This window comes from Magnolia sinica, chromosome 7 (genome assembly GCF_029962835.1).
Source record: "Magnolia sinica isolate HGM2019 chromosome 7, MsV1, whole genome shotgun sequence".
NCBI classification, from domain to species: Eukaryota; Viridiplantae; Streptophyta; class Magnoliopsida; order Magnoliales; family Magnoliaceae; genus Magnolia; species Magnolia sinica.
The window spans coordinates 23047732-23108679 of NC_080579.1; the positions used below are offsets into that span (position 1 = coordinate 23047732).

The window sequence follows — 60948 nt, forward strand, 5'->3', positions numbered from 1 at the left end:
TCTGCATGAGATTTAGATCTGTCTTATCTTTTAGGATCGTTCCCTAAAAATGATTAGGCACACATATATCATGGTGGCCCGACAGTGCACCGAATGCATGCAATCTGCAGCCAGGTTAAAGGCTTCTTGTACTTTTTCATCATTTTACAAAAAATCATACTTTAAATAGATGGACGTAAGAGCAAACTAATACAGGCAACAAGTTGATAATAACTTAATTAATGATGTAGCTTAATAAAAACTTAATTAAAAAAGTACCAGGCTATACATACCATGTTAATGAGGAATTATTTTGTAAAATTTTCCTTTAAAAAATCCTTCATTTTATTCTACGTGTTAACCGTCCATTTTTGGCCCATTAATCAGGTGGATATATACCATACTACAGCCACATTAGTTTTGGAAATGTGGTCCATATAAGGGAACTAATGGTTTCGGTTACTGAGCAAAGGTAGAGAGGGAGAGCTGTCAACCCATAAACGAGAGGGATTTTATATGGAAGTTGTCAGCTACACCTACAAACAAAATCTAAGAATAGTAAATGTTAAATCAAAAAAATAAAAAATACAACAGGGAACAATGTAAAAGACGTCCACTGCAGCGACACATTGCAGGTTAAAGAGAAATTTCCAACTGTACAACCCGTATATGGCCCATCAACCTTTTGGAGCCCACTCGCCTTTTACCTCCCAAGAATAAGCCCCCAGCTGTACGGCCCCATTTCTCAGGCCAAAAATGCCCCTGCTTTTTTCAACGTCTTGCTATGGGAAAGGTGGGGTAACCTTTAGCTACAGATTATAACCGTAGCTATAGCCGTAGCCATAAACTACTAATTACAAAAGGGTGGACTGCGAGTTGGGGTCGACCAAGTCACTATCCCACTGACTCGGTCGACCCCAACTCACTGATCCACCTTTGTACTTTTTATTTTATTTTTATTTTTTTTAATTTTTACAAGGAGAACTTTTTCCCTCCTACATTTTTCTCTAATAAATATCTATATAAATATGTATATATAAGCATATATATTAAAAAAATTTATCTCTTTTTATTCATTTCGTTCTTTATTCATTTATAAGCATATCTTTTAAACCAAAATGAGTTACTTGACATACCATATAGGATTTGGGGGTAGCAGATGCTACTTTAGCTAACCAACCTACTTATTTTCCAAGATTTCATCAGGTTGATGGTCGAAAATTCATTTCATTCACTTCGTGGCCAATTTAAATCAGTTCGTGATCAATTTCATTCATTTCATTTCACAGTCAATTCCCTTCACTTTCACGGTCAATTCGCTTCACTTCACAATCAATTCCATTCATTTCACGGTCATTTCGCTTCACTTCGCGGTCAATTCCATGCAATTCACGGTCAATTCGCTTCACTTCACGGTCATTTCCATGCATTTAACGGTCATTTATGGCGATTTTGTGTTGATTCATGGTCATTTCCATGCATTTCATGGTCAATTCCCTTCACTTCACGGTCATTTTCATGCATTTCACGGTCATTCCCGGCGATTTCGTGTTGATTCATGGTCATTTCCATGCATTTCACGGTCAATTCCCTTCACTTCATGGTCATTTCCATGCATTTCACGGTCATTCCCAGTGATTCTGTGTTGATTCATGGTCATTTCCATGCATTTCATGGTCAATTCGCTTCACTTCACAGTCATTTCCACGCATTTCACGGTCATTCCCGGTGATTCTGTGTTGATTCACGGTCATTTCCACGCATTTCACGGTCATTTCCACGCATTTCACGGTCAATTCGCTTCACTTCACGGTCATTTCCATGCATTTCATGGTCATTCTCGGCGATTTCGTGTTGATTCACGGTCATTTCCATGCATTTCACGGTCAATTCCCTTCACTTCACGGTCATTTCCATGCATTTCACAGTCAATTCCCTTCACTTCACGGTCAATTCACTTCACTTCATGGGCATTTCCATGCATTTCATGGTCATTCCCAGCGATTTCGTGTTGATTTACGGTCATTTCCACGCATTTCACGGTCAATTCGCTTCACTTCACGGTCATTTCCATGCATTTCACTGTCGATTCGCTTCACTTCATAGTCATTTCCGTGTAAGTCACGGTCATTCCTAGCGATTTCATGTTGATTCACAGTCATTTCCATGCATTTCACGGTCAATTCCCTTCACTTCACTGTCATTTCCATGCATTTCACGGTCATTATATACGTGCTAATATTTTCTTTATTACATTAGTTTATTGTATTTCAATATAGGACAACTACTCCTTTAAAAGTCATCTAGCATAGCATGCAATCTATTTAGAAAAAGAGAAATCCGGCATATCTTATTTGCTTGAGTCATTGGAAATGACGTGAACAAATGAGACCCGACATTACTAGTGTGCCTTTGACACAAATGATCCACACTCAATTATAATTTATAAGTAACTTATATATTGATCGGGTTCAGGTTGGGTCGGGCAACCCGAGACCTCAACCCCAGCCCGACCCAAGTTTTATCGGGTTGGTGTTTGTATAGCCCAAGCTTGAGATTGGACCCGATACATCTTGCCCGAGCCCAACTTAATGTCGGGTCGGTCGAGTTAAACCCGCCCAACTTTCAGCCCTAATAGAAATGACCGTGAATCAACACGGAATCGCTGGGAATGACCATGAAATGCATGGAAATGACCATGAAGTGAAGGGAATTGACCATGCAATGCGTGGAAATGACCGTGAACCAACACGGAATCGCTGGGAATGACCATGAAATGCATGGAAATGACCATGAAGTGAAGCGAATTGACCGTGAAATGCATGGAAATGACCATGAAGTGAAGGGAATTTATTGTGAAATGCGTGGAAATGACTGTGAATCAACACGGAATCGCCAGGAATGACCGTGAAATGCATGGAAATGGTCATGAAGTGAAGGGAATTGACCGTGAAGTGCATAGAAATGACTGTGAATTAACACGAAATTGCCGGGAATGACCGTGAAATGCATGGAAATGACAATGAAGTGAAGGGAATTGACCATGAAATGCATGGAAATGACCGTGAATCAACACGGAAACGTCGGGAATGACCGTGAAATATATGAAAATGACCGTGAAGTGAAGGGAATTGATCGTGAAATGCGTGGAAATATCCGTGAATCAACACAGAATTGTTTGGAATGACCGTGAAATGCATGGAAATGACTGTGAATTGAAGCGAAATGACCGTGAAATGCATGGAAATGACCGTGAAGTGAAGTGAATGGAAATGTCCGTGAATTGAACGGTTAAGTCCCTTCTCTTCACGATCAATTCCATGTGTTTCACGATCATTGTGGTGAATGATAAAATTCGTCACCGAGATTGTAGAACTGGGGTTATGGTTGGTTTATCCAAGCCATTGATGTAAACTTTCTCACCATGGATGGATCATGCCCTCTAAATCTCCTAAATTATAAGATCTTAGCCACCAAATCATTCTTAACCATGCTGTTTTATACGAACACAACAATGAGGTTAGAGTTGACCAATTGGGGAGATTTCTCAGACATGAACCATTCATGATGGTTTCCTCCGTATCAATGACTTCGATAAATATACAGGGTCAGGTGGAATAGACGGTTCTTGTGAGCTATTTTGGATGCTTAGCTAAAAGCATAGACTTCTTTAACTTAGCCACAGAATGGTGTGGTTAAACTTAGCTAAAAGAATCTAAGCTTAGCTAAAAGAATGTTATGGTAGAGTGGTTAAGGAATCAATTCGCTTCATTTCACGGTCATTTCGCTTCACTTCACGGCCAATTCAATGCATTTCACGGTCAATTCCCTTCACTTCACTCTCATGTACCCCAAAATGATGTATATCCAAAGCCAAAGTGGTCCCTTGTTCGCCCCAAGATATTTCAAACGCAGGGATCCAAAGTCAAAGTAGCGTAGCCCACTGAAGCTGGAAACGGATTGGCTACTCTCCCTGACACCAGCCAATGGCTGGTGGGGTCGACCGGGTCATACTTGGTCGACCCCGACTGTTTTCCATTGTGACGGCATTCAATCTCCACTGTTTTCTATCTTGTGGCCCACTTGAGCTTCTTATTTCTATGCCAATTTGGAGACATCATTTTCATCAATAGAGAAATAGTCAGTTTCATCATCTAGTGGAGGATCTAAAGTGGAGGAGGTGGGCCACCATCTTTCAATTGAGAATCTCTATTTGCATGAAGGGGGAGGAGATGGTAGTGATTTGAAGGATATATTATTCCACCAATCAAGAGTCTTGATTTTCTTGAAGGGGCAGAAGGAAATGGTAATGTACTGGAGGGTATGTTACTCCATTGATTCAAAGATAAAAGGTCGTCATCATGTTCTAGTGAAGGATTCCAAGTGGAGGAGGTAGGCCACCATCTGCCTAGCAAGGAGCCCAGTTTACATACAGAAGGGGGTGCAAGAGATGTTAATGGACGAGAGAGTGCGACAAGGTGGGCCATCATCTGCAGAAGTGACATGGAATCGGCGGAATGGACCGTGAAGTGAAGCGAATTGACCATGAAATGCGTGGAAATGACCGTGAAGCGAAGGGAATTGACCGTGAAGCGAAGGGAATTGACCGTGAAATGCGTGGAAATGATCGTGAATCAACATGGAATCGGCAGGAATGACCGTGAAATGCATAGAAATAGGCGTGACAAAATGACAAAATATGTCCAGCGAACAGGGGTGAAAATTCAAAAAATACTCGATGGCATCAACCGACTTCAATGTCGTCGAACTGGCTTCAATGACATCAAAGCTGGTTCGGTGTCCTCGAACCCTCATTGACATATTTAAGACATCTGTCAGCAACAAAAAACATGGAATGCATAGAAATGACCGTGAATCAACAATGAATCGCCGGGAATGACCGTGAAATGCATGGAAATGGGCGTGAAGTGAAGTGAATTGACCACGAAGTGCATGGAAATGGCCGTGAAGTGAAGTGAATTGACCTTGAAGTGCGTTGAATTGACCGTGAATCAACACAGAATCGCCAAGAATGACCATGAAATGCATGGAAATGACGGTGAAGTAAAGTGAATTGACCGCGAAGTCCGTGGAAATGGGCGTGAAGTGAAGTGAATTGACCATGAAGTGCGTCGAATTGACCGTGAATCAACACGGAATTGCCGGGAATGATGGTGAAATGCAGGGAAATGGGTGTGAAGTGAAGTGAATTGACCGCGAAGTGCATGGAACTGGTCGTGAAGTGAAGTGAATTGACCGTGAAGTGCGTCGAATTGACTGTGAATCAACACGGAATCGCCAGGAATGACCATGAAATGCATGGAAATGACGGTGAAGTGAAGTGAATTGACTGTGAAGTGCATGGAAATGGCCGTGAAGTGAAGTGAATTGACCGTGAAGTGCGTCGAATTGACCGTGAATCAACACGGAATTGCCGTGAATGACCATGAAATGCATGGAAATGGCCGTGAAGTGAAGTGAATTGACCACGAAGTGCATGGAAATGGCCGTGAAGTGAAGTGAATTGACCATGAAGTGCGTCGAATTGACCGTGAATCAACACGGAATTGCTGGGAATGACCATGAAATGTATGGAAATGGGTGTGAAGTGAAGTGAATTGACCTTGAAGTGCATCGAATTGACCGTGAATCAACACGGAATCGCCGGGAATGGCCGTGAAATGCATGGAAATGACGATAAAGTGAGGTGAATTGACCATGAAGTGCGTGGAAATGGCCGTGAAGTGAAGTGAATTGACCGTGAAGTGCATCGAATTGACCGTGAATCAACACAGAATTACCGGGAATGACCGTGAAATGCATGGAAATGGGCATGAAGTGAAGTGAATTGACCGCGAAGTGCATGGAAATGGCCGTGAAGTGAAGTGAATTGACCGTGAAGTGCATCGAATTGACCGTGAATCAACACGGAATTGCTGGGAATGATCGTGAAATGCATGGAAATGGGCGTGAAGTGAAGTGAATTGATCGCGAAGTGCATGGAAATGGCCGTGAAGTGAAGTGAATTCATCGTGAAGTGCATCGAATTGACCATGAATCAACACGGAATCACCGGGAATGACCGTGAAATGCATGGAAATGACAGTGAAGTGAAGTGAATTGATCACGAAGTGCGCGAAAATGGCTGTGAAGTGAAGTGAATTGACCATGAAGTGCGTCAAATTGACCGTGAATCAACATGAAATTGCCGGGAATGACCGTGAAATGCATGGAAATGGGTGTGAAGTGAAGTGAATTGATCATGAAGTACGTGGAAATGGCCGTGAAGTGAAGTGAATTGACCGTGAAGTGCGTCGAATTGACCGTGAATCAACACGGAATCGCTGGGAATGACTGTGAAATGCATGGAAATGACAATGAAGTGAAGTGATTTGACCGTGAAGTGCGTGGAAATGGTCGTGAAGTGAAGTGAATTGTCCGTGAAGTGCGTCGAATTGACCGTGAATCAACACGGAATTTCCAGGAATGACCGTGAAATGCATGGAAATGACGGTGAAGTGAAGTGAAATGACCGCGAAGTGCATGGAAATGGCCGTGAAGTGAAGTGAATTGACCGTGAATCAACACGGAATCACCGGGAATGACCGTGAAATGCATGGAAATGATAGTGAAGTGGAGTGAATTGACCACGAAGTGCGTGGAAATGGCCGTGAAGTGAAGTGAATTGACCGTGAAGTGCGTTGAATTGACCGTGAATCAACACGAAATCGCTAGGAATGACTGTGAAATGCATGGAAATGATAATGAAGTGAAGTGATTTGACCGCGAAGTGCGTGGAAATGGTCGTGAAGTGAAGTGAATTGTCCGTGAAGTGCATCGAATTGACCGTGAATCAACACGGAATTTCCAGGAATGACCGTGAAATGCATGGAAATGGGCATGAAGTGAAGTGAATTGACCGCGAAGTGCGTGGAAATGGCCGTGAAGTGAAGTGAATTGACTGTGAAGTGCGTCGAATTGACCATGAATTAACACAGAATCATGGGGAATGACCGTGAAATGCATGGAAATGACGGTGGAGTTAAGTGAATTGGTCGCGAAGTGCATGGAAATGACCGTGAAGTGAAGTGAATTGACCGTGAAGTTCGTCGAATTGACCGTGAACCAACACAGAATCGCCAGGAATGACCGTGAAATGCATGGAAATGACGATGAAGTGAAGTGAATTGACCGCGAAGTGCGTGGAAATGGCCATGAAGTGAAGTGAATTGACCGTGAAGTGCATTGAATTGACCGTGAATCAACACGAAATCGCCGGGAATGACCATCAAATGCATGGAAATGACGGTGAAGTGAAGTGAAATGACCGCGAAGTGCGTAGAAATGGCCGTGAAGTGAAGTGAATTGACCGTGAAGTGAATTTTTAACCAGACCGGATGGAATCTTGAAAAATTACTATGTTGGTTGGCTAAATTAGCTTCTCCTACCCCAAAATTATATATGTTATGGTAAGTTACTCATTCTAGTCTAGGAGATATGCTTGTTAAATAAATAGACAAAGAAATAAATTAAGAAATAAGAAAATATTTTTATATACTTATATGTAAGGGAGCAAAAGTTCTTCCCGTGAAAAAAGAAAAAAATATATATAAATAAATAAATCTGCCACACTGCTGCGGCATTTTTTTTCCTGTATTGTTTTTGTGGGTCCCATCATGAGGTTTGTGTTATATCCAAACCGTCCATCTATTTGGTGAACTCATATTAAGGGTTGAGACGAAAAATAACATAGATCTAACAATCAAGTGGACCACACGGTAAAAGGCAGTGGGGAATTGAACGTATACCGTTAAAACCCTTTCAGGGGTCACGGAAGTTTTGGATCATTACGAAATTTGTGTTTTTCCTCTTCATCCAGGTCTCTGTGACCTTATGAATAGATTGGCTGGAAAATAAATGTTATGGTGGGCCCTACAAAAGTTTCAACGGTGAAAATCAATTTTCTGCTGCTCTTTGTGGTGTGGTCCAGTTGATCTTTGGATATGATTTTTTTTTTTTTTAGATAATGCTCCGAAATGATCTCAAAATATTGATGAACGTTGTGGATATAATAAATACATAACTGTTGGGCCCATGTAACGTTGATCTCCTTTGAACCGTTCGTACAACTCGGAGTTCGAGCGTCAGCGCCCGTCCTCGAGCACCAGCCGATCCGCTTGAAGGAAAAACCAAGGCCATTTTCGACATTTTGGAAGGCGTCCGTACATCCGGGGCTTACTCTTGGAAAGTAAAATGAGGTGGGCTTCGTCTCGGGAATGGGCCATAAATGGGTCGTACAGTCGGAAATTTCTCCAGGTTAAACAGTAGATCAGGGCCGTCCACATAGTCAACCCTACCATAGCTGTTATGTGGTTCAAAAACCCTCATCAAAATGTCCACCCTAGAGAACTTTTGGTTTCTACCGTCCACTTAACGGCCCCCGATGACAGCTATTATCATCCATTTTATGCAAAAAAAAATTAGCTATACAGCTCATCAGTGGCAGGGCATACCAGATCCACGGTCCCCATCTTCTACTCTCAAGCATGCGGTATGGAGATATCTGGACCGCACCATTTCTAATGTCATGATTGGAATTATGCTAATTACTTGTCCCTGACATGGCAAGGAAGGTAAGTGGTTAGAACTTAAAAAACTAAAAGGAGTTGGAGAAGTAGAGGTCAAGATCTTCCTCCGATGCTCTATAAATAACCAGAACAAATGGAATCCTCTCATTCCATCCTTAAAACAGAAGAAATCACAATCTCAAAGCACATTGTTCTTGATTCAAGAGATGAATTTGAAATGGAATCTTCGATTAACTTGTTTGTTGTTCTTATTTGCATGGGTGGCAATTTACCAGCGAAAGTTTTTAATGTGAAGAATTTTGGTGTAATTGCACATGATAAAACAGATAATAGAAGGTAAGCAAGCGAACGACTACACAACAACATGTACATTTTATTAGAATATAGCAGAAGAACAATAATTGAAGTTATTTATGCATTCATATATTTGTAGGCGTTCTTGGATGCTTGGAAGGAGGTGTGTGTATGGGATGGTATGGGAAGGCTTTTGATTCCAAAGGGCCATGCAAGGGCCCCGTGGCATTTCAAGTATCCAGAGGGGTGAAGGCACCCAGTCTTGAGAAGTTCAAGATGGCTGGGTAGAATTTCAATACATAAATGGCTTGATGATCACGGATGGTGGAACATTTGATGGGCAAGGAGTTTTAGCTTGGCCACACAATCAATGCCCCAAGATGGTGAAATGCAAGCTCTTACCAACAGTAAGTTTATCTTTCATAGCTAGTTTCCAACAATGCATTCATGAAGATGAATAATGAGAAGAAATGACTAGTTGGGTTTCTTTGAATCACAATCCTTAAGGTTCAGCTTTCTTACAGATGCAACCATTCGTAGCATATCTTCAGTTAATAGCAAATTCTTCCACATGAACATGTTTAGCTGCAAGAACATCAAGATCCAATCCATTAACATTTCTGCGCCTGGGGACAGCCCTAACATAAATGGTATCCATATAGGAGACTCAAGTGGGGTAAAGATCTCTAGTTCTATGATAGGCACGGGTAATGATTGCTTCTCTATTGGGCCCGACAACTCCAATATCTCCATCTCCAATGTCTTATGTGAACCAGGGCATGGTATTAGTATTGGCAGCCTTGGAAAATACCCCAACGAAGGTGATGTTGTCGGTGTAAATGTGAGGAATTGCACACTCACAGGCACCACCAATGGCATAAGGATCAAGACATGGCAAAACTCCTCTATTTTATCTGCATCAAATTTCAAGTTCCTAGATATAGTCATGAACAATGTCTATAATCCAATCATCATAAACCAAGAATATTGCCCATATACTTCTTGTGCCCAAGAGGTATTTTATTAACTCGTCATGAGTGATATTACTAACATAGAGTGTTTTAGAATTCTCTAAGGATATAAAAATGAAAAGAAATACTAACTCATTGCGATGGTTTGGTGTTCTATCTTTTCTTGCTTCCAGTCTCCTTCACGGGTTAAGATCAATGATATTAGCTTCATGAACATCCGGGGCAGTACAACATCTCAAGTAGCAGTTAATCTCTTGTGCAGTAAAGGTGTGCCATGTCAGAATGTGGAGCTAAGCAACATTAATTAACCTGGTGTACAACGGATTGGGTGGACCTGCCACATCCTCATGTTCTAACATCAAGGGAACTTCCTCTGGCCCACAAAGTCCTCCATCTTGCCTCTAATCCTCTTCATTCTTCCAATAGTTAGTTTCCCAATATTGAAGAAAAAAAAAAAGAAAGAAAGAAAGAAAAACGATGTTACGTATTTCATTTGCAGGGAGCAGTCACCCTTACCATTATAAGGAGTCTTATTTTTGTACTCCTATTCATGGCTTGATGCATGCAAGTGGGAAGGGAACCCATCTACATTGTTACATCCACACTTTAATAAATTTCATTATTTCTTCCATCATTTTATCTCTTTGATAATTTTTGTAAATAATATTACCAAAAATCTTGGAAATTCTATAATGGCTAATAATATGTCAAAATTGATGGTGCTTTCTTTGGGATCAAATTGCATAAACTGCAAATGAAATTTTAAGAAGAAATTAAAACAAATAGATCGAGAGGTATCTAAGTATACCAATAGTTGGGATGAACTTAAGATTGTGACCCACCCAAGTATCTAAGTGGCTTAAAATTTCATTGGCACAATTTTTGTGATGGTGAATTTCATGTATGGCTTGGATTTCGAACATAGGGCACACATGATGTTTATTGCCAGGTGTTTAGCAATCTATTTAAAATAGGGTCTATCGATGGCATTGACAGACCACTCGATCCCATCGAGCCTATGTAGATCCCATCGACAGTCCAATCGATCCTATCAAGAAATTTCAAAAAATTCCATCGCTAGACAGTTTTTGGAATGCTACTTGATCCTATTGACAGACCCTATCTCGATAGCTATTGATCTTATGGACAAACGCGCACGATTTTGTGAAAGTGCATATTTTTTATTCCTAATTCGGTTATAATTTTATATATGGGGTTGTAAATGGGGGAATTAAGGTGAACCACATACAAGGGGCTTTTAGAGCAGGAGGGAGAGCAAAGCTAGGGTTTTATGAATAGACTTTAGGGTTATTCAAATCCGTAAATCCATCATATCTCTTGTAATTTCATTTTCATAGTGGATTCGATGTCGCTTTGTGCTGCGGTTTTTTCGTACAAGGGTTTCGTGTGATCTCTGTGTTTGTGTTGCATTTGATTTCTTCTTGTTTGATTGAATTCAGGTTTACTTCCACGCGATCCCCGATAAGTGGTTACAGAGAAAAATGCTGGGGTTTTGAGTTTTAATACGAAACATGTCAATGAAAGGGTCTAACGTGAAGTACGAAATGGAGAAATTCACCAGTATAAACAACTTTGAACTATGTAAGCTTAAGAAGAGATGCCTTCCATTTTAGAAAGAATTGCAACATGATCTCCTTGGTAAGGCAAAGGATCCCGCATCTATGAGTGAGGAAGAGTGGGATGAACTTGATGAGAGGGTTACAACCTCAATCAAATTATATTTTGTGGACAACGCTCTCTACAATGTCCTAGATCAAAGACCGCCATAAGGGTAAGGATGAAGTTAGATAATTTGTATATGAAGAAATCCTTGGGCAGTCATCTGTATCTTAAGAAATAATTCTATAATTTTAAGATGATAGAGGGGTCTAATATCAATTAATACTTGAGCATATTCAATGAACTGCTTTATAAACTGACGAATGCGGAGGTTAAGATTGGAAAAGAAGGTCAAGGCTTAATTATAGTGATTTCACTTCCACCGTCTTACAAGAATTTCATAGACACTTTGATCCACAGTAGGAATTCCATTGATGTTGAAAATGTTATCTCAACCCTTCGTAAGAAGCAATTGAGAAGGAAAGACAGTGGCAAGTGTACCTCTACAGATGTGTTGGTTGTCAAGGGAAGAAATTGTTAATGGGAGAAGTGAAATTCTCGATCGAGATTCAAGTTGAAAGGGAAGGGTAAGATGAAGTGCTAGAATTGTGGAATGACATGACACATAAAGAAAGATTGTCAGAATTCTAAGGCATAGAAGGGAGAAAAATCAAATAATACCCCAAAGGAAGCCAACACAGTGGAATCCAGTGAAGAATTTAATGGCGGTGATGTTTTAATCACATTCAAATCTGGGTATCTCAGCAACAAGTGGATTTTGGATAGGGAGCCTCATACCACATGACTTTTCAATGAGATTGGTTCACCAGCTACATTGACTGTGATGGTGTACAGGTCTTTATAGACAATGTCATTGCCTATAAGGTTGTTGGTATTGGTTTGGTGCGTATTAGGATGTTTGATAGGGTGGAGCGTATCCTGACAGAGGTGAGACACGTTCCTGACCTCAGGAAGAACCTAATCTCGCTTAGGGTATTGGAGGCACTTGGTTGTAAGTTCGCAGGTTTTGATCAGGTTCTTAAAGTTTCTAAAGGAGCACTCGTAATAATAAAAGCACAATGGAGTGGTAACCATTACAAGTTAATCAGGAATATCATATTAGGTGGAGATACAACATCTATAGTGGAGTTCACATCGCCACATTTGTGGCATGCACATCTAGGCCAAATGAACAAGCAAGATATGAAGGTACTTTACAATCATTCTTTGATTCCTATATTTAAAAGCGTTGATTTTAATATATACGAGTATTATATATATGGTAAACAATCATAGCTAACTTTTAATAGTAGAAAGTATGTTTGTAAGGTTATGCTAGAGTATATACATTCATATGTATGGGGTTGTCACACGTTGTAAATGTATACTAGAAAAGTGTGGGTTTATTTTTAAAAAAATATATCCGATGTATTCATCACATTAAAAGTGTGAAATGTGATGGTTGAGAAGCAGATATGACAGAAACTAAAAGTTCTAAGAACAGACAATGGAAGTGAATTCACTTCAAAGGAATTTAACAAGTTTTGTAAAGACGGAATGAATGAATCAGACTGGTGTGAGGCATAATATAGTGAGGCTCATACCTAAGTAGAATGGTGTGGCGGAATGAATGACTTAGACTCTCTTAAAGAGAACCCGAAGCGTGTTGAACAATGTTGGATTGGGCTTTTGAGTTATGAACTAAGGCCGTGAACACAGCTTGTTACCTGATAAATTGATCCCTATTTATGCCGATAGACTATAAGATTTCAGAAAAAGCATGGAGTGGTCATGATGTCGACTACTCATATTTGCTAATTTTTTGTTGCGATGCTTACTCTCATGTATCGCCAATTGAGAGAAATAAGCTAGACCAAAAGGCAAAAAACTTACCTTTGTGGGCTATGGTGATGGCATGAAAGGGTACAGGCTATACGATTGGGTCACTCAGAAAATTGCTTTGAGTCGCGATGTTAGGTTTGATGGGGATTCTATGTTCCGTAATGAAGAACAAAAGGAATAAGAGAAATCAACGGTTATTGATGTTGAGATTGAAAATGTTGAAACACAGGCTGAGCTCGAGCCCCGATAAAGGTACAAGAGAAGGTGGAGGAACCACCTCTGAGCAGGAATCCACTAAGAGATCATAAATTACTTGTTAGATACATTGATGACTTGAACATTATATTCACCCTTATTACAGATGAGGGGGATCCGTCTACCTTTCAGGAAGTATTAGATGACCCTAATGTTGAGAAGTGGACGGCGGTCATACATGACGAGATGGATTCTCTATATAAGAATGAGACATGGGAGCTGGTGGAGCTTTCAATAGAGCGTAAAGTGATTGGTTGTAAGTAGATTTATAAGTAAGATAGATATAAGGTGAGATTAGTCACAAAAGAGTATGCGTAGAAGTAGAGTGTTGACTTCAATGAAATTTTCTTGCCTGTGATGAAGTAGGTGTCAATCCGATTTGTATTGGCGCTAATTGCTTAATACAACCTAGAATTGGAATAGATGGATGTGAAGACTGTTTTCCTACATGGGGAGTTAGAAGATCTAATTTACATGAAGGAACCTGAAGGGTTTGAAGTACAAGAGGCAGAGAACAAAGTTTGTGTGTTAAGGAGGTCGTTGTACTACCTAAAATAGTCTCCTCAGTAGTTGTACAAAAGGTTTAATACGTTCTTGATGGATCATCAATTTACCATTAGTGAGTATGATCATTTTGTCTATTATAAGATACTAAATGAGGGAAAGTTCAACATACTGGTATTTATATACATGTCATACTTATTGTCAGGCATAGCATGTTTGAGATTGATACGCTGAAGACTCGGTTGTTAGGAATATTCGAAATGAAAGATTTAGGGGCTGCAAATAAGATTCCCAGCATAGATATTCACAGAGACAAATAGAGGAGTAGGTTACGGTTATTATAAGTAGAATACATTGATAAGTTATTGAAGGCGAAACCAGTTAACACACCCCTTATTATCCACTTTAGGCTTTCTTCTAAACGATGTCTTATTACAGATGAAGAAAAGAAAGTGATGTCTTATGCGCCCTATTCAAGCATTGTGGACAGTCTAATGTATGGTATGGTCTCTATAAGATTGGATATTTCACATACAGTGGGTGTTGTGAGCAGATACATGGATAACTCCAACAAGCAATACTAGGAAATAGTGAAATAGTTACTTTAGTATATATGAGATATAGTGGACTACATCTTGACATTTGAAAAGTTAGAGGACAAATTGGTAGAATATGTGGATGTTGATTATGTAAGAAATGTGGATACTAGAAGGTTAACTTCTGGCTACTTGTTTGTATTAGCGGGTGGGGTTGGATGTCAAAGTTTCAGTCTGTAGTTACTCTTTCCATAACCGAAGCCGAGTATACGACCGTGATGGAGGCGTTCAAAGAAAGCATTTAGTTTAGGAAAATGATAAATCATTTGGAGCTTCAGTAGGAGGTCGTACCAGTTAATTATGTTAGCGAGAGCATGAATTATTGGGCAAAAAACTCTGTTTATCACTCACTCACTAAACATATTGATATTTGTCCTCATTTTATCCAACATGTGCATGAGGAAAGTGGTGTTACTCTATAGAAGATCCATACAACCATGAACTCGGTTAGCATGCTTATGCAGGTGGTTCATGCAGATAAGTTAAAGTTATGTACAACTTCTCTAGGCTTGGTGAAGGCTTAATGAAGACTGAGTATATATAAGAAGTGACGATGAAGTTATGATGGAAGACGATTAGAGATGGTGATGACATGGTGGAGCAATGAAGCATGAAGATTGAATCCATAGTGAAGATTATTGTAAGATGTCTTCAATCTATTTGAAATGGGTCTATCGATGGAATCGACAGACCATTCAATCCCATCGACACTCCACTTGATCCTATCGAGAAATTTTAGAAATTTCTCAGATGCTCGTTGGACAGTTTTTGGAGTGCTACTTGATCTCGTCGAAGGTGCTCGATGGTTGTTGATCTTATTGACAGACGTATTTGATTTTGCACATATTTTGTTTCCTAATTCGGTTGTAACTCTATATATGGGGCTGTAAATGGGGGAATTAGGGTGATGAACGCTTCTCACCAAGGCTCTTAGTACTACAAGACCCAAAACTGACTCAAACCTGGCCCCGACCCAATCCTAGGACTTGGCGAGTCAACTCAGCACAACAATCTCTCTCTCTCTCTCTTTCTTTCTTTCCTTTCCTTTCTCTCTCTTCTTCTTTTCTTTCTCTCTTTTTCTTTTTTCTTTTCCTTTCCTTTCTTTTCTTTCTCTTTCTTTTTCTTCTTTCTTCCTTCCTGCCATGTCCAGCAAAGGACTGGCTGTTGCTCTTCTCACGTTCTTTCTTTCTTCCTCTCTCCCCTTCGGGATGGACAGACTCTCATCCAAAGATCTCTTCCTCCTGGTGCGTGGATTGGATGGCTCTATCTCTCAGGCTTTTATAGATCTTTCTGACATGTTTCTAATGGAAGGAGGAATCCTACTCGGGTAGAAACACTGCTTGCGCAGCCCTATTTATGTGAGGAAATTTTGGGGTTGGTCTGGGTGTGGCTTCCAAGCCACGGTGTGGTTTAGCACCCTGTTTCACCTAAAGTACTTGGAAAAGTTTTGTTGTTTAAAGGGCTGACAGTGGGTGGTTTTGATCTTGTTCTTGGAGGCAAGAATTTCCAGCAGCTGATCAAGAGGGTGGCCTTGTTTTAATGGTGGATTCGTCCCCAACCCATCTTATGTCGAGTCGGCTACCGTGGATGGTCTGAGATGATCGTCTGATGCTCCTTGGCCCACCTATCAGGGGTCCAGATGTTTGCGTAGTTTGGTTTACACGAAAGCTTCTCCGTGCATTGTGGTACTTCTCTGTGGAAAACAGCGGGTGTTAATCTCTCTCCTTCTTTCCTTTCTCTCCTGCCGACGTGGGACTGGTCGGTTGTCGAATTAGATACTGACAATGTCAGTAGCCAAATGGCCACTGAAGTGACGTCACCAAGCTTTACAGATCCCACCATGATGCATGTGTTGTATCCATAATGTCCATCCATTTGTAGAGATCATTTTATGGCATGAGAAAAAGAATAAGATAGAACTAAAGTTCAAGTGGACCCCACCGTAGAAAATAGTGGGGACAGTGACATCCACCATTCAAAACTTCTCAAGGGCCACACTAGTTTCCGATCAAGCTGATATTTTTCTTTTCACTTCATCTATCTCTATGTTAACTTATAAATAGGTTGGATCTCAAAAATACATCATGGTGGGCCTTATAAATGTTTCAACGGTGGGTGTGGCTGCTCCCACGGTTTTCTGTGGTGGGTCCACTTGAACTTTAGATCAATCTTATTCTTTTTCTGATGCCGTAAAACGATCTCTACAATTGGTTGGACGGTATGGATACAACACATGCATCATGGTGGGGTCCACAGAGCTTGGTGACGTCACTTCAGTAGCGATTTGACTACTGACCTTGTCAGCATCTAATCCGCGTTCGTTGGTTTTCCCCTCCCAGGAAAGTGGACGGTTCGGATTGGAGGAAGGTGTGAGGTGGAGGCCTCTCTCACTCCCGCAATTCCTACTTTGTCATGAGAGGGTCGTGTTGGGCCATGGGCCAAAAGATGGGGTAGATCCAAGTTTTGGATGGGCCACACAGTCAGTCACTGCAGGCGATGCTCACCATTGAAGCAGGGAAGTCAGTTACATGCATTGTTTCATGTAACTTCTTGGCTTCATGAGTGGTTGTCCAAGGTGGGGTCCATATGATGTTTGGTGGGAATCCACTCCTTTCATTGATTGGGTCGGGTCATGTTGACTCACGAGTATAAATATGAAGTCTATTTGAGCTTTAACTGGGCCACGCGTTGCACAAACGTGTGAGTGAAACCCACCACTAAAACCTCTGCGATTTCTGTGTATGTGATATGAGTTTTGGATTCTATTATTACAATTATACCCTTGTCCCTTATTACAACTTCCGTCTGTATCTCCTAGCTACACCGTGCAAATAGGATGAAATTTCACCACCGTTTGTTATTTATCGTGCTCTTTCTAATGGCTAAATTTGGGCCTTGATCGCTTAACAACGACCGAGATACCACTTCAATGGGTTATACTACTCTAGGGTTTTAATGCGACGTTTACGTACGTCTAGTTGCAGTATTATTCAGTAGTTTGGACCTGTGTTCTAAGATTTTCAAACTGAGTGGTTTATTCTAATGTTTAGATGGCCCATTTGACGGATCCCAATACGATGGACAGCTAGATGACCTGCTAAAAATAAGAAGACTTGATGGCTGGTACTCTAAAGGTGTATATAGGTATATGTACAATCAGTTTCGTAAATGGATGGTCATAAAGCGGGTTTCTTGAGTGATTAGGGGTAGGATATGTATACCGTTAGCTTTGAATAACTTGTTCACATGTGTAAGTTCTTCGAATTGTAATTCCAATGGTGGGTTAAGCATATTCGTATGGGGTGAAAAAGATGAACGGATCAGAATATTGATCTAATAAGTGTACGGACGGATGTAGAGGTCAAGTATCTAGTTTACTATGATCTAAGGGCTGAAATTTAACGTGTATGGTGAATTTATGATAATTAGGCATAGTATAAAATTTCACATGAAACAGATCATGAGACGTGATTTGGAATTCAGGGGTATAGGGTGATGGCATTTTTGTAATTATTTCTGATCTAAGAGTTTTATGAAATCTAATGGTTATATATGGTTATATGCCTATTTATAAATAATTCTTACAAAGAACTTACATCTAAATCATTATAGATAAAGAGTTATTCACCGATTTAGTCAAAGGAAGGTACATATATCAAATCATATGATCAATAGTCAAATAACTTGATTTATGGATGAAGATCATTATTAACGGTCAGATTCATGTTAGAAAATAGACATAGGGTTAGGATACCTAAATTGATATTGTATATAAGTACATATTAAGTTAAAGTTTCATAATAACACTTCAGAACTTTTAATACTTGGGTATTGAAAATTTCAGGGTGTTACATTTTCTCTAATCTTTTTCTTTCTTTTCTCTCTTTCTCTTTTCTCAAGTTCTTAGAAAAAAATAGGAATGAAAATATTCGTATGTAGGAAGAAATTTTTAGTAGAGAATTTGGGATAGGGAGGGGATTTTAGAAAGGGAGATAGGGTAAAAGGGGGAGAAAAAAATAAAAAGAATGATGAGTGTTGACCTTTGGAGCCTCCTTTTCATGGGGAAGGAAAAAAGGTAATGGGTTAGTTGGTGATGGATTGATTAATTTTATTGATTTGACAACATTGAGATTTGTGCAAATGGGGCTTGTGTACATTGCACGGCTCACATCGGATTGTGCCAAAACTGCAACTGTACGCCCCCAACCCGGAAATTGGGCTTACAAAATTCCCGATTGTCGAATTTGGTGCCGATAGCCTCCGTAATACTCCATTCTCGGCTCCCAGCACCCATACGCTAGGTTCCGATCCTAGGATCCTACAAGGAGGATTTTTTTAACGTACATTTGTCTCATAAGAAGCATAACCACAAGTATACCCAAATCTCAAAGGCAACATCATCATCACATATCCACTAATATAAACATTTGAATACAATGTTCAAAGGGAAATACATATATCGAAAATCAAAGCTCCAGAAGATGCTGCGTGCTCCAAGCTCCACGCTGTTGTAACCTAACGCCACCTACACGCATCTATCGTGCATAAGCTTATAGAAAGCTTAGTTGGTGGTGAAAGTGTGTGCACAAGATAAGTGTCAAGTATGCAATACAATGCCATAAATCATACAATATCGAAATAGGTGGAAATACTGACAAGATCATGAATCATACGATATCAGAGTAAACGAAAATATACTAATAAGATCATAAATCATACGATATCAGAGTAAGCAGAAATATACTGATAAGTCCGTGAGTGCCATCAGCCTACCAATGCTATGCGAGGCAAGGCATGAATGCGAACGACTATATCAATGCAGAAACATAGCAACCCAAAATGCTAAATACTGCGGATGCAATACAATATGTGGTGCGAATGAAATGAACAAGCTGGAGTGAATTCGGGATTATAGTACGCAATATCGCAGGCTATGGGGTCTATCACAAGGGACTTCCATCTAAACCAATCTCATACCTAAATTTAGATAGTTAGACTCAAGTGGTAAACTCCTGATCTCAAATTAATCGCTCGCCCCAACTGAAATCCTGGCCATTGCGAAGGTACACGTAACAAATAGTTGCGCACCACCAGCCCATGTGAATAGTGAATGAATGAATGAGTATGCAACTCCTGCTCAACAAGTCCACATATTAGCATCGTACATCTCTGGGATCATCACTAGGGTTTATTACACTCCAAGCTGGCTACTGCCTTAGCCTGCTGCGTAGCCTAGCAAATGAAAAAGGCCTCACTATCCGCCTGCCAATAGTGTACCAATGCCTACCCGGCTTGTCGATAGCGGACCTATTTGGGAGCTGGTCAAACTCATCTTAGCTTATAGCCCCCTCACTCGAGCGGATAAGGCCACACCCTCTCCCAACTGATCACGACATAGTGGGAGACGCGGGCTACTGGTATTCGGTACTCGGGCGCTTATGTATCCACTTGGTCTAGATGTTGGGGCGTCTCCTGGCCATGGAGGTTTAGGGACTTTCACCCACGGACATCCAAAGTACTCAGATGCTTGAACGTTTAATTTTTTCGGTGTCCCATCTAGTCATCCACGACATGCCTGTGGAGGTCACAACCCTGATGTCGGTAGGGTGTATAGTAATCACAATCACACAATGCAAGATGCATGAGTCATGTAGTCTAATCATGCATCAATCCTACACATACCGTGCCCTTATGTGGGATAACTCCACCTATCAAGGAGTCCCATAAACCATCTGTACTATGGGATATGCAATAGTCAATCACATCTCACAATAAACATGCAGATGATGCGTATGGGCATGTAACATGATGTTATGCTGTCACATACTCATAATCGGTATCAATAACCAGCATTAACAATCAGCCTCAACAATGTGGACATTTAACCAACATTGCCCCCAAGGAATGGTCCACATAAAGCCTAACATATAGTGGACCCATGGCCTCACACAAGGACCTAATATACAACACCATGGGCCTCACTCAAGAGCTTAATACACATCACAATGGGCCTAATATACATCATAATGGACTCCATCACCTGGCCCTTAAACGCATCACAATGGGCTACATCACATAGACCTCATATTCATCACATTAGGCCATAAACACAGGCTGAATTCACACCACAATGGGCCTCAAATACGGGCCATATATACATCATATTGGGCCTCAAACACAGGCCACATATACATTATATAAACCTTGACAATCGGCCTCGACAATCAGAATTGGCCTATACAATCGGCCTCGATAAATCGGAATCAGCCTCGATACTCAGCCTCAACAATCAGAATCGGCCTCTACGATCCGCCTTGACAAATTGGAATCGGCCACAATACTCAACCTTGATAATCAAAATTGGCCTATACAATCGGCCTCGACAAATCAGAATCGGCCTCGATACTTGGCCTCGACAATCGGAATCGGCCTATATAATCGGCCTCGATAATCAGAATCGGTCTCGATACTCGGCCTCAACAATCGGAATCAGCATATACAATCGGCCTCAACAAATCGAAATCAGCCTTGATATTCGACCTCGACAAATCGGAATTGACCTTGATACTCGGCCTCTACAATTGGAATCGGCCTATACTATCGGCCTCGACAATCGGAATCGGCCTATACAATCAGCCTCGACAATTGGAATCGGCCTCAATACTCTGCCTCGACAATCAGAATCGGCCTATACAATTGACCTCGACAAATTGGAATCGGCCTTGATACTCTGCCTCGACAATCAGAATCGGACTATACAATCGGCCTCGACAATTGGAATCGGCTTCAATACTCAGCCTCGACAATCGAAATCGGCCTATACAATCGGCCTTGACAATCAGAATCGACCTCAATACTCGGCCTCGATAATCAGAATCGGCTTATACAATTGGCCTCGACAAATCGGAATTGGCCTCAATACTTGGCCTTGACAATCGAAATCGGCTTATATAATCGACCTCGACAAATCCAAATCGGCCTTGATACTCAGCCTCGACAATCGAATTCATCCTTGATAGTCAACCTCGATAATCGGAATAGGCCTCGACAATCGGAATCGGTCTTGATACTTGGCCTTGACAATCGGAGTCAGCCTATACAATCGAAAATGGCCTCGATACTCGACCTTGACAATCGGAATCAGCCTATACAATTGGCCTCGAAAAATTAGAATCAGCCTTGATACTCGGCCTCACAATCGGAATCGGCCGATACAATCGACCTCGACAAATCAAAATTGGCCTTGATACTCGACCTCGACATTCGAAATTGACCTATATAATCGCCTTGACAATCGGAATCGACCTATACAATCAGCCTCGACAATCAGAATTGATAATCGACACCGATGATCAGCATCGATAATCGGCACCGACATCCAGCATATATAAACAAGACAGGGTCCATAGATGAACAGCCAATCAACTATAATATAAAGATCATCCCTCAACCGTGGTTATATCAAATCCGATAGCATTGAGTCATCCGTCTATGGTGAATGAGGATCACTTATTTAGGTTAACCCACTAAGAAAATGATGAGAATGGGCCTAATAAGGCTTAAGGAAAGGTCATAATGTGGACATCCAACCATCAATGCCCTTAAATGTGGACATCTAACCAACATTGCTCTCCCGAGGAGTGGCCCACATAAGGGATTCATACACAACATAATGGCCACACATACATCACGTTAGGCCCCATTATGGGTCTCTCATATATTGCGTTGGGCTTCATACAAAGGCCTCAAACGAATCACAATGGGCCATGCCCATGGGCCTCGAATACATCACGATGGGCCACGCCCATGGGCCTCGAATACATCACGATGGGCCTTGCCCATGAGCCTCGAATACATCACAATGGGCCTCACCCATAGGCCTCATCACTGGGCCTCATATGTTAAGTGGGCCACATCACATGGGCCGCACTAATTTGCTTCATGTATATCGAATAGGCCACACCGATGGGCCTCATGTATATCAAATCAGGCCCATCCTTATGTATTTTGAGATCTGGCTTGTTCATAAGTTAACATAGAGATAATGAAGTGAAAATAAATATCAGCTTAATTGGAAACTACTGTGGCTCTTAGAAGTTTGAACGGTGGATGCCACTATCCCATTAAATTTTCAATGGTGGGGTCCGCTTGAACTTTAGATCTGACCCATTCTTTCTCCCATGCCATAAAATGATATCTCAGAATGGTAGGACGGTATGGATACAACACATGCATCATGGTGGGTCCCAACATGCAAGGGCTGGACGGTGTGGATATAACACATGCATTATGGTTCAGACCCACAGACTTGTTGCGTCATTATAGCAGCTATATAGCTAATGTACAGCACCTAGCCAAACCGCCTTCCCACTGCTAGTGGGTCCCACTGTCCCAACCTGATGGATGGTGGATACAACACAGGCATCAGGTGTGGCCCATCCAAATGGATGGACGACGTGGATGGGTCCCACGGACCCTAATGACGGTAATATAACAGCAATATAGCTACCTACTTCAAGCAGAGCAGGTGGGTCCCACGTGGGGCCCACCATATATATATATATGAATATATAATGTATATATTTATATAATATTAAATTAACACAATATTAACGTCCAGGCCCTTGACGGCCTGGACAATGGCATACATCAATGCCCCACACGTGGGGTGGGTCCCACCGTCCAAGGACGGTGAGGGTGAAATACGTGAGGTTGGATCCCACGTGATGGGCCACCCTCTCATGAAATCATAATATTATATATTATATATTTTAATAATATTATATATTTTTTATATTATTTCTATTTATTTTTTACAGCCGGCTAGGACACCCCATTATCAGTTCACACATCATTGCTGGCCACGTCCAGCGACAGTGTGGATAGATATGCATCAAGGTGGGTCCGCCGTCCTGTTGTGTGGACGATGAGGATGTCATGCACGCTTCAAGGTGGGTCCACACATGTGGCCCACCATAGCTTTGAATAAAGCTAATATTTATATTTTCCATTTATCTAGGTTGCTGGACGGTACCAGCAGCGTTGGACCGTCCAACCACCTGCTGGAGATTTAGCAAGGTGGGCCCCATGGGTGGCCAGCATGGATAAACTACATCACGGTGGGTCTATTGGCCCTAGATGGCCTAGATGGTGTGTGTGCATCAGGCGGGCCACACATCAAAAGAGAAAGAGAGAGAGACATGGAGATGGGAGGCACCCCGCCACTATGGGTCCCTCTAAATATAATGCATATATTAAGTGAGTCCCATTACAAGTGGGCCCTAAATCTAAAAAAATGAGATGATGAACACCCATCGATCGTCTTCTTGGTCCAATGGAACGCCAAACTCCTTGCCTCTCACTTTGATGGAGGATGATGAACATTAGACGGTTGGATGGTGGTGATAGGAGGTAGGAAGTGGGCCACACCTAGCTCTCTCTTGGAAGGCTTGGACGTTGGATCTCTCCTTGGGTTGCTTAGAATGAGAGAGAAATGAGAGAGGGTTGATGGATTAATAAGGTATGGGTGAGAGGTGATGGGATGATGGGGAGTGATGGGTGGGTGTACTTGGTTGTAAGGGAGAGAGTTGACTTTGGAGAGGGTGGTTATACTTAGGGATGGGTATTGTACTCGACATTTGATTGATGGATTGATGTGATGTGTCATAGAGATTCCCTCGATATTTGCAACGCATGGTGTTTCTTTGGAATGAACACAGGCCCACATCTCCTGGCCTGGGTACTAGATCGATGCGAGAGTCGCGGCGTTGGAATCACGGCGATGGCACGGTCGCTAGGGTACAAGTTTCAACTCGATTCGACTCCGATATGCAAGACTCAGCTTAGGATCGTGCGCAAACATCGAATATAGGTCGAGGGTTGCTAGAATTCGACCAGAAAGACCGCGGAAGCCTATGGAACAGTACAAGATAGGATACGGGTCTTACAGCTCTCCCTTCTAATAAAAATTTCATCCTCGAAATTTAAAACACGACACAACCAATACAGAGTTCACGAGGGTGGGAAATCATATCACTATAGTTATAATCAAAACACAACATGCCAACATCATCAAACACCTATGAGATGGGGATAACGCCCACGAATCTTAGCCTCGCGCTCTCAAGACGCCTCATCAGTACTACATTGACTCTACTGAACCTCGGATCTTAGATCAGAAACGATTGAAACTAGCAAAGGCCATAGCCAAAAACCGTAGTAAAAGCCCTTTTTCTACTGATATGATCCATAGCACTTCCGTCGCTATTGGTGGGGTAGCTAAAGGTATAGCTGCGGATTATATCCGTAGCATTAGATACCAATAGCTACGGATTATATCCATAGCAATACCTTTAGCTACCCCACCAATAGTGACGGACGTACTACGGATCATATCCGTAGTAAAAGAAATTTTATCCGTAGCAATAGATACTAATAACACCAATAATATCCGTAACAATAGATATCAATAGTTACGGATAAAAGCTGTATCTATTGCTAAGGATTATATTTGTAGCTATTTTTTAAAAAATTGTAATAATATGGCCTGTTTCCATTGCAAGAACCTGCTGTGATTGATAACTCATCCAAGCTTAATGTTGATAGAAATAGTACATAAAATGCAATCAGAAAGAAAAAATGATGCATTTATTACAAATAGCAATCAAATCATATAATATATCCTACATTCACATTTCTAAATAAACAATACTTCACTTTGCTCAACCTATCATAAGAATTACAATTAAGGCGTGCCCTCATGTGCAAGAAACAAATACACTCTAACACAGTAAACACCCTCCATATGTATTCAATAATGCTCACATTTTTACAGAATTTTCTTCCTTCAGACGGTCAATTTCAGCAAATGCAGAAGATAAAGCTTCTTCGTTCCTTGAAACTGCAGATGTAACTTCTGTGAACTTCGACACAAGATTACTTTCAAGTTCTAAAACCCTTCCCTTGAGAAAATGAATTTCATCCTCCGCTGACTTCTTTAGCTTGTCAGCCTGTATAAAACAACATTTGTAGACACAATCAAACAAGCATACATTTGTACACACCTCAAAAGGAAGAAAGACAAAAAAAACACTTATATATGAAGAAATAAAAAATGTACCTTCAAATCTTCTAAACTATGGCAAAATCCAACATGAGTAATGTGTTCAAACCTATGATGGACTTTTAAACTCAAAACGTAAGTTTAGGTTAAGGTTATAGGTTTAGGTTTAGGTTTAGGTTTTAGGTTTAGGTTAAGGTTTTAGGTTTAGGTTAGGTTTAAGTTATAGGTTATAAGTTATAGCTTTAGGGACTTGCGAATAGGTTAAGGTATAGGTTTAGGAAATCGGGTTCGGGTTCGGGATCGGGTTTAGGTTTCGGTTTTCAAGTTTAGGTTTAGGTTTAGGTTTAGGTTAAGGAGTTGAGATTAGGATTAGGTGTAGGTTTAGGTTTAGGGATTTGAGAATACATTTAGGTTTTAGGTTTAGGTTTAGGTTTTAGGTTATAGGTTTAGGTTTAGGTTTTAGGTTTAGGTTAAGGTTAGGTTATAGGTTATAAGTTTAGGTTATAGGTTATAGGTTTTGGTTTAGGTTAAGGTTATAGGTTTAGGTTTAGGTTAAGGTTTAGGTTTAGGTTTAGGTTATAGGTTATAGGTTATAGGTTAAAGCTTAAAGCTTTAGGGAATTGAGAATAGGTTAATTAAGGTTTAGGTTTAGGAAATCGGGTTCGGGTTTGAGATCGGGTTTAGTTTGGGTTTTCAAGTTTAGGTTTAGGTTAAGGAGTTGAGATTAGGATTAGGTGTAGGTTTAGGTTTAAGGATTTGAGAATACATTTAGGTTTTAGGTTTAGGTTTAGGTTTTAGGTTTAGGTTAAGGTTATAGGTTTAGGTTAGGTTTAGGTGTAGGTTATAGGTTATAGCTTTAGGGAATTGAGAATAGGTTAAGGTTTAGGTTTAGGAAATCAGGTTCGAGTTCGAGATCGGGTTTAGGTTTGGGTTTTCAAGTTTAGGTTTAGGTTTAGGTTAGGGAGTTGAGATTAGGATTAGGTGTAGGTTTAGGTTTAGGGATTTGAGAATACATTTAGGTTTTAGGTTTAGGTTTAGGTTTTAGGTTATAGGTTTAGGTTTAGGTTTTAGGTTTAGGTTAAGGTTAGGTTATCGGTTATAAGTTTAGGTTATAGGTTATAGGTTATGGGTTAAGGTTTAGTTTATAGGTTTTGGTTTAGGTTAAGGTTATAAGTTTAGGTTTAGGTTTAGGTTTAGGTTATAGGTTTAGGTTAAGGTTTAGGTTTAGGTTATATGTTATAGGTTATAGATTATAGCTTTAAGGAATTGAGAATAGATTAAGGTTTAGGTTTAGGAAATCGGGTTCGAGTTTGGAATCGGGTTTAGGTTTAGGTTTTCAAGTTTACGTTTAGGTTTAGGTTAGGGAGTTGAGATTAGGATTAGATGTAGGTTTAGGTTTAGGAATTTAAGAATACATTTAGGTTTTAGGTTTTAGTTTATAGGTTTAGGTTATAGGTTTAGGTTTAGATTTTAGGTTTAGGTTAAGGTTAGGTTATAGGTTATAAGTTTAGGATATAGGTTATAGGTTATAGGTTAAGGTTGAGGTTATAGGTTTTGGTTTAGGTTTAGGTTTAGGTTTAGGTTTAGGTTTTAGGTTTAGGTTAGGTTTTGGTTTAGGTTATAGGTTATAGCTTTAGGGAATTGAGAATTAGTTATAGGTTTAGGAAATCAGGTTCGGGTTCGAGATCGGGTTTAGGATCGGGTTTAGGATCGGGTTTAGGTTTAGGTTACAGGTTTAGGTTTAGGTTTAGGTTAGGTTAGGTTATAGGTTTAGGTTTTGGGTAAAGGTTGTAAGTTATAGGTTAAAGTTTAGGTTATAGGTTAAGGTTTAGGTTTAGGTTATAGGTTTAGGGTGTGGTTTAGGTTAAGGGTGTGGTCCCTGCAAATACAGATATAAACACGGTCTGTCCAAATGGTCAGGCCCCTCCAATGTTGTCCATAGAAAATGGACAGCTTCATCATGGTCATAAAAGCGGTTCCCACCTTCCAGGGACCCTTGCTCAACATCTGGATAGCTCCAATGCACATCCGGATCTGCTTCATCAATTTCGAGATAATACATAAACACGGGCCTGTCCAAATGGTCAGGCCACCCATATTGTTGTCCATAGGAAATAAACAGCTTCATCATGGTCATAACAGCGGTTTTCACCTTCTAGGGACCCTCGCTCAACATTCGAATAGCTCCGACGCACATCTGGATCTGCTTCATCAATTTCAAAATAATATATAAACATGGGCCTGTTCAAATGGTCAGGCCATCCATATTGCTGTCCATAGGAAATGGACAGCTTCATCATGGTCATAAAAATGGTTCCCACCTTCTAGGGACCCCGCTCAACATCCGGATAGCTCCGACGCACATCCGGATCTACTTCATCAATGAATCATATAGTATGAAGGAAAGAAGACTCACCAATTTAGCTAGCAAGGAGAGAAAGTGTGAGTGCTTGGAATGTCACCCTTTCCTTGACTAATGGATGCATATTCCACAATGCAATCTGAGAATGAGTAAGTTTTTTAGTTTCTCCGACAATGCATATGGGCATAGATTTACAAATAAATAATTTAAGCTAAACCAGAATAGAGATGACAGTGCTTGGCACTTCCTCCCAATCTTGGTCCTCAAGATAAGTGGGGCTCACATGGACTGCATCAGAATTTAAGCTAAACCAATAGAGAATACAAGCAAGAGATTTCTACCTAGCTAGACATAACTTGACCATTGATCCAACTAATGTTAATTCCAGCATAAATGCATGCTTTGTAGTATTGGCCCCTACACAAACCGACACACACAGCCTCAGTTCTTGTAACATGAGAGATATCTAAATAGCAAAGATACACATTGGATAAGATCCTTTTTTAAACTATGGTTTGTGAAGTCAGTGACATTTGGGACCATTTACGTAGATCTTGTTTCTCATAAAATAAGAGACATGCTACTATTAAAGAACAAAAAATGAACCATATCTGATTGAAATGTGTTCTCCTATCCCCAATAAAATCCAATTAACAGAATAAGATGTAACTGTGTAGCCAAACCCGATATCAAATGTATAAACATGTCAATCAGAGCAATACTTCAAGTAGTTTCTTTTAGTTAAAATTAGGAAGAATGGTAAAGCAAAACAGAAGGTAAGATCTTAAGACTAAAAAATTCTCTATTTTCCCCTTTGAAGGTTAAGGCAAAATCTGCTACAACTCAAATTCAACAAACCTAGAAACCCAATCCTCGATGCCATTAAACCTAGAAAGAGCTCTGATGCAGATGAGTAGGGTAGCTAGACATGCATACAACCATTCAGCCTCAGCATTCAAACATGAGCTTCACATGTGATCTACATGACCTGCGTTAGGACATGTCAGCTGTATATAAAGTTGGACTTATTATATAGATAATCAGGTCCAAAGAAATAGGCAGATCAACCCCTAATAACACCACACCTGATTAAAATGATCAGGTGGTTTAAAACAGCAATTATTATCATAAATGCATCAAGAACCTGATTGTTAACAGTCTAATCTAGGGTCGAGGTCATCTACATGGTAGATCCAAACTGATGCACAACTTTGATGGTTTTTTTAAACCTTTTTCACCCTCCATTTAGCAGGATGCAAACAACTTTAAAACTAATACACACGGGAGGGTTCGAGCCTGGACACAACTCAAATATCCTATAGCTGCATTTAAGAGTGCATGTAGAGAGAACAATGGTTGGTCTAGCAAACAATTAGATATGTACACAAACACACACACACACACATATAGTTTAGCAAATGCTGAGTGTCAGATGGTATCATTCTACAACACCAACCAAATGCAGATCTATGGAAATATAATCCAGAAATGGGCCTCCAAAAAAACTTTTTCAAAAATAATAATAAGAACATACCAGAAAATGATTATCTGGTCAGGCTTCTTTTTCCCTGAACTCATATAGAAATCTAGTAGAAGTTCCCTAGAATCTTTCTTGAAAGTCATAATCTACTATTGTTGGGAGGTGAAGTTGAATTGAGATCAACAAAAGAAGTTACCTTTGCCAATTTGGCAATACTTCGTCTTTTATGCTTTTTGTTAGCATCCATGGGGCTCTTGAAATTACCAACTGAGTTCTTTTCATCATTTTCTACTAGCAAAGAGGACTCCTGCACACATGAGTCCAAACCAAATTGTAATTCAAACCAACAAAACCCATATATGGAAAAATTTGGGAAGCAAATTGTCAGTTTGAAAAGTTAGGAAAAAGCACACTTATGGCTCATGGATGAGAGTTTCTGAATCACCCATGTCATTCAAATGTCGCACAATGCCTTTCTTCTAGAAGTTCAGCATGCAAGGCTTGGATCATGCCTGAAAGGTTTCTGAAAATTCGACAGATTTCCTGTAGGTTCTTCTTCACAAGCACCACGAGAGACTTTTAATTCATTAAAAAAAAAAGAGAGACAAGATTCTGAAACATTCAAAATTGAAATCTGCACGGCATGCTAGAGTGGGACAAATGGGTGTGGCGTTTGTTGATCCTCTAAGTGTCACTCCATTTCCATTCTGAGACCCACAGAACTTGATTATGTTGACTTCATTTGCATTAGTACATGCAGGATTCCCTTGAAGCCTAATCATCATGTCAAACAAATCTCTTAAATCACCATGGCAACCAAGTACAATATTTCATAATTGAAATACAATTCATTGGAAATAAATCACTTAAATCACCATGTAAAACAAATCATTCGCCTTTTGTTATTGGAAACTATCATAGAAATAAGAGGGGCTGTAAAAATTCGGATCGAACTTTTCAGATGGCTGTAAAAATTCAATATGTTATGGATCTTTTATCTGCACTTACTAAGAAAATGGTGAACGCCTAAACGATCATTTGGGAAAAAAATGGAAAAGTGATTACCCACTTACAAAACTTCCTGAAACAACGTAAATTATTTCTTCAGGTTGTTGCTTGAAAGGACTTTCTTCCCATAAGGGCTGCTCCGGAGTGCTAGAACATGGGGCCTGATGGCCTCCACAAAAGCTGCATTAATAGCACCCTACTCCGCAGTAGAACAGTGATAAGGTTACAATCAAGAAAGAAAGAAAGGAAAGAAGAAGAAGATTTTCTTTAGTAGAGATTTTCTTCCACTGTGAGATCCCTTGTCCAACAATCAATTTGGTCCTACAACCAGATATGTGGGTCGCAAGTAAGTTGATATCGATCAACAAGGACAACATGCTAAAATAACTTCAAAACTTCCCAAGGATCCTATTTTTAAGCTTAATTTACTCAAAAAATGAAATAATGATAATATACCATGTTACTCAATTTTTTTTAATACGTATGAGCTTTGACTAGAGTTCAAATGATTCTTCTATAACAAATGACAGAATTAATGCTGAAATTACAATTATGTTAGCGTCAATTATTATGGCAAGGATTCCAATCCACTAAAGATAATTAGTCTTTAGATGAATAGAAGATAGACAGCCCTTGCGTAACTTGCATCAATATCAAAGAAATAAACATATATATACACTAATGAGAAGTAAATGTTAAAGATGTTGGTGGATTTTGAGTGGAGTTAGAGAAGTCACCTCAGTCAAACTACGCTCTACGAAGTTCCTCACCCAAAACCCATGAACACTTCTCCCTTCCTTAAGCCTAGCTGACTGACTAAATGTTGTAACCGCACTCACCATTGTCATAGGGCTCGATCTCATTCCTGCCCTTCCCATCTCCCAAAATAGCTTCAGCCCACAACCCGAATTTCCCCCTCTCAAAACCCTGTAAGCATGACATTCCAAGAAACCACATTTCTCTCTGGCATTACATCAAACCAACTGCGGGCACTAACCAAGTCGGCCATCTTTGCATACCCATCAACAATCGAGTTCCAAGAAACCAAATCCCTCATAGGCATTGCATCAAACACTTGTCGAGCGTATCTCACAAGCCTGCAACTCGCATACATATGCACCAAAGCATTCCTCACATGGACAATCGCATCGACCCCATTCTTCACCACCTGCCCGTGGCACTTCTCGCCATCATCCGCACACCCCTTCTTTGCGCACGAGCTCATCAATGGTGGGAATGTGTCGGTAAGAACCCTCTCCATAGCATCTCGAAATAGAACTCCACAGCATTACCAGGATTGGACGACTGTGAATACGCCTTGATAACGGTATTCACGTAGAAAGAGTCGGGGGAATTGATCTGGTGAAATATCAAGAAGAGCTTTCCCAAACTCTGATTAGGGAATGGAGAGAGAGAGAGAGAGAGAGAGAGAGAGAGTGAGTGAAATATGAGCATTTGGGCGTGGCTCTGTTTTGAGCGCGTGCCCAAAATTGCGGTTTTTTTGGCGAACGGACGAAGGAGGTGTGATCAGGGGATCCGTGGGGCCCACCATGATGTATTTCGTTAATCCATTCCAATCCATAATTTTAATAAATTATTTTACTTAGGAACACCAACTTTCAGGTATATTGAAGTTCCAAGTGGACCACACCATAAGAAGCAACAGTAATTTAATATCAATGTTTCCTACCGTGTGCTCCACTTGAGCCTTAGATCTACTTGATCTTTTTTTTCATCCTCTAAAGTAATATTTGTAAATATATAGATGGCTTAGATAGAACATATAGTTTTTTAGGCCTCATAGAGCCCCTTACAATACTATTAATTATTAATGGTGTATCAACTTTTTAGCTACAGATTAAAACCATAGCAACTATAGCTAAGGTTTATATCCGTAGTAAAAAAGTAATGTGGTCTGAATCCTTTACCTCTTTTTGGTAGTGAGGGTAACTATCAGTAGGTATGTGATGTTATCTTCAGGTATTCCCAAGTTATACTTTGATATCATCTTCTATCACGCCCCGAACCCAGAAATCTGGCTCACAAAATTCTCGATTGCCGAATCTGGTGCTGACAGCCTCCATAGTACCCCATTTTTGGCTCCTAATGTCATACACCAGGTTCCGATCCTGGTATCTTACAAGGAGGATTTTCCAACGTACATTTGTCCCATAAGAAGCATAACCACAACTATACCCAAATCTCAAAGGCAACATCATCATCACATATCCACTAATATAAATAATTGAAAGGGAAATACATATATCAAAAATCAAAGCTCTAGAAGACGCTGCGTGCTCCAAGCTCCATGCTGCTGCAACCTAACGCCACCTACATGCATCTATCGTGTATAAGCTTATAGAAAGCTTAGTGGGTGGTGAAAGTGTGTGCGCAAGATAAGTGCCGAGTATGCAATACAATGCCATAAATCATACAATATCGAAATAGGCGAAAATACTGACAAGATCATGAATCATACGATATCAGAGTAAACAGAAATATACTAATAAGATCATGAATCATACGATATCAGAGTAAGCGAAAATATACTAATAAGTCCGTGAGCGCCATCAGCCATACCATGGCTATTCGATGCAAGGCATGAATGCAAACGGTCATATCAATGCAGAAACATGGCAACCCAAAATGCTAAATACTGCGGATGCAATGCAATATGCGGTGCGAATGAAATGAACAAGCTGGAGTGAATTCGGGATTATAGTACGTAGTATCGTAGGTTATGGGGTCCATCACAAGGGACTTCTATCCAAACCAGTCCCATACCTAAATTTGGATAATTAGACTCAAGTGGTAAACTCTTGATCTAAGGTTAGTCAAGTGCCCTAACTGAAATCCTGGTCGTTGTGAAGGTACACATAACAAAAGTTACGCACCACCAACCTGAGTGAATAGTGAATGAATGAATGAGTATGCAACTCCTGCTCAACAAGTCCACATATCAGCACCGTACATCTCTAGGATCATCACCGGGGTCTAGTACACTCTAAGCTGGCTACCACCCCAACCGGCCGCGTAGCCCAGCGAATGAAAAAGACCTCACTACCTGCCTGTCAGTAGTATATCAATGCCTACCCGGCTCGTCGATAACCAACCCATTTGGGAGCTGGTCAAACTCAGCCTAGCTTACAGCCCTCTCATTTGGGCGGATAAGGCCACACCCCCTCCCAACCGACCACGACACAGTGAGAGATGCGACCTACTAGTATCGGCACTCGAGTGCTCATGTATCCACTTGATCTAGACGTTGGGGCATCTCCTGGCCACAGTGGTTTAGGGACTTTCACCCACGGACATCCAAAGTGCCCAAATGCTCGAACTAAACATTTTCGGTATCCCATCTAGTCATCCACGACATGCCTGTGGAGGTCACAACCCTGATGTCGCTAGGGTGTATAGTAATCATAATCACATAATACAAGATGCATAAGTCATGTAGTCCAATCATGCATCAATCCTACGCATACCATGCGCTTATGTGAGATAACTCCACCTATTAGGAAGTCCCATAAACCATCTGTACTATGGCATATGCAATGGTCAATTACATCTCACAATAAACATACAGATGATGTGTATGGGCATGTAACATGATGTTATGCTATCACATACTCATAATTGGTATCAATAACTGGCATCAACAATCGGCCTCGAAAATATGGATTTAACCAACATTGCCCCCAAGGAATGGCCCACATGGAGCCTAACATATAGTGGACCCATGGCCTCACACAAGGACCTAATATATAACACCATGGGCCTCACTTAAGAGCTTAATACACAACATGATGGGCCTAATATACATCACAATGGACTCCATCACCTGGCCCTCAAATGCATCACAATGGGCCTCATCACGTAGACCTCATATTCATCACATTAGGCCTTAAACATGGGCAGAATATACATCACAATAGGCCTCAAATACGGCCTGCATATACATCACATTGGGCCTCAAACACGAGCCGCATATACATCATATAAGCCTTAACAATCGGCCTAGACAATCGAAATCAGCCTCGACAATCGAAATTGACACTCGGAATCGGTCTCGATACACGGCCTCGACAATCGGAATCAGCCTATACAATCGGCCTCGACAATTGGAATCGGCCTATACAATCAGCCTCGACAAATCGGAATCGGCCTTGATACTTGGCCTCGACAATCGGAATCGGCCTATACAATCGGCCTCTACAATTGGAATCGACCTTGATACTCGGCCTCGACAATCGGAATCGGCCTCTACAATCGGAATCGGCCTTGATACTCGACCTCGACAATCGGAATCAGCTTATACAATAAGCCTCGACAAATTGGAATTGGCCCCGATACTCAGCCTCGACAATCGAAATCGGCCTATACAATTGGCCTCGACAAATTAGAATCGGCCTTGATACTCGGCCTTGACAATCAGAATCGGCCTATATAATTGACCTCAACAATCGAAATAGGCCTCAATACTCAGCCTCGACAATCGGAATCAGCCTATACAATCAGCCTCGACAAATCGGAATCGGCCTCGACAATCAGAATTGGCCTATACAATTGGCCTCGACAATCAGAATTAGCCTCGATACTCAGCCTCGACAATCGGAATCAGCCTTGATACTCGGCCTCAACAATCGGAATTGGCCTATACAGTCGGCCTCGACAATCGGCATTGGCCTCAATACTTGGCCTCAACAATCGGAATCGGTCTCGATACTCGACCTCGACAATTGAAATCGGCTTATACAATTGGCCTCGACAAATTAAAATCGGCCTTGATACTTGGCCTTGACAATCAGAATCGGCATATATAATCAGCCTCGACAAATCAGAATTGGCCTTGATACTCGGCTTCGATAATCAAAATCAGCCTATGCAATCGGCCTCGACAATCTAAGTTGGCCTATACAATCGGCCTCGACAATTGGAATCGGCCTTGATACTCGGCCTCGACAATCAGAATCGATAATCAACATCGATAATTGGCAACGACGATTAACATCGATAATCGGCACCGACATCCAGCATATATAAACAAGGCGGGGTCCATAAATGAACAACCAATCAACCATAATATAAAGATCAACCCTCGACCGTGGTTATATCAAATTCGATAGCACGAAGCCATCCGTCTATGGTGAATGGGGCTCACTTATTTAGGTTAATACACTAAGAGAATGATGAGAATGGGCCTAACAAGGCTTAAGGGAATGTCACAATGTGGACATCCAACCATCATTGCCCATCAATGTGGACATCTAACTAACATTGCTCCCGAGGAGTGGCCTACATAAGGGATTCATACACAACGTAACGGCCACACATACATCACGTTGGGCCCCATTATGGGCCTCTCATATATCGCGTTGGGCTTCATACAAGGGCCTCAAACGAATCACAATGGGCCACGCCCATGGGCCTTGAATACATCACAATGGGCCACGCCCATGGGCCTCGAATACATCACAATGGGCCACGCCCATGGGACTCGAATACATCATAATGGGCCACGCCCATGGGCCTCGAATACATCACAATGGGCCACGCCCATAGGCCTCGAATACATCACAATGGGCCTTACCCATGAGCCTCGAATACATCATAGTAGGCCTCGCCCATGGGCCTTATCACTGGGCCTCATATGTCAAGTGGGCCACATCACATGGGTTGCATTATTTGGGGCGCACCAATGTACTTCATGTATATCAAATAGGCCACTCTGATGGGCCTCTTGTATATCAAATCGGGCCCATCCTTATGTATTTTGATATCTGACCTATTCATAAGTTAACATAGAGATAATGAAGTGAAAATAAATATCAGCATAATTGGAAACTACTGTGGCCCTTAGAAGTTTGAACGGTAAATGTCATCGTCCCATTAAATTTCCAATGGTGGGGTCCAAACTTTAAATCTGACCCATTCTTTCTCCCATGCCATGAAATGATATCTCAGAATGGTAGGATGGTATGGATACAACACATGCATCATGGTGGGTCCCACCGTCCAAGGGCTGGATGGTGTGGATATAACACATGCATCATGGTTCAGACCCACAGACTTGTTGCGTCATTACAGCAGCTATATAACTGATGTACGGCACCCAACCAAACCACCTTCCCACTGCTGGTGGGTCCCACCGTCCCAACCTGATGAACGGTGGATACAACACAGGCATTAGGTGTGGCCCATCGAAATGGATGGACGACATGGATGGGTCCCACAGACCCTGCTGTCCGTAATATAGCAGCAATATAGCTGCCTACTTCAAGCAGAGCAGGTGGGTCCCACGTGGGGCCCACCATGATATATATATATATATATATATATGAATATATAATGTATATATTTATATTATATTAAATTAACACAATATTAACGTCCAGCCTTAGACGACCTAGACAATGGCATACATCAATGCCCCACACGTGGGGTGGGTCCCACCGTCGATGAAATACGTGAGGTTGGGTCCCACGTGATGCGCCACCCTCTCATGAAATCATAATATTATATATTATGTATTATAATAATATTATATATTTTTTATATTATTTTTATTTATTTATTTGCAGCTGGCTAGGACACCCCACTGTCAGTTCACACATCATTGTTGGATGGATGGTGTGGATAGATATGCATCAAGGTGGGTCCCACCATCCTGCTGTGTGAACGGTGAGGATGCAACACAAGCTTCAAGGTGGGTCCACACGTGTGGCCCACCACAGCTTTGAATAAAGCTGATATTTATATTTTCCATTTATCCAGGTTGCTGGACAGTACCAGCAACGCTGGACCATCTAGCCACCTACTGGACATTTAGCAGGGTGGGCCCCATGGGTGCCAGCATGGATAAACTACATCACGATGGGCCTGTTGGCCCTAGACGGCCTAGATGGTGTATGTGCATCAGGCAGGCCACACATCAAGAGAGAGAGAGAGATAAAGAGAGACGTGGAGATGGGAGGGACCCCGCCACTATGGGTCCCTCTGAATATAATGCATACATCAAGTGGGTCCCATTACAAGTGGGCCCTAAATTCAAAAAAATGAGATAATGAACACCCATCGATCGTCTTCTTGGACTTCTTCTTGGTCCAATGGAACGCCAAACTCCTTGGCTCTTACTTTGATGGAGGATGATGAACATTAGACGATTGGATGGTGGAGATGGTAGGTAGGAAGTGGGCCACACCTAGCTCTCTCTTTGAAGACTTAGACATTGGATTTCTCTTTGGGTTGCTTGGAATGAGAGAGAGGGGTGATGGATTAATAAGGGATGGGTGAGAGGTGATGGAATGATGGGGAGTGATGGGTGGGTGTACTTGGTTGTAAGGGAGAGAGTTGACTTTGGGGAGGGTGGTTGTACTTGGGGATGGTTATTGTACTTGACATTTGATTAATGGATTGATGTGATGTGTCGAAGAGGTTCCCTCAGTATTTGCAACACACGACATTTCTTCATAATGAACGCGGGCTCACATCTCTTGGAATGGGTATTTGATCGATGCGCGAGTCACGGCATTGGAACCATGGCGATGGTACGGTCGCTAGGGTACAAGTTTCGAGTCGAGTCAACTCCAATATGCAGGACTCTTCTTAGGATCGTGCGCAAATATTGGATACAGGTTGAGGGTTGCCAGAATTCGACCGAAAGGACCGTGGAAGCCTACGGAATAGTACGAGATAGGATACGGGTCTTACAGGAACTTCTAATATAGGGGTCATAATGGGGCGTGCCACGCAGCTTAGAATCGTAGCGCCCACGCGGCCACTAGGGTACAAGTCTTGGGGCATTGCGGTAATAAAATAGGGTCTTAATCAAAACTCATTGATATGGTCAGCCAGGAACATGCTGGTGCCGAAGTCGAAGCGTACGAAAGGTCTCACGAGGTTACGGGTCCAACAGCTCTCCCCTTCTAACAAAAAATTTCATTCTCAAAATTTACAGTATTACCCAAACTAAACAGAGCACACAGAGGAAGGAAAATCATATATAATCAGAAACACAACATACAAATACAATCAAACAGTAAAGAGATAGGGATAACGCTAGCGAATCTTAGCCTCTCACTCCGAAGATGTCTCATCTATACTATGGTGACCCCATTGAACCTTCACAAAGGGAATGACCCTGTTCCGGAGGACCTGCTCCTTTCGGTCCAAAATACGAATGACTGCTCAATGTAAGAAGCATCTTCATGAATCTCCAACAACTGTTAATCTATCACGGGAACCACGTCTGACCCACACTTTCACAACATAGAAAGATGAAAAATGTTGTGGATGTCAAACAACTGAAGTGGCAAGGCAAGTGGTAGGCCATGACACCAACGCGCCCAGTGATCTCGAAAGGTCTAATGAACCTCGGGCCAAGCTTCCCCTTGGCTCCTAAATGAACTACACCCTTCATGGGTGAGAACTTGAGATATACATGGTCCCCAACAGCAAACACCAAGGGGTGACGCCGATGATTTGCAAAACTCTTCTACTGGCTTTAAGTTGTGTGCATCCTCTGCCTGATGATATCGATGGCCTCTGATGTCCTCTGCACAAGCTTGAGACCTAGGAGACAGCGCTCTCTAACCTCGATCTAATAACTCAGGGACCTGCAAGGTCTGCCATACATCGCCTCGAAGGGAGCCATGCCAATAGTCGCCCGGTAGCTATTATTATATGCAAACTTAGCTAAACATAGGTTCTCATCCCAGCTACTAGAGAAATCCATCACGTAAGCCCAAAGCATATTCTTAAGGATCTGGTTGACCTTCTCAGTCTGACCGTCAGTCTGCAAATGATACACAGTTCTGAACTTTAAGGTATGCCCCATCGCCTTTTGTAAACTCCTCTAAAACTAAGACGTGAATCTCATATCTCGATCAGAAACGATTGAAATTGGGAAACCATGTGATCACACTATCTCATCGATTAATAATCTAGTAAAATGGTCCAAAGGCCAGGTCGTACATATCACAAGAAAATGTGCGAACTTCGTCAGATGACAACGACAACCCAGACGGCATCATGCCAGTGTTGAGTCCTCAAAAAGCCCATGATAAAATCTGTGGAAATGTGCTCCCACTTCCATAATGGGACACTAATGGTTGCAGGCAACCTGGGGGTCTTTGATGATCAGCCTTAACATGCTGGCAGGTGTCACACTCAGCTACAAAACTAGCTATCTGACACTTCATCCCACCCTAAAAATACTACCTCCTCATATCACGATACATCTTGTGGAGCCGGGGTGGATAGTAAACCTCAATCGGTGTGCCTCTATCATAAAATCTATGTGCAACTCTGAAATATTTAGGAACATAATCGCCCTCTGAAACGAAGTCCACCATCAAACCCAATTTATCAATCTATTTGACCCTCGATTGCGGCCTCTGCTCGGTAATCCAACAACATCTGATCTGCCTACTGAGCCTTGATCACCCTTGTGATAAGAGAGGGTTGAATCTATGAGCTTGATAAGTAAACGATGGAAAACCGTAGGCTCAATTTAAAGTCGCCTCTGTGTTGGTTTATGGACAAAAAAACTCTTGTTTTCAAATTATTTTCTAAAACTTCCTAATATTTTTACAGTCCTAAAACCGCTAGCCGTTAGTCTGACCAAAGTATTTTTTACATTTAAAAATTCACCCCTCTTTTAACTAAAACCATTAGTAATATTATTTTGAAAAACACAGAAAACTAGCCTATTTTATTGATACTTGCGAAAAATTTGACTTGTTTATTGTTGAGTGTGAAATATTGCATATTTTCTCTTATTTATACCTTGGTTTTATAAACATGATAATGCTTAATCAAGATAATTATGCATGTTTTCATGTGCGAGGTGATTTCGAGAGCTTAAGGTGAAATTGATGTCAAAATGAAGATTTATGCTGAAAAAATTATTAAATGAAGATTTGGAGATTTGAAAGTCATATGCCAAAGATCCAAGGAAACCAATAGAGGAATAAAGAGAATTGAAGATATGAAGTGAAGAAAAAGAAAATGAATCCTAAAAAAACATATTCCTGAAAAGGCATATTCTGAAACTTTGAGTATAAAAAAGAAAAGTTTTGAAATTATATTTTGGGAAACTACGCAGAGTGCGTAAATTTGAGGTAGTTTATAGATTTTTCCAACTCGGTGCGAAAGTTGGAGTTCCACAACTATAAATAGGACTCCAAAGTATCTTTTAGGGTTTGGAAAGGTCTCAAGGAGCATATACAAGGGTGGAACAGCCACCGAAGAATTTTTCTTCTTCCCTAGTTTATTTTTCATGATTTGTTTAAGAGATTTGGTTTCAATCATGTTTATGGTTGGCTAAACCTCTTAACTAGGGCTAAGAGGTGAAGCTTATAACTTGTTTGGGTGATTATCTTGTTTTGATTCTTGTTCTTATTGAGCCTCATTGATTTCTAGCTTGATATTAAAGGAATATTTTCAACTTTTTATGATTTATTGTGACTCAAATTACAATAGATGCTGTGATAGCTTTGGATATCTTCTTTTCCTATTTTGAGATTGTGAAATTGGTAAATCCTATTGTTCACCATCGTCTCCTGGGCATGAGAGGGTGATAGAATCCCTTCCAATCATCACAATTCTCCTCCATTAAGAATTAGGTCAACGTAAAGTTCATATTTGATTTAAATTGCTTTATCTTCCAATTAGATAGGATAGGACTCCAATTCCAATTGTTTTCCTTAAATCAAGTAAGGTAGCATCTTGATAACTACATGTGGATCCTTGACACCCTAGTTCCCACCTTTAAATTTATAAGTTTTAATCAACATTATTCACCATTACTCTCAATTATTCGGATTTCAATTTAGATCTTTTTCTAGTTCTAGTAATTTTTAGAATACGTACAAGTTTAGTCCCTGTGAATTCATACACTTAGGGTTGTGAACAAGTTTTTGACGCCATTGTCGGGGACTACGGCTATGTTTTTCTTAAATTAATTGGTTTTAGAATTAGGTTAAGATTAAGATTTATTTTTCTGCTATGTTTTTAGGTTAGGATTTTTTCTGAAATTATTTTTAGAAACTAACATTGTTTTCTGTTTTGTAAGATCCTAACATAGCAAATCTTATTCGATAATTTTGTTTCAACCCTCTCTCTTATTTTATTTTTTTAGATCTCTTATTCATTTTAGTTTTTCTAGTTTTCTTTTTAGGTTTAATTGTTTACTTAAGGGCTGAGAGTGTTTCATGCCTAAGTGGGTTCGTGACAACACCTTCCGTCTTTTGAGTGAAGGAGGATTAGTTGAAGGGCTGCCTATCCATCACAGGATTAGACACCACTTGAGATCCTTTCAGTTAATTGAAGTGATAACTGCAAATCAACATCAACCTCAACCTCAACCACCAGTTGAGGAAGTTCAAGATGAAAATGAGGTGCATAATGCACCCCCACCTCGTGCTCTATAAGATTATTTACAACCGGTGGGGGTGAGTACACCTTGCATGATATTTCCATTGAATGCAGGAACTGTGGATATTAAACCAAGAGTAATTCAAATCCTCCTCAAGTTTCATGGATTAGAATATCAAAGTCCATACTTGCATATGAAAGAGTTCGATGAGATAATATCTACATTACACTTCCCAAACGTGTTTGAGGACACATTTAGACTGAAATTGTTTCCTTTCTCTTTGAAAGAAAAGGCTAAGTCATGATTACATTCCTTAAGACTAAGGTCCATTAGCACATGGGCTGAGATGAAAAGAGAGTTCCTTAAAAAGTCCTTCCCCTATCATAAAACAAATACCTTAAGGAAAGCAATCATGAATTTTGCACAAAAAGAGGATGAGACCTTCTTTCAATGTTGGGAGTGATTTAAGGATCTCATAAATTCATGTCCACAACATGGCTACGAAACATGGCATATAATAAGCGTTTTCTATGAGGGATTGACCTCACCTATGAGCCAATTTGTGGAGATGATGTGTAATGTGGAATTCATGAACAATGAAGCCGATGATGAGTGGGATGATGAGTGGGATTATTTTGACAATCTTGCTGAAAACGCGCAATCATAAGATACCTCCTTAAGAACTACCACTTCTAAGCCTACTCAATCAAAGGAAATGGGAGGAATTTATGTTTTAAAAGAAGAAGATGATATAAATGTAAGAATTCCCAAACTCACAAGAAAAGTAGAGGCCATGGAACTTGAGAAGGTAGTACCAAAAAGGCTGCGGAAGTTGTTTGTGGTATTTATGCTTGTAACATACATACAACTGAGAATTACCCAACAATTCATGCTTTTCAAGAGATATTGAATGAGCAATCAAATATCATAAATAATTACCAAAGACCTTTCAGAGGACCTACCTAAAATACATAGAACTGCAGCTGGAGGAACCACCCAAATTTCAGTTAGAAGAATGGACAAACGGCTAACCCACAAGAGACACTTACGCAATTCTTAAATCAAAAGAAGTCTCAAGAGGATACAGTTCAAAAGTTCATGCGAAACCAATAGCTATTTAACTAAAATACGGTGCAAGCATTCCAAGATCTCAAAATAACAATGAGAATGTTTGCATCATCAATTCAAAAGATTGAGTCACACTTAGCGAATGGGGAGAAAGGGATGCTTCCAGCCCAACCCCTCCCCAATCCAAACCCGCAATATGAAATAAGTGACCCAAGCTCTTCAAATCAGATAGAGCAAGCTAAGTCTATCACCACTCTTAGGAGTGGGAAGATTATTGACAAAACCATTCCGGTGAGGGCTGAAAAACCTAAGGACCCGGAAGAAATTGAGAATGATAGACCTAGCAATGCTCTACATGGGTTGGAACTGGAACCTCAAAGTAAGTCAATTGCATCATCCCCTCAACGGTTGATTGCCCTAAAACCTCTCTCTAACTCTCAGGATATTCTAGAGGTGCTTAAGCAAATGAAAGTAAATATTCTTCTACTGAATACCGTTAAACAAATACCTTCATATGCCAATTTTCTGAAAGATTTATGAACTACCAAAAGACGGCAAAACATACAAAAGAAAATCTTTTTGATAGAAAAAGTGAGCGTCATCCTCAAGAAAGATGTGCCACAAAAATACAAAGATCCCGGTAACCCAACCATCACTTATGTAATTGGGAACCACCGGATTGAGCACGCACTTCTTAACTTAAGAGTGAGTATTAACTTGATCACATACTCGGTTTACAAACAATTGGGTCAATGAGAATTGAAACTCACCCGGACCACATTACAACTTGTCGATCGCTCCGTTCGTATACCGAGAGGGATGATTGAGGATGTATTGGTCCAAGTTGATAAATTCTACTATCCAGTAGATTTTATTTTCCTAGATAATCAACCCATCATAGATATGAGCACTCAAATACCCGTCATTCTTGGTCGCCCATTCTTTTCTACATCAAATGCTATCATTAATTTTAGGAATGGAATGATGAATTTATCTTTCAAAAATATGACATTAGAGCTCAACATCTTTTTCAATATGAACAAATAGTCAAAGGATGATGACGATACCCATAACATTAACATGATCGATTCTTTCGTGGAAGATAGAACACTTTTAACTCTATACTCTAACACTCTAGAGACATGCTTGGCCCACTCCTCTGATTTAGATGATGACATGATTAGGGAGATAGATGCCTTACTTGATGCTATGCCAGTACTTGAAGTTAACCGGTAGAGATGGATGCCTTGCTTGATGCTATGCCGGTACTTGAAGTTAACCAGCGGAGGCCATAATTTGAGAAATTGCCCCAAACCGATGCAGTGCATCTACCGTCTAGTCTTAAGGCATCGAAGCTTGACCTAAAACCTTTGCCTGCTAATCTCAAATATGTTTACCTAGGTCAAGATGAGACATACCCGGTGGTGATTTCTTCCCTCCTTGAGTAAGAACAAGAGAGTATGCTTATTTCTACTCTCATTGAGCATAAAGGAGCCCTTGAATGTCGATTGTGAACCTCAAGGGAATTGATCCTTTGATTTGTACTCACCGCATTTATCTTAAGGATAATGCAAAAACCTCCCGACAACCACAACGTCGACTCAATCTAAATATAAAAGAAGTGGTTGAGGCTGTGGTACTTAAGTTGTTGGATGTGGGTATAATATACCCTATATCCGACAGTCAATGGGTGAGTCCAACTCAGGTGGTTCTTAAGAAGCCCGGAATCACCATCGTACCTAATGCCGATAATAAACTCATACCAATTAGAGTTACTACTGGTTGGAGAATGTGCATTGACTATAGAAAATTGAATACCGTCACAAGGAAGGACCACTTTCCTTTGCCCTTTATTGATCAAATTTTGGAAAGGCTAGCTGGTAACTCTTACTATTGCTTCTTTGACTGCTATTTGGGCTACAACCAGATTGAGATAGCCCTTGAAGATCAAGAAAAGACAACGTTCACATGTCCATTTGGGACATTTGCCTACCGAATGATGCCATTCGGATTGTGTAATGCCCCCATCACTTTTCAGCAATGCATATTGAGTATTTTTTCTAACATTGTGAGGTAATACTTAGAGGTCGTCATGAATGACTTCTGTCTTTCATCCATCCTTCAGCAAGTGTTTAGAAAATCTTAAATGTGCGCTAAGCAATGCGAGGAAAATAATTTGGTTCTGAATTAGGAGAAATGTCATTTCATGGTTCCTAAGGGAATTGTGCTTGGACATATAATTTCTTCCAAGGGAATTGAGGTAGATAAGGCAAAAATTAATCTTATCTCTAACTTACCTCCACCCAAGAGCGTACATGACATGCGCTCCTTTCTAGGATACCCCGGATTTTATAGAAGATTCATAAAGGACTTTAGTCATCTCTCTCTTCCTTTATAAAATCTACTTCAAAAGGATATACTATACAAGTGGACTAAACCATCCAAGAAGCTTTTACTAAGATCAAGGGCATGTTAACTACCGCACCTATCATGCAGCCACCTGATTGAAGCATCCCTTTTGAGATTATATGCGATGCATCTAATTATGATATTAGGGCGGTGTTAGGCCACAAAAAAGAAAAGAAGCCCTATGTTATTCACTATGCAAGTAGAATTCTAAAAAGTAAACTACTCTACTACGGAGAAGGAACTCTTAGCTGTAGTGTTCTCTTTGGACAAATTTAGGCCCTACCTAATCGGATCCAACATCATCATCTACACGGACCATGCGATGCTAAAGTATCTTCTTTCTAAATTAGATGTCAAGCCCCGCCTGATAAGATGGATCCTCTTACTCTAAGAATTTGATATTGAAATACGAGACAAAAAATGAGTAGAAAACGTAGTGGCCGACCACCTTTCTCGACTTGACCTTCCTAATTCCCTTGAGCCGACACTGATAAACGATATGTTCCCTGACGAACAATTGTTTAAACTCTCCCAACTACCTTGGTTTGCTAACATTGCAAATTATCTTGCTACAGGTTTCATGCCAAGATATTGGACTACGCAAGATAAGAAAAAATTCTTCACCGAGGTACAAAGTTTTTCTCGAAAATCTTTATTTGTTTAAATATTGCCCAGACCAAATTCTAAGGAGATGTGTGCCAGACAACAAATATCAAAGTGTCATCTCCTTTTGTCATTCTCAGGCCTGTGGTGGTCACTTTTCTACTAAAAATATCACGGCTAAAATTTTGCAGTGCGGCTTTTATTGGCCTACGATGTTCAAAGATACTCATGAGTTTTACAAAGCTTGTGAGCGTTGTCAGAAATTGGGAGGGTTGTCCTGTCGAAATATGATGCCTCTGAACCCCATTATTATCACTAAAGCATTTGATTGTTGGGGCATTGATTTCATGGGACCATTCCCCCAAACCTTTGGGAATATTTATATTTTGTTAGTAGTAAACTATGTCACTAAGTGGGTCGACACGAGATATTTTATCAGTAGCAAACTATGTCACTAAATGGGTCGAAGCGATCTCGTGCCGGAATAATAATCATAAAACGACCATTCAATTCTTAAAAGAAAATATCATTTCCTGGTTCGAAACGCCTTGGGCCATCATTAGTTATGGAGGTTCACAATTTTATAATAGGCCATTTAAGAACTTAATGAAGAAATATGGTATCTCTCATAAAGTGAGCACTCCATACCACCCGCAGACAAGCGGGCAAGCCGAGATTTTCAACAGGAAAATTAAACAAATTCTGAAAAAATGGTTAACCCTGACCATAAGAATTGGTCAATTCGCTTGACTGATGCCTTATGGGCTTACTATACAGCTTTTAAGACTCCCATTGGAATGTCTCCCTTTAGACTCATTTAAAGGAAAGCTTGCCACCTACCTGTGAAGCTAGAGCATAGAGTCTACTGGGCTATCAAAAATTTGAACTTTAATTTAGACAATGCTGGCTCGCTACATAAACTTCAATTGAATGAACTCGAAGAAATCCAGAACGACGCTTATGAGAACTCGAGAATTTACAAAGACATGATGAATGTATTCCATGACAGGAACATCCTTCGAAAATCATTCATAACTGGTCAAAAAGTCCTTCTGTACAATTCTCGGTTACATCTTTTTTCGAGTAAACTTCAATCTCATTGTACCGGTCCCTTCATTTTTACTAATATCTATCCTCATGGGGCCATCGAGATAAAGAATTCGACGAATGGCAATGTTCTCAAAGTGAATGGACATTGTATCTAGTCATTTGTAGAGAAGTTTGATTCAGAAGACATGTTCATACCTCGAACTGATCCTGTGTACCAGGATTAACCTACTAATCTGACGGAGGTGTAGTTAGGTTTATTGCTTTCATATGATTTAAGATTAGTATAGTTTAATTTCAGCTTGTTTAGTCTTTGTGCTAACCCATTTACATGTTAAGAACTTTGGAAAAGCTTCAATTCTTCTGCTTCATGTATTATCTTCTCATCACTTCACATTTCTTTTCGTTGTCTCATGTGCATTGCATGCTCATATCTTTTACATTGAGGACAATGTAGGTTTTAGGATGGGGTGTGGATTAGCTAAACTAATCCGTATTTTCTTAGTTTTGAGTAAAAATTATGAAAATTTTTAATTTTTCAAGCTAAAAACATGTTTGAGAAATGATAATTTATAGAATTAAGAATGCTTTGAGTATGATGATAAGATAAGATATTAAATTTAAGATTGTTGGAGTTTGATCAAGTAAGTAAGACTATCACTTAAGTTCTTTCATTTAATCGATTAAGAGAAAGTTTGAATATCATGTTAATCTAAGTCAAAAGCCACATTTAAATTGCTTTCTGTGAATTGTACTAAAATTTCTCATTATTAGTATGTGTATTATTGATAGATATTGATAATTAAGTCTGGAGAATTTTATCCACCTTAAAAAGATGAAAAGAACAAATTAAAAAACAGAGAGATCGACAAAAAAGTCATGTATGATGAAAAAACTGGAAATGAATGAAAAGTCTGAAAAGAATGAATAAATAAAAGGAACCGTCGATATAAAATCAAAAACTAGAAAAAGCAAGAAAATGTAATAAGTTCAGAATTGGTACTTGATTATTCAATAAAACTTGAGGTGATGAGCATGACTAACATTATGAAATAGTAGTATGTTATGGAAAGTAAATAGAATTCACTAAGCACATTGGAAAATTTTGATATATGAACTTATGCTCTTAAATGATTGATAAATAAACTTTTTGATAGATTGCTCGTGTGATTCGGCTCTAGGTTTTCAAAATTGCACTCTCTCTACTTTAGATTGTACTCATTCATACTTAATTGCACAAAAGATTGTTTTCTGAAAGTGATTTAAATATTGAAGATTGAAAATCACTTCACGCATGTTTTGCTCAGGACTAACAAAATGTTGATTGGGGGGTGTGTTGATTGTGAAATATTACATTTTTCTCCCTATTTATACCTTGTTTTTTATAAACATGATAGTGCTTAATCGATCTAATTGTGCATGTTTTCATGTGCGAGATGATTTCGAGAGCTTAAGGTGAAATTAATGTCAAAAGGAAGATTTATGCTCAAAAGATTATTAAATAAAGATTTGGATATTTGAAAGTCGCATATCGAAACCAAGCGATGAATGAAGAGAATCGAAGATTTAAAGTGAAGAAAAAAAATCCTAAAAATTGTCCTAAAAAAACATATTCCTGAAAAAGCATACTGAAACTCTGAGTATAAAAAAGAAAAGTTCTGAAAGTATATTTTGGAAAACTGCGCAGAGTGTGTAAATTTGAAGCGATTTCTAGATTTTTCTAACTCGGTGCAAAAGTTGGAGTTCCACAACTATAAATAGGACTCCCTAGGATGCTCCAAAGCATCTTTTAGTGTTTGGAAAGGTCTCAATGAGGATACACAAGGGTGCAGTAGCCGCCAAAGAGTTTTTCTTCTTCCCTAGTTTATTTTTCATGCTTTGTTTAAGAGATTTGGTTTCAATCATGTCTATCGTTGGCTAAACCTCTTAGCTAGGGCTAAGAGGTGAAGCTTGTAGTGTGTTGATGATTATCTTGCTTTGATTTTTGTTCTTATTGAACCTTATTGATTTCTATTTTGATGTTAAATAAATATTTTCAGTTTTTTATGATTTATTGTGACTCAAATTACAATAGATATTGTTATAGCTTTGGATATCTTCTTTTCCTGTTTTGATATTGTGAGATTGGTAAATCCCGTTGTTCATCATCGTCTCCTAGGTATGGTAGGGTGATGGAATCCCTTCCAATCATCATAATTCTCCTTCATTGAGAATTAGGTCAATGAAAAGTTCATATTTGATTTAAATTGCTTTGTCTTCCAATTAGATAAGATTAGACTCTAATTCCAATTATGTTCCTTTAATCAAGTAAGGTAGCATCTTGATAGTTACAAATGGATCTTTGGCACCCTAATTCCCACCTTTAAATTTATAAATTTTAATCAACATTATTCACCATTTCTCTCAATTATTCGGATTTCAATTTAGATTTTTTTTTAGTTCTAGTAATTTTCAGAATACGTACAAGTTTAGTCCCTATGGATTCGACCTCGGTCTTACTGAGTTATTATTACATCGCAACCCTACAGTTGAGGTTATGAACATTCATCATTTTCTTCGTTTCATTTTAGGGCATTGGTCTAAAATTCAGGCAGATCGACTGAACAAGTGGATACCACGACAGGAAAATATCAGACGGTGGCCCTTAACAATCCACTGATCTTTCTTCACTTATGGCCCAGTTAACCGCTGGATCTAGCTCATCATTCAACCATAGGTAAAATTACATAGCCAAACTTGTGAACTGTGTAGATTTCTCTCAAACATCATAGCGGACCCCACCATCATGGAAGCCATCTCCATTTGACTTGGATTACAGCGTAAAACACACCACCATCTCCTTGCTGTGTTGTCATGGAAAAATTTTGTGCGGCTCATGCCTAAAATGATCCCCAAAAATGGATAGACAGTGCGGATGTAATTCATATATCATAGTGGGGCTCACAGAAACTTGCCACGTCATCACTCTACCAACGTGGTAGTGTGTGCTTCACTGGACAATCCAAGTCGTCCGGCATGTGTGCTTCACTGGGCAATCCCGGTCCATGGAGATGGACGTACGGACTCCTAATCGGTAGTGACCCCTCTAGCACCGAGGTGATGGAAAAAGCTCTATGGCCCAACCATGATATATGTGTTTTATCCACACTATCTATTTTTCCAATCATTTTATGCCACGAGACAAGTATGAGACATCGAAATCTTAGGTGGATCACACCACAGGAAACGCCCACCCATTAAAAACATATTAGGGCTACAAAAGTTTTGTATAAAGCTGATATTTGTATTTTCCCTTCATCTAATGCATGGCCCAATGAGTAGGTTGGATGGCGAATAAACATTACCGTGGGCCTAGAAAGTTTTTAATGGTGTGCATCCAATCACCTCTATTTCATATGGTGTGGTCCACCCGAGCAATGGATTTACCACATTTTCGGATTCATATCCTATAATGAGATCTCAAAATAAATGGACAGCATGTATAAGACACATGCATCATGGTAAGGCTCACAGAGCTTTTCCACCGCAAACTAGTACTAAGCTCGGCACTGGAGTGATCACTACCAAAGCCGAGTCCCAACTCACCCAAAATGGTGCGGCCGTTACTGTGGGGCCCACCTTGATGCATGTATTTCATATGTTGTCCATTGGTTTTATCATATCATTTTATGGCATGATCACAAAAATGAAGCAAATAAAAATGCCAGATGCACCGTAGCATAGGAAACCGTGGTGACTGACAATTAACAACTTATAGGGGTCGTTTGGCACCGTAGTTTGGAGGGGGTTTCAAATCCCCTTGGTTGTTTGGCACATAAAGTAACAAGGGGTTGCAAATCCAAGGGGTTTCTAATCCCCTCTTTGAGGGGGTTTGCAATCCATGGTGAGAGCTTGGATTACAACTAAAATCATTTCAATAGTTGCAGGTGTGACATGTGTGTCACTGTACACTATCATTCTATTAGGCACATGGCCCACTAATGATGATCAGAATCATCCAAACATTGTCCATGTAAATTAGCACTGTCCAAACAATGTCCCTATTAATTAACGATTAAAAATCATTGGTTAGTCACTCAGACATGATCTTGTGCTTGCGGTCCATCCAAGACTTGAAATTTCATCATTTTCAGGCAAAGCATATATTTCAGCGGGCTTATCACAACCATAGTATCAAAAATTATATATCTCACTAATTAGATATATTAAATTTGATTTAGTAATTAAATTGAAACCCTTGTAAATATACCATGCATAGGTATTTTTGGATTAAAGTTGATTCAAACTCCAGTGTGCCAAACACACTATGAGGATTGCAAATCCTGGGGGTTCCGAATCCAGGGGGTTCTGTTGGGGGCAAAAATACAAGTCCGAAGACTCGGACTTAATGCCTCGGGACTCGGACTTGATACCTCGGGTCGCCGAAGGATGCGTCAAATCCGAGGCATGGTTCGCTAAACCGAGACAATGGTTGAGTCGGTTCGAACGACTTATCAGCGTTCCGGGCATGTGTCGGGCGGACCGCCTTGCAAGACCGACCGTCGCTAGGTCAGATCTCATCCCGGATATCTTGGGATAAGATCTCCGACCCCGAAGCTCACGGGATCGGATGATGGCTCAAGATGGGCACGATCCTATCTCCGTGATACCCGAGAAGATCCCGCGCTCAATATCAGGAGGACCCCAGCAGCTATAAAAGGAGGACCCTTGTCACCTTGAGAGGTACGAAACAAATTCCTCCTAAAAACCTTCCAATACTTTGAGACCCCGAGTCCAGGCCGACTTTGGCATCGGAGGGTCCCCGCTCGAGCCAGGGTCTCCTTTGTTTTCTTTCTGTGGCATACAAGGGTCCGGGAGGACGAACCAGATAATTCATCAACAACTTGGCGCCGTCTGTGGGAACGTGCAAAAAGCCATCTCGTATCTCTATACTGGAGTCCAATGGTGATGACTAGAAGGACGGTCCGAAGAAGATTTGAATGAGAACGCGATCACAGGGCCACCCGGTCCAATCGCCGCCTCAGAACCCACCTAACAACCGCCACGAGGGCGACCGGAACAAGCAACAATCGGGGTCGCGACGATGGGCGGTTGGACAAGGAGGTTCAGAGCTCCGATATGAATATGATGACGCAGATGCTGGAACGAATGTATCAGCAGCAAATGCAACCACTCCCGCATCTTCAAGGGGAGACAGCGCACGTACCGACTGCGGCAGTTGATCCTCAACCTTCCGCGCCGCAGTCTTTCCGGCCGACCAACCCCAAGGCGGGTCAGAACCATCTCCAGCGCATTCAGCCAACGCCTCCCTCCCCCCGACTGATCTTCGGCACGAAATAGAACGAAGAAGGCGCAATCGCCCTTCCATGGAAGGCACGACAGAAAGCAGTGAACCTTGGAAAGCCGACATTCAAAATTTCAAAAAAGAAGTGCGGGAAGAGATGGCAAAAGAGATGGCAGACATAAAGCACGGCCGGAACGTATATTCAACCGGGTCCGAAGCGAAAGCGTCCCCCTTTGTGGACTCGGTAATGAAAGCCCGATTGCCCGAGAGGTTTCGATTACCTCAAATCACCCCTTTCACCGGCAAGACTGACCCGACCGAGCATATTGAGTGCTTCAGAACCTATATGGAACTCCATGATGCCTCGGATGCAGTAATGTGTCGGGCCTTTTCTCTTACATTGACTGATGTAGCTCGACTGTGGTTCAAACAGCTGAAGCCAAAGTCCATCAGTTCATTCGTTGAGCTGAGCAACGCCTTCCTCACCAACTTCATCGGCGGAAAGAAAAAATTAAAGCCCCCTGCACATCTGAATAACCTAGTTCAGAAGCAGGGAGAGCTATTGAAAGATTACATCAAGCGTTTTAATTTCGAATCCCTTCAAGTTCGAAAACATTCGGAAGAGACGGCCCTCAATGCACTCATGCAAGGAGTTAGGGATAAGCCATTCCTGGCATCTCTAGACAAAACTCCGCCCGATACTCTGGCAGAGTTTATGGCACGGTCCGATAAATATGCCAACGCCGAGGAAGCGCGAATCCTGCGTGAAACTAAAACCTCGGCCAAAGAGTCGGCCAAAAAAGAAGCCGACTCGGCCGGGGGAAGGAAACGCAAAGAGGATCAAGCGCGTGACGAGCGAAGGTCAGGAAAACGGCCGGATCGAAAATTTTCCACATATACTCCCCTGAATAAGACTCGGGAAGAGGTACTGATGGAAATAAAAAACGAAGGCTTTGTTAGCTGGCCCAGTAAGCTCAGGAGTAATCCTAATCGGCGGGATAAGGATAAGTACTGCCATTATCATCGCGATCACGGGCATAACACAAGTGATTGCCGTCACTTAAAAGAAGAGATCGAAAGACTCATAAAAGACGGCCGACTCAGAGAACATATGGTCAAAGCTGGGGCATCTGAGGCGCGCCCGACCGAGAGTCATCCTATGGAAGAAATCCGGACGATTATCGGCGGTCCACAATGTGGGGGCGACTCAAACAACGCGCGAAGGAATCATGCACGAAAACTTAGTCAGCCTCAGTCCGAGCTCATGATTATAGATCGGCCATCAAAGGAGAAGAAAAGAGAAAGATATCGCATCTCGTTCACAGAAGAAGATGCCCGAGGCATCTATCACCCCCACGATGACGCATTGATTGTCACCCTGACCATCGCTAACCGAAAGGTGTTTCGTATACTCGTCGATACGGGGTCATCTGCAGACGTGTTATTTACCCAGGCGTTCGACAAAATGGGGATCGAACGATCCACACTGCGCCCAGTTCGGACCCCGTTGATCGGTTTTTCCGGAGGACAGGTGCTGCCTGAAGGGATTGTCTCGTTACCACTCACTACTGGCAGTACCCCATGTCAGACGACGGTGATGGTAGACTTCCTGGTCGTCGATCAACCATCGGTATACAACGCAATACTCGGCCGACCTTTGTTGAGTCTCCTCCAGGTCGTGGTGTCCACTTACCATCTTTCCATGAAATTCCCGACCGAATCGGGAGTCGGGATTGTCAAAGGAGACCAGCAGGATGCGAGGCGATGCTACATGATAGCCGTAAAAGGAGCCGCCAACAAAAGTCCGACCAACATATTAACAATCGAATCGCTGGACCCTCGGGGCGAGAATTATGAACGAGGACAGCCGGTCGAGGATCTTGTCTCGGTCCCCTTGGTCGAGACAAATGGATCCAAGACGGTACGAATTGGCTCGTCTCTGCAGTCCCCCTTGAAAGAAAAGCCGATAGCCCTGCTCCGTAGGTACACCGACGTCTTTGCCTGGGGTCACGAGGACATGCCCGGGATCGACCCCTCCGTGGTGACTCACCGACTCAACATCGATCCGTCGTATCGACCGATCCGGCAGAAGCGACCGCTCGGCCCTGAACGATACGCTATCATCGAAGAAGAAGTCAATAAACTCCTCCAGGCTAATTTCATAGAAGAAATACACTATCCAGAGTGGGTCGCGAATGTCGTGCTTGTAAGGAAATCCAACGGGAAGTGGCGAGTCTGTATCGACTATACCGACTTAAATAAAGCCTGCCCCAAGGATAGCTTTCCGCTTCCGAGGATAGACCAGTTAGTAGATAGTACAGCCGGACATGAGCTCCTTAGCTTCATAGATGCATATTCAGGGTATAATCAAATTGTAATGCATCAAACAGATAAATCAAAAACTACCTTTGTCACCGACAAAGGCCTTTATTGTTACCGAGTGATGCCATTTGGTCTGAAGAATGCCGGCGCAACTTATCAAAGGTTAGTTAACAAAATCTTTGCTCGGCTTATAGGCCGGACTATGGAAGTATACATCGACGACATGCTCGTCAAAAGCATACACGCGGCAGATCATGTGAATAATTTGGAAGAAATGTTTCTAATCCTGCGGAAGTTCCGGATGAAGCTGAATCCAAGTAAGTGTGCTTTTGGAGTAGGCTCCGGTAAATTCCTCGGTTTCTTGGTCAGCCAGCGAGGAATAGAGGCAAACCCTGAGAAGATAAAGGCTCTGATTGACATGGAATCCCCCAGAACCATTAAGGACGTCCAAAGATTGGCCGGACGAGTCGCAGCACTCAATCGGTTCCTGTCCAGAGCAACGGATAAGTGTCTCCCTTTCTTCAAACAATTGAAAGGAAGACAAGCGATGGGTTGGACGGAAGAGTGTGAAGCAGCATTCCAGCAATTAAAATTATATCTCGGTTCTGCACCTCTCTTATCAAAACCTGAACCGGGGGAGTCGTTGCTCCTCTATCTAGCTGTATCCGAGGCAGCGGTAAGCACGGCTTTGATACGAGAATCAAGGAAAGCAACTACCGGTTTACTACGTCAGCAAAGCGTTATTGCCAGCATAAACGAGATACCCAAGCTTGGAAAAAGTGGCCTTGGCTTTAATAACTTCCTCTCGCGACTTAGGCCGTACTTCCATGCCCACACCATCATTGTAATGACCAACCTTCCGCTTCGCCAGGTACTGCAGAAACCAGAAGCTTCCGGCCGACTCACCAAATGGGCTATCGAGCTGAGTGAGTTTGATATTCAATACCGACCAAAGGCAACAATCAAAGGGCAAGCCGTAGCTGATTTTATCGCCGAGGGAACGTCTTCAGCCGAACTTTCAGCAAATGATACACCGAAGGACGGTGCAGCTCCGACCTCAACCGCTCCCCCTTGCCCTATTCCGTGGAATCTGTATGTTGACGGTTCTTCCAACTTGAAGGCCAGTGGGGCTGTGGATGGAAACCCCCGATCATACTTACATACAGTATGCCTTACGACTTGGATTCCAAGCGACGAACAATACGGCGGAATATGAAGCGTTGTTACTCGGCCTCCGACTCGCCGCTAGCATGGAGGTCACTCACCTAAGTGTTTTCAGCGACTCTCAGTTGGTTGTTAACCAGGTTACCGGTGTATACCAGACACGAAAAGACCAGTTAAGGGCATACATGCAGAAAGCAAAGGAACTCATCAACGGATTTCAACTCTGTCGCGTCACTCGGATCTCTCGTACGAAAAACAGCAAAGCCGATTTGTTAGCAAAGCTCGCCTCAGCCGATGAAGATGAGATACCCAGGTCCGTCCCTGTCGAATACGTTGACAAGCCCAGCATAGATGAACCAATTAGCAAGGCCGTCAATACAATCGACTCGGAACCTTCCTGGATTGATCCAATCCGCCAATACCTTGACGAAGGAAAGTTGCCACGAGGATCGTGCCGAGGCTCGACGAATTAAGATTCGAGCCTCCCGTTATACCATATTCAACGGAACCCTCTACAAGAAAGGTTACTACGCCCCGTTGCTGCGGTGCCTCAAACCCACCGAGGCAAACTATGTGTTACGGGAAATTCATGAAGGAATCTGCGGAAACCACTCTGGAGGGCGATCCCTCGCCTACAAGGTCCTACGACAGGGATACTACTGGCCCACTATCCAACACGACGCTCGCGAGCTCGTCCAAAAATGCGACCGATGCCAACGGTTCGCGGCAATTCCGAGGCAAGCACCCGAAGCACTGACGCCGATGACTGGTCCTTGGCCTTTCGCGCAGTGGGGCGTCGACATCATAGGACCGCTCCCTATGGGAAAAGGTCAGACCAAGTTTGCTGTGGTAGCAGTGGACTATTTCACGAAGTGGGCCGAGGCAGAACCATTAGCTAAAATAACCGAGTAGAAGATCACCGAATTTGTATGGAAAAACATTATCTGCCGATTCGAGGTACCCCGTACTATTGTTACAGACAATGGAAGGCAATTTGATAATAGAAGCTTTCGCGGGATGTGCGACAACCTCGGAATCAGAAACGTTTATTCTTCGCCTCATCATCCTCAAACCAACGGACAAGTTGAAGCGGTTAATAAGATTATCAAGCAACATCTTCGGACCAAGCTTGGCCGGGCCAAAGGAGAATGGGCCGAAGAGCTCCCGAAAATTCTTTGGGCCTACCGAACCACCGCTCGAACAGCCACAGGGGAGACTCCGTTTTAACTAGCTTATGGCTCAGAAGCCGTCACTCCCGTTAAAATCGGATTACCTTCGGCTCGAATCACCACATTCAATGCAGAAGCAAACGAAGAACTCCTTGCACTCGGACTCGACCTTCTAGACGAACAAAGAGAAGTGGCACGGCTGCGCACGGAGGCGCGGCAGCGACAAGTGGCTCGGTTCTACAATACCCGAGTTAGGATTAGAAGATTTCGAATGGGAGATATGGTTCTTCGGAAAGTGTTTTCTAACACCAAGGAATTTGGGTCGGGTACACTGGGACCCAATTGGGAAGGACCCTACATCGTCTCGGGCACTATTAGACCGGGAACGTATCAGCTGGAAGACCTAAACGGACAGCCGTTGCCTCACCCTTGGAACGCTGAACACCTCAAAGTCTACTATCCCTAGTTCTATATTCAACGATTAAAGAAAGGATAAAGCCAAGTCAAATAAGTAAAAATAGGCATTTCTCTTTCATTCCTCAAAACATATGTAAGTACAAAGCAAGTGAATACATCAAAGCAAAAAAATATACATGTCCAAGGGCCCCGGTAACTGTCCTCATGCACCGGCCTCATCCCCAGCAGTATCTTCAGCAGTGGCGTCCGGGTTCTCGGATCCCGAGGCTGCTCCACCCTCGATTTCTGAAAGGTCAAGGTCAGGGAAGGATTTCTTTATGTCCTTGACGCATTCCAGATATCCGCTTTGGAACAAGCGGTCCCTTTCATCCTCGAACTCCGCCGACTCGAGGAATGCTTGGACGGCTTGGTCCCTAGCCCTCTCGGCCTCCCGAGTCTTCTCGACGGCCTGCTGAATGTGCTCCGCCGCCTCAAGCTTAGCCCGAGCTAAGTCATCCGCGCACGAAGCATGGACTTGCTAGAACTCGCCGATTCTCCTCTTCAGCTTTGGAGAGTCGAGCCAGTGCCTGGGCGACCTCTGCCTTCGCTTCGTCCAGGGCTCCTGGAAGAAGCCGCCTCTGCCCTCGCGTCTTCTGCAGCTTTCCGAGCAAGGGACGCCTCGCCTGTCAGGACGCCGACCCGGATCTCGGCCTCAGACAGAAGAGCCTGCAGCCGATGAGTTGAGGATAGCTCCTGGCTGGCCTTGATTAAGCAAGGAGCGAGTTCAAAAAGCATCCGGACAGCGCTAATGCGACGACGGGGCGTTGTAGAGTTTCACGAACTCTCTTTCGCACCCGGGGCCAAGGCCCAAGGAACCATCCCCGACACCACTTGCTCCAGGATTGACGGCCCCTCTGGTTCGTCTCTTCCCCCCTGGAGGACGCGGTCCTCGTCTCTCCCTCCCCGGAGGACGCGGCCTCGGTCTCTTCTTCCCGACTCGGCACAGCCGTCTCAACGCGTGCCGAGTCAGGTGCCGCCTGAGGCTCCGAAGCAGCAATCGCCGTCTCTTCCGCCCTTTCGTCCGGGTCGGGAATCACGACGACGGAAGGAGCAGAAGAGCTCGCTGACTCTTTCTCCTTCCGCAGCACCCTTTGCCTTTTCGGCGGCCGAGGCTCCGAAAGAAGAACCGACCGCGGAGGAGCCTTCAACCTCGTAACTGGCCTGAGGGCAGGACGAGCTCCAGTCATCTCCGGTTCAGGGACAATCCTGAGGTTGGGACGAGCTTCGGGCAGATCTGTAAAAAAAAAAAAAAAAAAAAAAAAAAAGAGGATAAGTTATGACGAAGCAAGTCGGGGGAAATTCAGAAAATCCAGAAGATTCATTCCCAATTACTTGTAACTTCCGAGTCCAGACCTGCAAGATGAAGGCGTTCCGGCTGTAGAAGCACCTTCCAAGACCTGTCTCTCGGATCCAACGACCTCAACTCTTTGATCCGAGCCGAGGCAGTAGTACCGAGCTTCGGCCGCTTCTTTGGAATATCTGCCAAACACAAGCTCGTCAGACTCAAAATTACCAAAAAAAAAAGAGAAGGGGGCGAGAGGGAGAGAAGACCCAAGTCACCTGCTCTTTGGAACGCCCGAGGGACACGAGCCTCGTAGGACCCGGACTCATCCGTCTCCCAGCGACCACATGCCCAAAACCAACGCTCTCTCCAGTGTTTGTTGGAAGTGGGAGGGTCGGTTATAAGGGGAACCGCCTCCGCCTCGCCAAGCAGAGAAGACGTAGAAGCCGGGGTAGTTCGGATTTACCCGCACTTGATACAGGTGGAGAAATTCGTCGACTGTAAGCGGTGGCTGTTCCATCTCAACCCACAACACCGCACATCCGAGTAAGTTCCTCCACCCATTCGGGACTATCTGCCCCGGGGCAATCTTTATGCGAGACAAAACTCCCCGGACTATGGTCTGAAGGGGCAGACGCAAGCCGCATTGCATCGACACTTGGTAAATCGCGACTGCCCCGGCAGGAGGGTGATCCGGTAAATCATTCGGACGGGGAAGATAGGTGATGACCGACTCGGGAATATGGTACCCGACTCGGATTCTGTCCAAGTCCGTCTCAGTCAAGACTGAGGGAACCGGACCGCTTAAATCTTCCCCCGATCCTTCTTCAGATTCGGCCTGCGCCGACTCACAAACAGGAGCAAGATCAGGGGTCCCTTTGGCGATTAAAATTTCATCTTCTTCCTCCTCATCCTCCTCCATATCCCTTGGCAAGTTAGGCCTTCCCGGGCGGGTTAATAGAGACGACCCGCCCCGAGAAGGAACGACGGAAGCAGGGCGCTCCGCCGGAGCTTCGGTGACTCTCTCAGATAGAAGCAGCGTTGGCGTCCACTGCTATCTCCGTCAGTAAGGAAGGCGATTCCACAACGTTCCAAAAACGTTGCGCTTCGCCTTCGTAAGCTCCCCCCTGGGGACTTTGAGAACTCCTATCCGCCATTATTACCAAATAAAGAGGAAGGAGAAACTCACCGGAGGGAGAAAGGAAAACGGAGATGGCGGAAAGAGGCACCGACGGTAAAGAGAAAGAAAAGGAAGGAGACGAAAGGCTATGTAAACCCTAAAGAAAATACGGAGCGGGAATGGCAAGAGCAGTAAAAGTTTAAAGTGCGGGGCCCCTGACGTTATATAAGGTCGCCATACGGCGGAGACAATTAATGAGGAAATGATTCGACGCCTGCATCGATTCCCTCGCTCGACACGTGGCGCACGTCAACTGGCAACAATAATACCTTCGCTACGTGTCCAATCCTCATTGGCGGGATGTGTGATTTGACGGCCGACGGCGCATGCGATGTCAGAAGCTGAACCGTCCCCCATCAAAGGCCTCATGGAATGCATTTAATGATCACGACTCATCTCGGACTGAGTTACGAACCGACTCCAAACTCGCTACTCCTCAGTGTCATATGAAACACACGGAGTAAGGGGGCTTACTGTTGGGGGCAAAAATACAAGTCCGAAGACTCGGACTTAATGCCTCGGGACTCGGACTTGATACCTCGGGTCGCCGAAGGATGCGTCAAATCCGAGGCATGGTTCGCTAAACCGAGACAATGGTTGAGTCGGTTCGAACGACTTATCAGCGTTCCGGGCATGTGTCGGGCGGACCGCCTTGCAAGACCGACCGTCCCTAGGTCAGATCTCATCCCGGATATCTTGGGATAAGATCTCCGACCCCGAAGCTCACGGGATCGGATGATGGCTCAAGATGGGCACGATCCTATCTCCGTGATACCCGAGAAGATCCCGCGCTCAATATCAGGAGGACCCCAGCAGCTATAAAAGGAGGACCCTTGTCACCTTGAGAGGTACGAAACAAATTCCTCCTAAAAACCTTCCAATACTTTGAGACCCCGAGTCCAGGCCTGACTTTGGCATCGGAGGGTCCCCTGCTCGAGCCAGGGTCTCCTTTGTTTTCTTTCTGTGCAGGCATACAAGGGTCCAGGAGGACGAACCAGACAATTGCATCAACAGTTCCAAATCCAA

At 42.0% G+C, this 60948-nt stretch overlaps 1 non-coding gene and 1 pseudogene across 1 annotated transcript; one reads left to right on the plus strand and one right to left on the minus strand.

Annotated features, from left to right (window-relative positions):
• The first annotated feature begins 8700 nt into the window (after window positions 1–8700).
• Window positions 8701–10237, plus strand: LOC131250595 (exopolygalacturonase-like; annotated as a pseudogene).
• A 32094-nt stretch (window positions 10238–42331) lies between these two features.
• LOC131252205 (small nucleolar RNA R71) lies at window positions 42332–42439 on the minus strand. Its single transcript, XR_009174237.1, has one exon. It is a non-coding gene; the product is annotated as a small nucleolar RNA R71 (small nucleolar RNA).
• Window positions 42440–60948: the final 18509 nt, after the last annotated feature.